The sequence below is a fragment of the Leptodactylus fuscus genome, chromosome 1 (assembly GCF_031893055.1).
Source record: "Leptodactylus fuscus isolate aLepFus1 chromosome 1, aLepFus1.hap2, whole genome shotgun sequence".
NCBI classification, from domain to species: Eukaryota; Metazoa; Chordata; class Amphibia; order Anura; family Leptodactylidae; genus Leptodactylus; species Leptodactylus fuscus.
The window spans coordinates 15,544,352-15,612,570 of NC_134265.1; the positions used below are offsets into that span (position 1 = coordinate 15,544,352).

The 68,219-nt window shown below is 45.5% G+C and overlaps 1 protein-coding gene and 1 pseudogene across 1 annotated transcript; both read left to right on the forward strand.

The window, feature by feature from the left end:
- Positions 1-25,818: 25,818 nt before the first annotated feature.
- LOC142190958 (uncharacterized) lies at positions 25,819-59,049 on the forward strand (annotated as a pseudogene).
- LOC142189544 (oocyte zinc finger protein XlCOF7.1-like) lies at positions 44,616-47,207 on the forward strand. The gene is made up of 5 exons (XM_075262157.1): positions 44,616-44,689; positions 45,558-45,695; positions 46,251-46,424; positions 46,503-46,774; positions 47,084-47,207. Exons 2-5 carry the CDS (start codon positions 45,618-45,620, stop codon positions 47,205-47,207), a joined length of 648 nt encoding a protein of 215 aa, XP_075118258.1. The 5' UTR covers positions 44,616-44,689; positions 45,558-45,617.
- Positions 59,050-68,219: the final 9,170 nt, after the last annotated feature.

Below are 68,219 nucleotides of genomic sequence, written 5' to 3' on the forward strand. Positions count from 1 at the left end.
GCATTTATTTGGTTTCCAGAAATGAAATTGCAACTGATAGAGAAGTTAAAAATTAAAATTTTCCAGAGATTCGCCATTTCAGTGCCCGATATGTTGTGTCCAACTTATGTCAGCAGAGACACTCCAAAAACTGGTAAGCGGGTATCCCGGGCACAACAGCTTTTAGAGCGTTCATCTCTGATACAAGGCGGGCACAACATATTACACACTGAAATGACGTGTTCCTGGAAAAATGGTCATTTTCACCTCTCACAATCAGCTTCGTATTCATTTATGGATAATAAATTATAGCAACACTTGGGGGTTAAAAATGCTGTCTGTACCCCTGGAGAAATCCTTCAGGGGTGTAGTTTCCAAAATAAGGTCACATATCAGGGGATTCCACTTTACTGGCGTTTCAGCTCTGCAAAAGTGTCATGGTGACCAAAAACCAAACCGTCTGTGCTCCAAAAACCCAATAACCCTTCTGTGTCCAGCTGTGCCCTAATATCAGTTTATACCCACATATGACATTACGTCCGATATAACGGGTACACCAGTGTCATACATGTGGCATACATGTGGCATAAACTGCAGTTTGGGCACACAGCAGGGCACAGAAGGGAAGGAGCGCGATGCGGCTTTTTGGAGCACAGATTTGGATGTTTGGTATCTGGATTCTCCAAAGGAGTGACCTAATTTTGAAAACTGCACCCCTCAAAGAATTTCTCAGGGGGCGTAGTGAGTATTAGTATCCAGACGTGACTGCACAGCGGATGGCGAAGAGGGAATATATAAGCTGTGCGGAGGACATCGCAAACACCAAATTCCCTACTATGTCCCCGTAGCTCCTATGATTGGGGGAGTTGCTCTGCGGGTCACTTTGGGGGTCACTTCTGGTGTCTTTTCCCTCATAAGCTGTAAATCTGGGGTGTCCCCTGATATCCGTTCGCACAGTTTATATATTCCCTACATGACGCAGCCAGTCGTGTTCTAATGATTTGGCGATTTTGCGGGATTTTGTCTTCACATTGCTAGATGCTATATTTTCTTTATTTTTCTGGTGACGTGGCCATATAAGGGCTTGTTGTTTGGGGGATGAGATGTGTTTTGTAATGACACCATCTTTGGGTGCCTACAACTTACTGAATACATTTTATTAACTCTTTCTTGCTGGATTTAAAAAAAAAAAAAAAAAAAAATCAATCCTGGCATTGAGTTTTACATTTTAAATTTTTCACCATGCAGCGTACAGTATAAGTAACATGTGTCCTTTATTCTGCGGGTCGGTCCGGTTACGGCGATACCTCATTTATGTTATTTTTTTATGCGATACTAATTCTGCAGAACAAAAACACATTTGGGGACATAAATCAATGTTTTTTGCATCGCCATCTTCTGAGAGACGTAACATTTTTATTTTTCGGTTGACAGTGTTGGTTGAGGGCTTATTTTTTGCGGGACAATGTGCGCTTTTTATTGGCACTGTTGTGGGGTGCATATGACTTTTTGATCACTTTTTATAGCATATTTTGTAGGATGAGATGGCAAAAAATCATTACTTCCGGTGAGTTTTTTCCATTTTTTTTTTCCGACGTTAATTGTGTACATTAAATATTATTTCAGTTTTATTGTACAGGTTGTTACGGACGCGGCGATACCAAATATGCATTGCTTTTTTTAATTTTTAGTGCTTTTTTTATATAATTCATTTTGTATAGAAAAAAAGGGATTTTTGGACTTTAGAACTTTATTACTTTTTTCATACACTTTATTTTATTTTTTCACTTCTTTTTTTTTTTTACTTTTTCATGTGTCCCTTTAGGACACTTGAATCAGTTGATGCTTTGATGAAAGCATCAGCTGATTCTACACAGTAGCAGACAGGACACGAGCAGGACATGAGCCTGCTTGTGTCCTGTAAGCTACAGAGGAAGTGAGCTGCATCGCTCACTTCCTCTATCGGTCAGCAGGATCAACCAGGTATGTGGGGGCTCCGGTAGTCTGGGGTCACTGGCCAGACCCCAGACTACCTTTTACTGATATCGGCACCCCCCGATCTCGTCGCGGGGGGTGCTGATCAGCTTCAATTGGCGGCGGATCCCTTTCGATCGCGCCGTGATGTTTCACGGTGCGATCGAAAGGGTTAACACGTCCAGTCGGACTCAGTTCCGACTGGACGTTATGGAGGAAGGGGTTAGGTGTTAGTAACACCTAACCCTTGCCCCCCCCCGCACCCCTCCACCCGCCAGGAAGGTACCTAAAGGCCGGACGTATTTCGGCAATAGTCCGGTCTTTAGGTACCAGCACATGAGGCCGTAAATTTACGTACGGCGGTCCTCATGTGGTTAAAGTTTGCAAATTGCTTGCTTAGATAGGGGGGGGGGTGGACACTTTGGAGCTCTATATCTTTGGACTGCATCAACATATCTTGATGCTTTCAATTGCATTTTAAAGAGGAGAATCCCATCTTTAAAATGAAACCAGGAACTTGATGATTATACTTACAGTTTTGGAGCGATTCACTGTTGAAACACTGTCGGGAATTGAGATCTGCAGTTGGATCTCAATGACAAATAGTGTTTTCAACAGTGAATCACTCCAAGACTGTAAGTATAATCATCAAGTCCCTGGTATCATTTTAACCACTTCCGAACCGTCCATAGACTATATACGTCTGGGAAGTGTTTGCCTAGTTCTGACAGGACGTACCTGTACGTCCAGTCAGAACACAGCAGCTGCATGGAGATCGTGCAGCTGCTTTCAATAGGAGCCGGCTGTAACTTCAGCCGGAGCTCCCAGAGAGAAGACAGGGCAGATTTATTACCTCCCCTGCCTTCTCAATCGCTGAGGTTAAATGTAGCAGCCCCAGTTATAGGAGAAATCAGCCTCTGTAAAAAAAAAAAAGTGATCAGATGTCCCCAAAGGTCTCTTATCACCTTATGGGGACACCATCTGGAAAAAATATAAAATAAAAATATAATAAAAAAGTTTTAAAAAAAATGTAAATAAAATAATAATAAAAAAATAAATAAATAATACGCTAATAAAACGCTGTTATTAAAGGTTATAGCCCCACCCCCGACTACACCATACAAAATCAAAATTACCGTAACGGAGAGGAAAAACTATTTTATAAAGTTTTTCAGTGACACTTTGTGTTATTAAATTTAAAAAAATAAATAAATTGAAAACCAGACACAATTTCCCTCCTATTTTGTTTATATTTTCCTGGATATAAAAAAAATTAAAACATTCGAAAATAAAGATAACATAAAAATAAAGCCCTATGTGTCCCCGACAAGACGCAAAAATTAGTTGACTGAGACATATGGGAAAAATGTTACAGACCTCAAAACCGCACATACAAAATAGACCTAAAATGTGTCTGGTCCTGGACCACAAATTGGCCCGGTACTGAAGTGGTTAAAGATGAGATTCTCTTCTTTAAAATGCATTTTAAAGCATCAAGATATGTTGATGCAGTCCAGAGATATTGGTATTAGTAAGGAGGATGTAGTAACTACGTCCTCGGCTACTGAACTGCCACCTTGGGAGCACGTATAGCTACGTGCCTGGCAGTGAAAGGGTTAATATACACAAAATAAATAAACATGCATATATCCAAATATATGTAATTGCAATCATTTTTTGGGAGAAATACTTCTTTTTCTGGGGTGTCAATTTCAATGGTGCCAACACTTACGACCATGAATGTACATATAATAGGGCAGAATGATTAAAGGGGTTCTATCATTAGAATCTGTGTGAAGTGTCTGTGTGCGCGCGTGCTCCTGGTGAGAGAAGAGGGAACTTAGTAGCTCCGGCCGGGAGGAGGAACTGTAATGTCCCGGTACTGCTAGTCCAATTCGCTCTACTGCAGACCGAGATAGCATGGACATTTTCATATAAGGTAAATATTTTCCTCCCCCTTCATTCCTTCTATATATTTCTATTCTTCCAGAGCCAGCACACAGGGGGTCTATTAATGCGCCATCTTGTGGATGTTTTTGTGAACTGCACCTGCCTATACTTTGCCATTGTAATTTGAGTTGTTACTGTAAAGGGAGTGTCCATTATGATTAGCTGACCTCCAGGACCAATCAGGCTCCCTTGACTGGCCTGGAGGGAGAGTTGAGTGACCACCCCTCTAGAGGGGGTTGGGGACGTTTTTGGCTGATTTCTTTTGTGTGGGGCTACAAGGCTAGGACATGATACAGCTAGCAGACTGAGCACATGGAGCATGGATGATGGCTGCCCACTATCAGGGTACACCAAGCAGAGATGCCTTCTCCTCTGTCCTCAAGGCCCTTCTCAGAGAGTGTTTTCCTCTGAAGCTCTAATCTTACAAGCACTGAAGTTGATGGACTTGTCTTATCCTTACATCTGGGACCTCACACGTATATCTCTATCCAAGTAAGTCTTTGGGACAAATCTATCGTTAAGAAACCCATAGCTAGTCTGGCAGAAATTGAGGGTCTCCTGCTGCCGAATTGTATCTGCTCTTCTATATACGTGTACCCAGTTTGTTGAGGTCTAACCCCCTGGATACAGGCCATCTTTACAAGTATATACAAGTTAACTGCCAAGCAACTACTATCCAAAGCATTCTGCCCCATCCTCTGCTAATTGGACACTACCTACAAAGATCGCTGTATTGTATGTGAAGAAGTCCTCCATATGTACATTTGTATTACTTTGTCCTGCTAGTAAAAAAAAGAAAAGCAACGATTACCCCCGAAGCCTGGTTGTCTGTTGTCATTGTCAGATATCACGCAGGGGAGGGTAGTCGGGGACATCAAAAGGGAGATTTGGTGCACATTCGGGACCCAGGGACTCCCCGCAAGCCGGCCACATCGGATATATTACCGTGATACCAGCCCTGGCCCCTCCTGAGTGTTGCAGAACCTTTGTTTCTCGGCTAGGTTTCCGGGGGTCCCCGCCGCTTCCGGCTGCGCATGTGCAGAGCCTCGTGGCCCGTTCGGGGCCGCGGCTGCATTATTATCTAAGGGGATCTTTTTTCCTTTTTTGGAGGAGCAAGATATTGTCTTCCTCCCCCCCCCCTCCCTGTTTCCCATAGTCCAGGGGGGGGGTCTTGTTAAGCACCTTGCTACATGTGGCGGTGAGGGGGCGGGGTTTATTAGCTCCGCCCCTCCCTCCCCCCTCTGCCTGATATGTCCTATATATACCCCTCCTCCACCACCTAGTCCTTGCTTGTCGCTCCAGTTACAGGCACACTTACCTGAGAGTTCCTGTCTCAGTGTGTTTTGGCTGATTTACTGAAAGAAAATCGCATTACTGTGGATAGGTCTGGTTGGAGGGGGAGGGAGTACGGTGGTTTGTCTTTGGAACTCAAGGAATTTATTCTGTGTTTGTTCTCTTTAGAGATGTCGTCGTCTTCCTCTTCGGTCCTTCCGCCCTGAAGGAAAACCAGCTCCAAGAGGAAGCATTTGGCCTGCGCCAAATGCAGGATTCCGTTGCCTGATGGCTGTGAATATAGATTCTGCCAGGGATGTAGAGCCCCCCCCCACCCTCTGAGGCTACCCCTATTCGGGAGGTGGTCTCCTGGGTAAAGGACTTTGTTTCCCACTCCATGAAGAAGGTGGCGGACACCGTCTCGCACCTGGCGAAGAGGCCCCATTTGGATTCATCTGAGCCCTCTCTTCCACCCCTGGAAAAGTTACATATCAGGGAGGTGGAGTCCTCCGAGGAGAAGGAGATGGAGATTTTTCCGCTGGAAAAAATGCCCAGGCCATTCAAAATCATCAAGCCTAGGGATCGTGAGAGTGGCGAGGGGCCCAGCCACAGGTCTAAGACCTTCAGGGCAAACTCGGACCTAGTCCATACCATGGAGGGGGAGTGGAGACGGCCTGAGAGAGCATTTATCCCGTCTAGATGGTTCAAGACCCTCTTCCCGGTCGCAGAATCCCAGCAGGGGGCCTGGGGTCTGCCTCCTAAAGTTGACATCGCAGTGGCAAAGCTGTCCCGTCGTACGGTACTCCTTGCGGAGGACGGGTCAGGCCTACGAGACCCTATGGACCGTCACGTGGAAGGTTCCCTGAGGCGGGTATACTCAGCCTCCTCCGCTCAGGCCTCCATTGCCATCACTGCCAGCGAGGTACTCTCGGGCCTCCGGTCTGAGCTAGCATCCCTCACTAGGGATATGATTCAGGAGTCAACCGGGATGATCTCCTGACAGCAATGAAGGATGTCAATCTTTTAGTGGATCATCTGTCAGAGGCCACACGGTTCCAGGCGAGGCTGGCCTCTAGGGCTATGGTGCTCTCCACCGCAGCCAGACTACCCTTGTGGCTGAAGCCTTGGAGGGTCGACAATTCATCCAAGTTCAGCCTCTGTGATCTTCCCTTTGAGCCTGATACGCTCTTCGGCAGAGAGCTGGACCGAATCATGGAGGACCTTGCGGACTCTAAAGGGAAGATACTTCCTCAACCCACCGAAAGGAGAAGGTCTTCTTTTCAAGGGCGTGGATCTTCCTGTAGAGGCTCCGGAGGTCAGAGGTGCTCTGGACCCCAGTCCAGAGGAAGAGGACGTGGCACCTCCTGAGATAGGAAGAAGACCCTCTGACTGCTTAACCTCCTGCCCCCCAATCCCCTCCGAAGTAGGCGGCCGTCTGTCTCATCATGTGGCTGCCTGGCGCCTGCATACCCAGGGTCATCCAAACGGTGCAGGAAGGCTACAGGATAAGCTTCACCTCCCATCCTGTAGACAAGTTTGTAACAACCTGCCCTTTTCAGGGCCCCAAACAACTTCATCTAGAAGGTCCGTCCAGGAATACGTGGACAAAGCCGCCCTAGAACCTGTTCCTCAAGCAGAACAAGGCCAAGGTGTCTACTCTCCAGTCTTCTTGGTACCCAAGACTTTGGGCAGATGGCGTATGATCATCGATCTCAGGTACCTGAATCAGTTCATCGACAAGGTATGGTTCCGCATGGAAACCATCAAGTCTGTGTTACCCTTTCTGCAGCCCGGAGATCACTTCGTCACCCTGGACCTAAGGGATGCATATCTCCACGTACCCATCTTTCCTGAACACAGGAAATTTCTAAGGATTGCGATATACCTGGACGGAAGATTGCTGCACCTCCAGATCTCCGCCCTCCCATTCGGCATATCCTCAGTCCCCCACACCTTCACAAAGGTGATAGCTTCGGTCACTGCTGCCCTGCACCTCCAAGGAATCTTCATAGTCCCATATCTGGACGACTGGCTTATCAAGGCTCAGTCGAGGGAGGTCCTCATCATGCAGGTACAGACCGTGGTAGCTTTGCTGAGCCAGCTGGGCTGGCTAATAAACTGGCAAAAGTCAGTCGTGATTCCATCAACGCGAATCCAGTTCCTGGGTTTCATTTTAGACTCTCTCAATATGACCATCTCTCTGCCTTCTCCTCGCAAGGAAAAGATTGCTCGAGCGGTTCATCACCTCTCCGTCACCAGGAAGGTTACTATCAGGACGGCCATGAAGGTCCTAGGCTTGATGTCCGCCTCCATAAAAGCAGTCCCCTGGGCCCTGTGGCACATGCGCCCACTGCAGAACGAGATCTTGAGAGTCTGGAATCGCAGTCCTTCTGGACTACAGAAGCCTATCCAGTTACGCGATGGGAAGTCCTCGGTCAGGTTCACCTGGACCCTGTTAACGACAAATGCCACCCTTACAGGATGGGGAGCTCATCTGGGGGAGACCCCGGCAAAAGGTACATGGAACCGTCTGGAGAGAATGCGCTCATCCAACTGGCGCGAGCTTACGGCAGTTCACTGAGCACTTCTGACGTTTGCGCCTGTTCTGCGAGGGAAAGCAGTCAAGATACGGATAGACAACCTGACGGCAGTCCACTACATCAAGGGGGAACTAGGTCCCCCTCTCTCCTACAAGTCACCAATTTAATCTTCGCTTAGGCAGAACAGAATCTCTCCCAGTTGCCTCGGGAAAACATCCGAGGTCGTCTGAACATCCGAGCGGATCAACTCAGCAGAGGCCTGGCAACCTCAGGCGAATGGTCTCTACATCAGGACATCTTTCACCAGCTTACCGAGATGTGGAGTCTCCCCGAGGTGGATCTGATGGCCATCCAATACAATGCCAAAGTAGAAAAGTTTTGCTCCCAGTACTGGGAAGACAACCCTTTGGCGGTGGATGCCCTGTCAATACCGTGGAGGTTCAGACTGACATATGTTTTTCCTCCCATTCCAATGATTCCGAAGGTATTGGCGAAACTCAGGCAGGACCAGACCTCGACAATAGTGATCATGCCGTTCTGGCCAAAAAGGGCATGGTTCACCTACCTCATCCTTATGAGTCGGGGGAACTACTGGAGGCTTCCATCAGTCCATAACCTGGTAACTCTAAACAGCCGGCCATGCCAGGGCCTGGACAGGTTCAACCTCACTGCCTGGAGGTTAACCATGCCGTAAGCGGAGAGAGAGGATTGTCCCAGGGAGTGCTAAGGACTTTAGCGCACTCGAGCAGTATCAACTAACCAGAGCTACCAAAGGATCGCCCGGATATTCCAGAATTAAAGGGGTTGTCCCGTCACAAGGATCCTATCTACCTGTATAATGCTTGTTAATGTGAATGTAAGACTTTTCCTAAATACATTGCTTCAGCAGAACTCCTTTGTTTGTGCACTATATCACTTTATTCATTTTTTTGAGGCCACAGCCCTGACCTAGCTGCTCCTGAGTCAAGTGATGTGTCTGCCTGCTCTCAGGGGGAGGGAGGAGGGGCTAAGTGCATGGGAGCGAGCCTGGTGGGAGGGGGGGGGGGTAGTTTACCCTTTTGGGGAAGGGGCCGCCAATATAGGGTTAGACGCCGGCACAGGTGAAGCCAGCAACATCTCTATGCTTCTGCCCTGCATGAAGCAAGCAGCGGCAGAAGCGATGCTGCTATTCCGGGGCGGAGGAGCGGAATAACAGCATCGCTTCTGCCGCTGCTTGCTTCATGCAGGGCAGAAGCATAGAGATGTTGCTGGCTTCACCTGTGCCGGCGTCTAACACTCCCCAGCATTCGCTGTAATAGAGAGGCGGATGCTGGGGACTACGCCGGCACAGGTGAAGTCAGCAACATCGCTATGCTTCTGCCCTGCATGAAGCCAGCAGCGGCAGAAGCGATTTTGTTATTCCGCTCGGGGTCACATATGCAAAGCCAAGCGGCGAGATGCCGCCGGCCCTGCGTGCACGCTCATACACCAGTCTAGCCTTCACAAGGCTAGACGGTCTATGAGCGCGCACGCAGGGCCAGCGGCATCTCGCCGCTTGGCTTTGCATATGTGACCCCGCCCACCAATGACGAGACAAAGCCGGAAGACAGAAGAATTCACAGAAACGAAGACGGGTAAGTATGCGACGTGGGACAACCCCTTTAATGTACAAATGACCAGCGCAACCTAAACAGGGATTCAGTATTGGAGTTCCTGCAAGACGGCCTGGAAAGGGGGCTAGCGCCCGCTACCCTGAAGGTCCAAGTTTGAGCTCTGTCTGCTCTCCTGGAGACCCGTTTATCACAAGATCCTCTGATCAATCAAATCCTAAGAAGGGCTACTAGACTCTGCCCCCAGGTGCAGCCTCCTGTCCCTACCTGGGACCTAGCCGCAGTTCTGCAGGGGCTCTGTGCTCCCCCCTTTGAACTCTTATCTGAAGTGGACTGGAAGTACCTGTCATACAAGGTGACCTTCTTGTTGGCAATAACCTCCGCCAAAAGGGTTGGCGAACTTCAGGCCCTAGCAGCCTCCGAACCCTTTATAACCTTCTTTCCTGACAGAGTTCAGCTGAGGTTCATCCCAGGATTCTTGCCAAAGGTACCTACTCTTCAGAATATCAACCAGGTAATTGTCTTACCAGCCTTTTTTCCCTCTCCCACCTCAGAGTGGGAAGAGAAGATGCACAAGTTGGACCTGGTGAGAGCATTACGCACTGACCTGGAGCGCACAGCGCCCTTCTGGAAATCAGAAAATCTACTAGTCAACATGTTTGGCCACAACAGAGGCGCTAAGGCATCAAAGCCAACCCTGTCGAGATGGATCTGAGAAGCCATCATCTGCTCCCTACGTGCTCAGGACCTCCCGGTACCAGAGTTTGTCTGTGCCCGTGCCACCAGAGCAGTGGCAACATCCTAGACCTCTTGGAGTTCGCATCTAACATTTGCCAAACATTATAGACTAGATTGGTGTACAACAGACTCTACAGCGTTTGGACACTCTCTCTTGGCATCAGCATGCCAGGATCACCCACCCTAGGGTAAAAGCTATACTTGCTAAATACCCAGTTATGCTGCTGTTGGGTGTAGGGGGAATGAAAGATTATGAATGATAATCTGTTTTTCCTTAGCCCAAACAGCAGCACAAGGCTCCCTCCCTGTACTGTACTATTTGTAGAATTTGTACTCAGTATGTTATACTTTCTACAAACACAAGGGGGAGCAGGTCTTCCGGCCTCTTATAGGGGTCAAAGCTGTTAGGTAATTAAAAATTCCACTTGTCCTAACAGCTGATAAGGGCAGGAATACCCCCAGTTATGCTGCTGTTTGGGCTAAGGGAAAACAGATTATCATTCATAATCTTTCATTCCACATTGTGCTTACCACATAGTGTGAATATAGAAGAGCCAAGCGGGCGACTTGGCTCAACAGGTTTATTATAACTTACGGCAGAAAACAAGTGTGAGTTATAACGGAAATCATTGCCAGTTCCTCACTTGTGTAGATTCCCATTCTGGTGCAGGGACGTCCAGCCGATATATGAAGAGGCCACAGCTCATTCCCTGCACCACTCGGGACCTTTATTAACACTGACGTGCAATACGCTAGTTATAATACATTTACGCCAATAGCTATTGCTATGTTCATAATGGCCCAAGCTGTAAAATTATCATGTTTTTCACTCAATATAATAAATCCTTAAAGAGTAAAAATAGTTTCAAAAATTATACTAAAATAGCTGAGTTTTCACTACTGAAAAAATGTTTTTAAAAGTGATCAAAAAGACTTGTTTTCTAAAATAGCGCCACTAAAATTGGCCGTCCTGCTAAAAAAACAAACAAAACACCTTACTCAGGGGCGTAACTACCGTGGTAGCAGCAGTAGCAGCTGCCACAGGGCCCGGGCCATTAGGGGGCCCGGTGACAGCCGCTACCGCTGCGTTTTTTGTTTTTTTTAAAAGTCCGTTACGGGCCCCATTCACTTGCCGATCCTGGCTGGGCCGGGATCGGCAAGTGACACTGCGGGGCCCACAGAGGCTATCATTATACTCGGGGGTCTTTGCAGACCCCCGAGTATAATGATCGGCGCACCGGGAGGGGTAAGGTAACATAAAAAACATTGTTACTTACCTCTCCGCGATCCTGCCAGGCCTCCGTCATTCGTGTCTGACGTCACATGACCCAGGCCAGCTTCCCGGGTCATGTGACGTCTGACGTCATTAAAGCTGGACAAGAGCGGACAGGACAGCCGACAGGAACAGGTAAGCAACTGTCTCTGTTCTTTTAATGGTTTTAATCCCCCGGGTCTCCGATTATTATACTCTGGGGTCTTTTCAGACCCCAGAGTATAATAAATGTTTATAGGTGTCCACAGTGGGACATATGGGGACACTATGGGGGATAATACTGTGTGTGCAGGGGCACTATAGGGGTTAATACTGTGTGTACATTGGACACTATAGGGGTTAATAATACTGTGTGCATTGGACACTATAGGGGTTAATAATACTGTGTGCATTGGACACTATAGGGGTTAATACTGTGTGTACAGGGGACACTATGGGGGATAATACTGTGTGTGCAGGGGACACTATAGGGGTTAATACTGTGTGTGCATTGGACACTATAGGGGTTAATAATACTGTGTGTGCAGGGGACACTAGGGGTAAATACTGTGTGTGCAGGGGACACTAGGGGTTAATAATACTGTGTGCATTGGACACTATAGGGGTTAATAATACTGTGTGCATTGAACACTATAGGGGTTAATACTGTGTGTGCATTGGACACTATAGGGGTTAATACTGTGTGTGCATTGGACACTATAGGGGTTAATAATACTGTGTGTGCAGGGGACACTAGGGGTAAATACTGTGTGTGCAGGGGACACTAGGGGTAAATACTGTGTGTGCATTGGATACTATAGGGGTTAATACTGTGTGTGCATTGGACACTATAGGGGTTAATAATACTGTGTGTGCAGGGGACACTAGGGGTAAATACTGTGTGTGCAGGGGACACTAGGGGTAAATACTGTGTGTGCAGGGGACACTATGGGGGATAATACTGTGTGCATTGGACACTATAGGGGTTAATACTGTGTGCATTGGACACTATAGGGGTTAATACTGTGTGTGCAGGGGACACTATTGGGGATAATACTGTGTGCAGGGCTTACTAAGGGACATAATAGCGTGCGGAGGAGGGGGTCAGTCGAGGTCTTCGGCATTGGTTTGGGGAGGGGGGTCCCATGTCAAAAGTTCGCCACGGGGCCCCGCCATTCCTAGTTACGCCACTGACCTTACTCAATACTCTTTAAATGTTTGTTTTTGAAAAAAATTTTAAATTTTTATTGGGTAAAACATGTATAGTATAAAAACAATATAAATGTGGTGCTGTTTTGGTCTTGCTGCTTCCCCTCGCTTAACATCATGGTCGCCTGACCGGATAGACTTTAGTAGTTTGTGCATCTTTTCCAAGGAAAAAAAAAAAGGCCTGCCAAATCCCCCAGTGTGATCTTCATCCAAAGAATGTGTCTCCTCTAGTACATGATATTATTGTTTATTTACTGTAGCTTACTTGTATAGCACCTTCATATTCCGCAGCACTTTACATACATTGTCAGTCACTGTCCCATGTAGGGCTCACAATCTACATTCCCTATCAGTATGTCTTTGGAGTGTGAGTGGAAACCCAGGCAAACACGGGGAGAACATACAAACTCCTGGTAGATGTTGTTTTTGGGCAGGATTCAAACCCAAGACTCCAGCGTCCACTGGAAAGTACCACATACTGAGACTGTCTATAAGTATGAGGCTTTTTGTTGATATGGGAGATTGACTCCCTGTCTTGCACATATTCCTTGACCCATACAATAATATCCCGTATGGACGGTTCTTCGGGAGAAAGGCCACGGCACTAACAGCAATGGTTGCAATCATATCAGTCAGGAAGAGAGATATCACACTCTGTACAAGCTAGATGTTTGCACTGGGAGGAACTCTTCCTTCTGGATCAATCACCTCCAGACTTTTTTGTCAAGTGCTTGGGATCCAAGGCAATCTCTCCGGCCCGAGCAATGGCTAAAGAAGGAAACAAAATGCCACCTTGGAATATTAAAATATAAAGGTTATTCTGCAATTTATAAAGGCTATTCTACTCATACCTTTCTACCTCTTGTGCTCCCCACCCTTTCTGTGAAAAACTGTTTACTTTCATATCCAAATTATACTCATGGAGCACAGGGGGCAGTCCCCTTCTGCTCCGAGTACACCCGCATCATCGCTGCTCACTGTCCCATGTTGCATGTTTACTCCCCCTACATCTTCTCCTCTGCGTAGCATCCGATGCTGTTCCGTTCAGGATTGAAATCCCGCGCATGCACAGACGGCACTGCGACTTCAGGTTCTCTGTGCCCCCTGTGATCCCTGAGCATAATTTGCATATGAAAGTAAACATTCTTTCACAAAAATGGCGGGGAGCACAAGAGGAAGAAAGGTATGAGTAGAATAGCATTTATAAAGGCTATTCCAACATGGCATTATTTAAAAACATGATTTTCAAATGATAGAATCCCTTTAAGCAAGATCATCGTACTGTGAAGTGATTTGTGGTTGATTCCGAGCACAGATGGGTTTGTGCAGATAAAGGCATAATGAAGAAGGTTTCTAGCAGACAAATTCAACAGACTAAGAGAGCAGCTGCTAAAATACAATTGCAAAGCAGCAAAGAGATATTTGAAGCTGCTGGTACCTCTGGAGTCCTAGTTGTGTATAAACCTCCTCTTCAGTCACCCCTAAACAGTGTTCACAAGAGAGGAACTATTTCCTTTAAACGGATTCCACCATTTAAACTCTTTTTTTTCTATTTGACACGTCGGAATAGCCTTAAGAAAGGCAACCCTGGATGGCCCAAATAGATGATTGGTGGATGGTCACCCTGTCCCAATAAGGTTGTGACCTCAGCAAGGAGATGGTGGAGTCTTATTTTGGGGAGAGAGCTCGTAGGCCCCTTTAGATTCTCTGAATGTGTCAAAATGAGCTCTGCAAAGTATATAGAGTTTCTGACCACTTTCTTCCACGGCACAATAAGAAGAACCATTCTCTATTGGGAACATTTGGAGTATCCTCAAGCAAAAGATTTATGAGGGTGGGGGGTAGGTCACATCAAAACAGCAGCTCTGGGAGGTGATTCTGACATCCTGAAAAGAAAAATCAAACAGAAACTATCCAAAAACTCACAAGTTCAATGGATACAAGAATTGTGAAGGTGATATCAAAGAAGGGTCCTATGTTATCATGTAACTTGGCCTGTTAAACACAGCTTCTGATTTCAGTAAATGTGTCCTCTTAATGCTGCAAATTCAACAAATAACACATTGTCAGTTTTTTACAACCTATAAAAATTTTAGAAAATCTGATGTGCTGAATAATTTCAGAAGAGGATTTAGATTTTTTAGTCATGCAGCCCAATAGACGGCGCTCCCTTTAACATCATGCCCGACCTTCCCAGAGGCCTTTGCTGCAATGATGTGGGATTTTTACCAAGTACAGTCTCACCCCAGGACAGCTGTTTCGATCTAATTGGATCTTTTCAAAGCGGCACAGAGAAGACTGACTTGGCAGAGGTGAGAGGCTTCTAAACAGGGTTTCTTTGAGAGCTGAGACAAGGAAGTACGGAAGTCCTTTAAGGAATCCTCCTGAAATATAAGATGAGGATACATAGCAGAGAGGAAATGTTTCCTTTAAAGGGATTTGTCACGGAGCGAAGGTATACGTCCTTCCTCTGGAGGATATCTTGAATCAACAGGGACGCAAGAGGTCGGGAGCACCACAACAGCAATTTATTGTAATCCACAAAGTTAGTAGCCGGCGGCAGTCACATCAACCGTAATAACAATAAGTCCACAGAAGTCACAACTCAATGATAGCTTTGGTTCTTTGGTCCTGTAACTAAATCCTGGCTCTCTGCAGAGCTGTGCACAGGCCGGCTAACCCATACTAACTGCTAGCTACATACTATATACTAAGACTGTTACATCCTATATCTGTGGGGGGGAAGGGCTGAGTCACAGATCCTTCCCCCCTCACCTATGCCAAACAGAGCAGACTCCCTGTCTCCGGTGGACAATGCACCATCCAACATCTTCTTGGGGACACCGAACAGATTATCTCAAACCAATTTTCCTCACTAGTTAGAGGTATTTGCATACAATGTGCTAACACACTAGACCCTAATCAGCCAACTACACATTGATGTATACAACAGGTTAGAGAATACATTCCACACCAAATATATATTACACATGACCTATAGTATAGACTCCAGACATCCCGCGACAACCCCTCCCCCTCTCAAAACATGTGCATGACACAATTGGCCTACACAGGTAAATTGGGGAATGCACATCAGTCTCTATAGCTCATATGTCCTCCTGCCGGGATAACCCATCTGCGTTCTGGTGTTGGTTCCCTCGGCGGTACTGAATGGTAAAGTTGTAGGCTTGAAGGGCTGGCATCTGGCAGAAAATCCGGTCGATCCATGTTGGCTTCTCCCTGAGCTTGGTTTCGGGTCACTGCTCCCACAAAGTGGCACTGTAGATTTCCAACATCGTTGCCTAACAGAACATCGGCCGGCAGCCCGCTCATCACACCAATTGTGCATCGTTTTGGTCCATAACCATAGTCGAGTTCCACAGTAGCTTTAGGAATACGTCTCCAAGTACCCCCTGCCAACTTGATAGAAATGCCAGGGCCCTCCTCTAGGGCCTCGGGTCGCACAACTCGGGGGTTCGCTACCGTTAGGAAAGCTCCCGAGTCCCGGAATCCAACAACTGTTCGGCCATCCAGTAGGACCTCCTGCAAGTGCTTCCGCTGAAGGTTTGCGGGATGTGTGGCGGAAGGCTGAATCCCATAGACCCCTGGAGGTGGAACAGATGGGTCATTCATGGAGTCATCTGGAAATGGGGCCAAACTTTCTGTCCTAGGGGTGGTTCCCAGGTAGTGAATAGGCCGGGATGCCACGGTGGCCCGTGCCCCCATGTTAGCAGGGCAACTAGCTTGCAAATGTCCAGGCCGCCCGCACCCAAAACATCTGCGCTCTAGCATTCTTCCAGTAGGTCGTTGTCTAGGGACAGGGTTGTTCATAGCTGGAGACCGATGGGCTGGGGCAGGGGTAGAGGGGGAATTGTAATCCTGAGGCCGGGCACGAAAGGTGGGTGGCTGGCTGAAGGGTGTCTGGCGGACTGTGGTAGTTTTCCGCTCCTCTGCAAACAACCTCTTCCACTGCGGCTTGATGGTCAGGCCCTCATCTGCGAGAGAAGCAGCTTGCTCCACTGTGGCTGGGTTCCGTTCCAGCACCCACTCACGGATCTCAGCGGGGCACTGGGAAAAGAACTGTTCCTTAAGTATGACTTGGAGGACCTTATCGACTGTGACAGCCCCCTCTCCTTCTAGCCAGCGCTTGCATGCTTGTTTCAACTTGTGGGCGAACATATGAAAGGAGCTTCCCCCATTGTAAGACAAAGAGCGGAACTGAACTCGGTAGGTCTCTGGAGTGACTGCATAATACTTCTGCACCGCTCTTTTAATGGCCTCATAGTCCCGCTGATCACTAGGGTCCATGGCTCTGAGAGCTTCCGCAGCCCCATCTCGTAGGTGCCCCACCAGATACCGGACCCAATTCTTCTCTGGGACTTCCATCAGGCGGCACTGGTGTTCGAAGTCCTGAAAATATCCATCAACATCCCCAGCCGCTTCATCAAAGGTCTTGAAGTGTTTATGGGAGACATATGGTGGTTCTCTCACTGTTGGGCTGGGGGTCGACGTTTGATTATAATTCCTCGTAGTTATCTCAGCCATTCGCATTTCATGCGCCATTCTTTCCTTTTCATGCGCCATTCTCTGTTCCTCCTTCTCCGTTTCCTGAGCCCTCTGTAATGCTCTACTCCTTTGCTCTGCAGTTGCTTCTAGCCCCAGCACTGCCAATTCAACAACAACCCATCTGCTCTTTTGGGTCTGTACCTGCCACTCCCGTATCTCTACTGTCTCCTGGGGGCAGCCTTCCTCATGGTCGCTTTGCAGGGTCATCTCCTCCAGTGCCTCGATCAGTTGATCTTTCGTTCTTCCCTGATAACTCAGGTTTAGTTCCCGGGCCCTTACTTGTAGACTTGCCATAGTCCAGTTCCTGTATTCTGAGGTTGTGGCTCCATTAATCGCTGGGCTGTTGTAGTCCATCTCGCTGTCCGCTGTTGATCCCACCGCTGCCAACCAGTTGTCACGGAACGAAGGTATACGTCCTTCCTCCGGAGGATATCTTGAATCAACAGGGACGCAAGAGGTCGGGAGCACCACAACAGCAATTTATTGTAATCCACAAAGTTAGTAGCCGGTGGCAGTCACATCACCCGTAATAACAATAAGTCCACAGAAGTTACAACTCAATGATAGCTTTGGTTCTTTGGTCCTGTAACTAAATCCTGGCTCTCTGCAGAGCTGTGCACAGGCCGGCTAACCCATACTAACTGCTAGCTACATACTATATACTAAGACTGTTACATCCTATATCTGTGGGGGGGAAGGGCTGAGTCATAGATCCTTCCCCCCTCACCTATGCCAAACAGAGCAGACTCCCTGTCTCCTGTGGACAATGCACCTTCCAACATCTTCTTGTGGACACCGAGCAGATTATCTCCACCCATTGTCCTCACTAGTTAGAGGTATTTGCATACAATGTGCTAACACACTAGACCCTAATCAGCCAACTACACATTGATGTATACAACAGGTTAGAGAATACATTCCGCATGAAATATATATTACACATGGCCTATAGTATAGACTCTAAACACCCCGCGACAGGATTCCACCATTTAAACTCATTTTTTTCTAGTTGACACGTCGGAATAGCCTTAAGAAAGGCTATTCGTCTCCTACCTTTATAAGTCGTCTCCGGCCCGCCGTTCGGTGAAAAATCTGTTTTTTGTCTGTATGCAAATGAGTTTTCTCGCAGTACTGGGGGCGGGCTCCAGCACTCAAACAGCACTGGGGGTGTGCCCAATGCAGCGAGAGAACTCTGCATCGATGCCTCCATCTTCTTCAGAAACCGCCTCTTCCATCTTGTTCTTCTGGCTGGTGTCAGACTTGTGCGCCTGCGCAGTCGGTTCTGCCATCGGGACACAGGCAAGAGCTGAGTGCACAGGCCGGGCAGCGGCCATTTTTTGGAGGCCGCTTACATGCGCATTACGTTCCTGTAGTTCTATGGAGAACAGATTTAACTGACGGCTCATCAGAATCAGCGATGACATGTTCAGTGATGTCACCAATCCTATAATCTATAGTAAGTGAGAATCTGCCAGGACCCAAACATTGTTATATCAACTGCACATCAGTGTGTACAGTGTCTGAGTGCTGTGCCTGGTTAAAGGACCTCTGATGATGTGACATGTAGGGGAAGAGTCACACAGTCACATGACCAGATCCTGCTGCTATAAGCTTATCTGCTCAGTAGATCCTAGCAGGTTAAAGGAAAGTGTGAAAAGTTTCTGACCTCCACATATAGATGGCAACACTCGTCAACCAAAGTTGGGGAATGTGTTCGCGCATGCGTTGGAAAGTACTCATAAAAATATCAGCCATTTTGCACCAATGGTTTTTCTTTGACAGTCGTTGTAGTAAGTTGATGCGAGAGATTTTGTGAAAATGGATAAAATTGAATATTGAGCTGTTATTAGATATTTGTCTTTGAAAGGCAATACACCTTCGCAAATTAAAGACGAGTTGGACACTGTGTACGGGGACTCTGCACCATCATGTACCACCGTCAAATTTTGGGCAGCTGAATTTAAACGTGGCCGTACCAGCTTGGTTGACGATGAACGTTCAGGACGGCCAAAAACTGCAACCACAAACGAAAACATTGCTCAAGTTCACCAAATGGTGCTAGAGAACCTCTGCTATCTCTCCAACCTTCATTCGATGGCTCTCTAGCAGCATTGGGTGAACTTGAGCAATGTTTTCGTTCGTGGTTGCAGTTTTTGGCTGTCCTGCACGTTCACCATCAACCAAGCTGGTATGGCCACGTTTTAATTCACCTGCCCAAAATTTTATGGTGGTTCATGATGGTGCAGAGTCCCCGTACACAGCGACCAACTCGTCTTTAAGAAGGCGTATTGCCTTTCAAAGACAAATATCTAATGACAGCTCAATATTAGATTTTATCCATTTTCACAAAATCACTCGCATCAACTTACTACAACGACTGTCAAAGAAAATCCGCTGGGGGCAGCACGGTGGCTCAGTGGTTAGCACTGCAGCCTTTCGGTGCTGGAGTCCTGGGTTCGAAATCTGCCTGGAACAACATCTGCAAGGAGTTTGTATGTTATCCACGTGTTTGCGTGGATTTCCTCCCATTCTCAAAGACCTACTGATAGGGAAAAAAAAATGCACATTATGATCCCTATATGGGGCTCACAATCTACATTTTTTTAAAAAAAAAAAAAACCGCTGGTACAAAATGTCTAAAATTTTTGTGAGTACATTCCAACGCATGCGCGAACATATTCCCCAATGACGAGTGTTGCCTTCAGAAACGTTTCAGACTACCCTGGTATATGTGTACTGCACTATACTGTATACCAGGAGTCGGCAACCCCCGGTACGCATGCCAAGAATGGCAGACAAGGCTTATTTCCCTGGCACGGGCAGCCCAAATCCTCGGCGAAACTGCTATTATTGTACTGTGAGGTCTCTTCAGTATAATAAGCCGAGCACCAGGGGAGATGATGAAACATAAGAAATAATGTTACTTACCTTCCCTGCGCTCCGGAGCCGCTCCGTTCTCTTCAGCATTTCTGTCCGATGTAAGAGACCACTGATAAGGCAGCAGGGGTTACATCGGTGTCATTACACATATCGTATAACCCCTGAGACCAGTCGGGGGAATCATAATACCCCAGAGATATGCTGTCTGTAAAGGAAAATTAATTAACAGGCCAAGATCGGCTTCCGCCATCTTTGACCTGGAGATCCATAAGACACATGGTGGTCGTGTATCAAAATGGATTCTGCTTTAATGGTGGCTAGAACAAAGTATATATCACATGGCATAGACAGAACAGGATTGGCTAGTATAATTAGCCTAACATCTATTGGTGGAGAAGTTTGTAACAATAGCCCTGATGCATATCTATTGGATAAGAAACTGGAGAGAGGTCACACCCCCCTGAGGGCTGGCTTTACTCTAAAATGGAGTCAGTGACCTCATGGTAGCCTCATGGTATCAATCAAAATGGCAGCCATCAGCACATGTCTCAAATACACATCCTAGATGTCTATCTCATGGTATTCTAAAGACAATAGACATCCTTGTTGGAGACAATTAGCTTAATTACCCTTCTCTTGTCCCTTTATCTTTAAAAGGGTCTTTGGTCTTTGATCCTTTCCTAACAATGCCCCTGGTCCCAGTCAATCTCCTTTGTTTGTAAGATAGCATCACCCAATACACAGAGCATAGTATCTGCATAACCAGTCTGGCAAGTCTCCAAATTGCTCGTCTCTGGACAGATAGAACAATCTCAGCCCCCACCTCTAGACACAATTTTTCATAAGATATTATTAGCCCCCCACAGACCCAATCAGCAGTCACTTACTTCAGGCAGAAACACAGACTAGAATGAAGCCGAGCAGACCCCCCCACTCTTTCTCCAGCAGGGTTATCCGCATCTTGTGTGGCGCCCCCTATAGTCACCCAGACCTCCCGGCCTAACCCTGTACTAGTCTGGACTTCCATCCGATGACACTTAGACTGCGCTCACTATAGATATAGGGGAGCCCTGAGGGGGGGCTATAGCCATGTCCCGGCACCCAGTGCTGTTACCTGTGAGGTAATTCCTCCTCCTCCCCCTCAGGGGCCGGATAGAACAGCGGCATTTACCACACAACAAGCGGCAGCCATATGTTCTACCAGAGAGAGGCTGAGGGGAAGTTTCCTATCATTAATACTGTCCCGTCAGGCAGCCAATAGGGAGAGGCCACAACCCACCAGCTGTTACTAGGGAACTGCCTGCCACACGGCAAAGCCTGCTGAGCTAAAGGACCTTTGATGATGTCACAGTCATGTGATCAGCCACATGTGTGGGAGGAGTCAGGCTCCAGGCTGTGCTGGGGAGAAGTTTCATCTGACTCTTAGTGGAGAGATTGTCCGAGACTGAGAAGGTAAGAGAGACGTGTATACTGTATTATACTATATATATACACAGCACTGTACCGTATACAGCGTATATACACAGCACTGTACCGTATACAGCGTATATACACAGCACTGTACCGTATACAGCGTATATACACAGCACTGTACCGTATACAGCGTATATACACAGCACTGTACCGTATACAGCGTATATACACAGCACTGTACCGTATACAGCGTATATACACAGCACTGTACCGTATACAGCGTATATACACAGCACTGTACCGTATACAGCGTATATACACAGCACTGTACCGTATACAGCATATATACACAGCACTGTACCGTATACAGCGTATATACACAGCACTGTACCGTATACAGCGTATATACACAGCACTGTACCGTATACAGCGTATATACACAGCACTGTACCGTATACAGCGTATATACACAGCACTGTACCGTATACAGCGTATATACACAGCACTGTACCGTATACAGCATATATACACAGCACTGTACCGTATACAGCGTATATACACAGCACTGTACCGTATACAGCGTATATACACAGCACTGTACCGTATACAGCGTATATACACAGCACTGTACCGTATACAGCGTATATACACAGCACTGTACTGTATACAGCATATATACACGCACTGTACTGTATACACCGTATATACACAGCACTGTACTGTATACAGCATATATACACAGCACTGTACCGTATACAGCGTATATACACAGCACTGTACCGTATACAGCATATATACACAGCACTGTACCGTATACAGCGTATATACACAGCACTGTACTGTATACAGCATATATACACAGTACTGTATACAGCATATATACACAGCACTGTACTGTATACAGCATATATACACAGCACTGTACCGTATACAGCATATATACACAGCACTGTACCGTATACAGCATATATACACACACTGTACTGTATACAGCATATATACACAGCACTGTACCGTATACAGCGTATATACACAGCACTGTACTGTATACAGCATATATACACAGCACTGTACCGTATACAGCGTATATACACAGCACTGTACCGTATACAGCATATATACACAGCACTGTACCGTATACAGCATATATACACAGCACTGTACCGTATACAGCATATATACACAGCACTGTACCGTATACAGCGTATATACACAGCACTGTACCGTATACAGCGTATATACACAGCACTGTACCGTATACAGCGTATATACACAGCACTGTACCGTATACAGCGTATATACACAGCACTGTACCGTATACAGCATATATACCCAGCACTGTACCGTATACAGCATATATACCCAGCACTGTACCGTATACAGCATATATACACAGCACTGTACTGTATACAGCATATATACACAGCACTGTACCGTATACAGCATATATACACAGCACTGTACCGTATACAGCATATATACCCAGCACTGTACCGTATACAGCGTATATACACAGCACTGTACCGTATACAGCGTATATACACAGCACTGTACCGTATACAGCATATATACACAGCACTGTACCGTATACAGCGTATATACACAGCACTGTACTGTATACAGCGTATATACACAGCACTGTACTGTATACAGCGTATATACACAGCACTGCACCGTATACAGCATATATACACAGCACTGTACCGTATACAGCATATATACACTGCACTGTACTGTATACACCGTATATACACAGCACTGTACCGTATACAGCATATATACACAGCACTGCACTGTATACAGCACTGTACTGTATACAGCATATATATACACAGCACTGTACTGTATACAGCATATATACACAGCACTGTACCGTATACAGCATATATACACAGCACTGTACTGTATACAGCGTATATACACAGCACTGTACTGTATACAGCATATATATACAGCACTGTACTGTATACAGCATATATATACAGCACTGTACTGTATACAGCATATATATACAGCACTGTACTGTATACAGCATATATACACAGCACTGTACTGTATACAGCGTATATACACAGCACTGTACTGTATACAGCATATATATACACAGCACTGTACTGTATACAGCATATATATACAGCACTGTACTGTATACAGCGTATATACACAGCACTGTACTGTATACAGCGTATATACACAGCACTGTACTGTATACAGCATATATACACAGCACTGTACTGTATACAGCGTATATACACAGCACTGTATACAGCATATATATACACAGCACTGTACTGTATACAGCATATATACACACACTGTACTGTATACAGCATATATACACAGCACTGTACTGTATACAGCATATATATACAGCACTGTACTGTATACAGCGTATATACACAGCACTGTACTGTATACAGCGTATATACACAGCACTGTACTGTATACAGCATATATATACACAGCACTGTACTGTATACAGCGTATATACACAGCACTGTATACAGCATATATATACACAGCACTGTACTGTATACAGCATATATACACAGCACTGTACTGTATACAGCGTATATACACACACTGTACTGTATACAGCATATATACACAACACTACTGTATACAGCATATATACACAGCACTGTACTGTATACAGCATATATACACAGCACTGTACCGTATACAGCATATATACACAGCACTGTACCGTATACAGCATATATACACAGCACTGTACTGTATACAGCATATATACACAGCACTGTACACAGCATATATACACAGCACTGTACTGTATACAGCATATATACACACACTGTACTGTATACAGCCTATATACACAGCACTGTACTGTATACAGCATATATATACACAGCACTGTACTGTATACAGCATATATACACAAACTGTACTGTATACAGCATATATACACAAACTGTACTGTATACAGCATATATACACAGCACTGTACTGTATACAGCGCATATACACAGCACTGTACTGTATTGTAACAAATGAAAATTCAGACTGCACATCCCAATGTGAATACGTGCTTACCCTTATACTATATATATACAGTACAGACCATCTTCTCATTCAAAGAGTTTTCTGTATTTCCATGACTATGACAATTGTAGATTCACACTGAAGGCATCAAAACTATGAAGTAACACATGTGGAATTATATACTTAACAAAAAAGTGTGACCACAACTGAAAATCTGTCTTATATTCTCGGTTCTTCACAGTAGCCGCCTTTTGCTTTGATTCCTGCTTTGCACACTCTTGGCATTCTCTTGATGAGCTCCATGAGGTAGTCACCGGAAATGGTTCTCACTTCACAGCTGTGCCCTGTCAGGTAATAACTGTGATTTCTTGCCTTATAAATGGGGTTGGGACCATCAGTTGTGTTGTGCAGAAGTCAGGTGGATACACAGCTGATAGTCCTACTGAATAGACTGTTACAATTTGTATTATGATGATGAGCTTCAAGAGGTAGTCACTGGGAATGGTCTTCCAACAGTCTTGAAGGAGTTCCCAGAGATGCTTAGCACTTGTTGTCCCTTTTGCCTTCACTCTGCGGTCCAGCTCACCCCAAACCATCTAGATTAGGTTCAGGTCTGGTGACTGTGGAGGCCAGGTCATCTGGTGTAGCACCCCATCACTCTCCTTCTTGGTCCAATAGCCCTTACACAGCCTGGAGGTGTTTGGGGTCATTGTCCTGTTGAAAAATAAATGATGGATCAACTAAATGCAAACCAGATGGAATAGCATGCCGCTGCAAGATGCTGTGGTAGCCATGCTGGCTCAGTATAAATCCCCAACAGTGTCACCAGCTTGGCACCTACACACCATCACACCTTCTCCTCCATGCCTCACGGTGGGAACCAGGCATGTAGAGTTCATCCGTTCACCTTTTCTGCGTCGCACAAAGACACGGTGGTCGGAACCAAAGATCTCAAATTTGTGCTCATCAGACCAAATCACAGATTTCCACTGGTCTAATGTCCATTCCTTGTGTTCTTTAGCCCGGACAAGTCTCTTCTGCTTGTTGCCGGTCCTTAGCTGTGGTTTTCTAGGAGATATTTTACCATGAAGGCCGGCGGCTGCACAAAGTCTCCTCTTAGCAGTTGTTGTAGAGATGTGTCTGCTGCTAGACCTCTGTGTGGCATTGACCTGCTCTCTAATCTGAGCTGCTGGTAACCTGCGATTTCTGAGGCTGGTGACTCGGATGAACTTATCCTCCGCAGCAGAGGTGACTCTTGGTCTTCCTTTCCTGGGGTGGTCCTCATGTCAGCCAGCTTCTTTGTAGCACTTGATGGTTTTTGCAACTGCACCTGGGGACACTTTCAAAGTTTTCCCAATTTTTCGGACTGACTTAAAGTAATGATGGCCACTCGTTTTTCTTTACTTAGCTGCTTTTTTCTTGCCATAATACAAATTCTAGCAGACCAAGGATGGACAAGGACGGGAATGAGATCAGCAGAAGATTATTAGACTTCACCTTGGAGATCATCTACCTGCTGACCGGAGAGGTGACCTTATTAGATTTCTAGTGACATCTATATAGAAGAGACATAGGAGATGGCCCTTGTATTATATCTGTTGTATCTTAGTATATTATATCTGTAGATTTTTATCTCTGGTAACGAAACATATATAAAGGTTTCCACCACGACCTCCCTTTCCCTTCTTCTTCCTTTTGTATTGTTTGGTCATAATTTCTTACTTTTTACTGAGGGAGAAATACTGGCTTCAGTTCCCTAACCGTCTCTCTATACGCAGGATTGCAAAATAGTGAAGAAAACATCGGGGGACTGTGTGATGTCCAACATCCATCTCCATAAGTCAGGAGGATGGAGCCGAACCCAGAACCCCATCACAGAGCCTCCACCTCACCCCCTGATACAGGAGGAGATCAATAGACAGAAGATCCTAGAACTCACCAACAAGATGCTGGAGCTGCTGACTGGAGAGGTGACACTGCTGGGGATGCTGGGACATTATACAGTAACTGGAGGGGTCGGGGTGATGACTGTATCATTGTGTTGTCAGGTTCCTATAAGGTGTCAGGATGTCGCTGTCTATTTCTCCATGGAGGAGTGGGAGTATTTAGAAGGACACAAGGATCTGTACAAGGAGGTGATGATGGAGGACCACCAGCCCCTCACATCAGCAGGTAATAGACATGACTATATACACATGGACTTCCATTATTTGTATGTACAGAATGAATTCAGTCCCTGTCTGTGTTTCCTACAGGTAGATCCAGTAAGAGGACAACACCGGAGAGATGTCCCAGTCCTCTTCTTCCACAGGATGATCAGGTAGATGGAGATATTCCCTATGATGTGTAGACGGGCTGTGAAGTCCTTGTGGTCAGTCTTGGGTTCTCCAGCAGTATTAGATGTTACTTACAATATTTCTTTCACAGCTTCTGACTCCAGATAAAGACGTGAAGAATATTAATACTACAGATCCCTATGTGAGTGGTGATGAGGAGTGTGAGGAGGACATTCCTACCGGGAACCGCCCAGGTGAGGAGTCACCACTGAATATATCACAGAACAGTCTCAGATTGTACTTATTCACTAGTGTGAAGTTTGTGTAGATTTTTAAGCTCTATGTTCTCTTAGCTGCCGGGTCTCACTGGCACAGATTTGGGGGCAGCAAATACCCCAGGGATTTGGACCATTTGCTGTAATATTGATACACTGTTTGCTTACGTTCTCTCTGATAAGAGAGGCAGTGGAGATAATCACGGCCAAGAAATGACCCCTAATTTGCATAAATGATATACGTAGTGACAAGTGAATACATATATGAGTCTGGCTGTTTGTCCGATATTGGCTCAGCTGTACTAACCCACGACTCTGGGGAGATTACGAAAAAGATCAATTTACTCCTCAGTATGTTTAAACATCAGCAGGGTAGGTCTCTGTGAGTGGAGCTGAACGCTACGGAGAAGAACACTGAGGCAAGGAAGCAATGAGAAAAGGCTTCGCTTGCTGACACGCCCCCTGGGCGGAATAAGGAAATGTCGGAGAGTGATCTATGGGCACTGCGGCACAGGGAGGCGTGTCAGAGGCGGGGCAGGACTGGCTCCAGTAGTGATAAGTAGACTGGAGGAGCAGACACTGGCATCAGTCTTTATGAGTACCGGGACCCACCATCAGGGTCCCGGGAACTGCGGTTTTAACCGCAATGATCAGAATAGGGCTCACAAATTGTCTCCTGATGATCCTCATTACAAGGGAAATGCGTTGAGACTTCTAAGATGTTCTGGGGGGGGGGGGGGGCTATTTTTATCCCTAACTAATTGTATCGTTTATTCAAAAAAAGAAAAAGACCTGGCTCGCACATCCCAATCTTATACATTGATCTAGTGCTTCTCAGCAAATTCTACAATACTGAACATGAGGTTCTTAGAATACATATTGATTAAGGTGCATAAGCCCACTAGCCACGTCACGGCGACCTCTTTATAGTGGGTCCCTACTGGGTGCGGCGCTGTACAGCGGCCGTCACAACTGCAGGATGTCTCCCACAGGGGAGCGACCCAGTGGTCCGGCAACACCCCTGCCACCAGACCAAGCCCCCAGGCTCTGGGCCGCAACTCCCCATGGGCACAGCACTACAGAAGCAGCAGGCACCATGAGGGTAATAGTGAGGAGAATGGTGTATGGGTGTCCACACATGCAAAATATCTAAGTGTGTGGATTTGCACTTTTTATATACCCACCACCTGCAGAATTACCTACCTTGATGTGTGGTAGTAACAGTAGGACATAAGACGGATTGGAGATCCCTACTTATTTTACATAGGGGGCTTGGCACCACTATTTTAGTTTATATGCATTAAAAGTTACGTTTTATATGTAGGGCACCCTTTTGTGTTAGTACTTGATGCTATATAAGGTGTAAGAATAATAACAGCACATCACTATGTGATGTACAGGGAGGTACTGCAGATAATTTACAGATTATGACAGATAATTATGCAGATTATTGCAATTTAGTAGAGGAATGATCACTATAACGACTCCACCATGTAGCTTACATCAGACAAATGCAAACTACCACCATTGACACTTTTATCGTTGATCGTTGCTTGTCTTGCCTCAATACCCTTAGATGGTGCTTAACTGAATTTTGCTATGTCTTAAACTGCTATGTCGGGAATCTTATATAGAAATGTTATAAAATATCAATATAATTTTAAAGGTTATATTATATAATAATAATTAGTTTTACGTCTAATACCTACAGATTATAAAGCAGAGGATCATGGTATCACACAAGATCCATATGAAGAACATGTCATTACCCCAGATATACCCTCAGCCCTTCACAGCAAAGATCTGTCATCTGATCCTGTTATACACGTCCAATCTACTGATTCATCTCAGACTGTTAAAAAAAATAAAAGTCGCAAAAAGGGAAAATATCAAAAAAGTCACAAAGGAGAGAAGCCATTCTCATGTTCAGAATGTGAAAAATGCTTTTCATTGAAATCAACTCTTGTTAAGCACCATAAAATTCATACAGGAGAGAAACCATTTTCATGTTTGGAATGTGGGAAATGTTTTAGTCAGAAATCACATCTTACTGAACATCAGTTTCTTCACACAGGTGAGAAGCCATATATATGTTCAGAATGTGGGAAATGTTTTGGATATAAATCAACTCTTATTAAGCACCATAAAATTCATACAGGAGAGAAACCATTTTCATGTTTAGAATGTGGGAAATGTTTTAGTCAGAAATCACATCTTACTGACCATCAGAATCATCACACAGGTGAGAAGCCATATATATGTTCAGAATGTGGGAAATGTTATGCTCAGAAAGCACAATTTCGTGTACATCAGAAAAGTCACACAGGAGAGAAGCCATATTCATGTTTAGAATGTGGGAAATGTTTTAGTCGGAAATCCCTTCTTACTGAACATCAGAGAAGTCACACAGGAGAGAAGCCATATTCATGTTCAGAATGTGGGAAATGTTATGCTCGTAAAGCACGTCTTCATTTACATCAGAAAAGTCACACAGGAGAGAAGCTATATTCATGTTCAGAATGTGAGAAATATTTTAGCGATAAATCAACTCTTGTTAGACATCAGAAAATTCACACAGGAGAGAAACCATATTCATGTTCAGAATGTGGGAAATGTTTTAGTCGGAAATCAATTCTTACTGTACATCAGAATCATCACACAGGAGAGAAGCCATATATATGTTCAGAATGTGGGAAATGTTTTTCGTTGAAATCAAATCTTATTGTTCACAGAATAGTTCATACAGGAGAGAAGCCATATTCATGTTCAGAATGTGGGAAATGTTTTAGCGATAAATTAACTCTTGTTAAACATCAGACAATTCACACAGGAGAGAAGCCATATTCATGTTCAGAATGTGGGAAATGTTTTAGAGATAAATTAGCTCTTGTTAATCATCAGACAATTCACACAGGAGAGAAGCCATATTCATGTTCAGAATGTGGGAAATGTTTTAGAGATAAGTCAACTCTTGTTAGACATCAGATAATTCACACAGGAGAGAAGCCATATTCATGTTCAGAATGTGAAAAATATTTTAGAGATAAGTCAACTCTTCTTAGACATCAGAAAATTCACACAGGAGAGAAACCATATTCATGTTCAGAATGTGGGAAATGTTTTATGGAGAGATCAAAACTTTTAAGACATCAGAGAATCCACACAAAATAGAAGCCCTTTTCGTGGTCAGAATGTGAGAAATGTTTTAGAGGTAAATCAAAGATCAAGAACCATCAAAAACTCTGACTCGTCCTACAAAATAATGTTGAAAACAGACTCTTGGACTATTTTTTAATTTTATTTTTTAATATCTGTTAGTGCTAGGTCTGTTGATAAATTCACCCATATGCCTTTAGCAGTGTTTTGAATGATTTCTGTGTTTCTCTGAGAGCTCCTGGTATCTTCTGTATTTGTCTATATGGTATAATTTCCATCCGAGTACCTTCCACACAACCTCCCTCTTGCTGCCCCCCTCCTCTCTCACTCTGTTATACCCCCCTCCCTTTCTCCCTAGCTAAGCTATCCTGCCCACTACTAGCCCTTCCCAACTAGCTAACTGAGATCACACACACACACACACACACACTATACTTACCTATATTCCTCTCTGAGAAACGGCTCCTCCTTTTCACTGTGCGCAGGCTGAAGGCGCTTCTCTCCCACTCTCTTAGTGCGTGCAGAGCCCTGAAGTACCTGTGACACCTGCGCAGTAGAGATGGAGTGCCTCCAGACTGAGCAAGCGCTTGCAGAGAAGAAGAGGAGAGGAGCTTTACCTGGATAGCAAGACATATAAGTATTGATAGGGTTGGGAGGGAAATGGAACAATGAAATGGAACGTCACTGAAATGGACCAGAAAGTGTCCCTGGAGTGGTTATATGACTGCCCCAGGGATATGGATAATTATAGATATTTTTTAATATAAGTAAATTAGAAGTTAGGTAGGGTCGCTATTCCATATTATATGGCTCTGTCCGGCAATTACTAATTATTGGTCCTCTGTGTTTGCCTTAATCTCCCGTATTTGTCACAGTACTGTTGCCCCTTCTCCAGCATTGGGCATCCTCATGCTGAGATTACCTGAGGTCCTCCGTCCACATAAACGTCTAGTATGTAAAATTTTGACCATGGCTAAATTGCTGATTTTCCAGAGATGGAAATCAACCTCCATTCCGTCTGTCTCGAATTTGGTGGACTTGATTAACACTACTTACTCGTATGAAAAGACACTGTCGTTGGGTAACGTTTCTCACTCATCTTTTATACGTACCTGGGAGACCTGGTCGTTGTCTACTTATCACAAATAACCTTTTTACTTTGATGACCTAATATGTTTTGTCCTTCTGTGCCAGCAGTACTTCACCACTGACTTCACGATAGCACCGTGTGATTATCATGTCTTTACTGTGAAACTTCTACCTAATCCTGATATTAATCGGTATTACCGGAGTAGCCTCTTAGTGCCTTCTGTTTATACTCCCTGTTTGCACCTGACATTTTATCATTATTGTTCTTGATATATTATCAGTGCCATGTTGTTGTTCTACCTGGACAGCTTTATGTATCTATATACTGTAAATGACATGCTCATATCTTTTCCCTTGTTTGTCATGTTAAAAATCTTTAATAAAAATTATTGAAACAAAAAAAAAGAAGTTAGGTAGGGGAGGGGGTTTATTGGTTAATTCTTATTTTATCCCAGATAACCCCTTTAAGATTGGTGATATTTTTCCACAATTTTGGCTCTCAGGTGAAATTCTTATATTGCCCACACCTGTTACTTGCCACAGGTGAGTTTGAACAAGTGAAAGTACCCACTGCGCGTATCTGTCGGCCATTTTCCTGTGGAAGAATTAAGAAGTTTCTCAGGAACGGCAGTGCGGATCAGAAAAAGAATGGTAAGAGAAGAATAGCTTTTCTTAAGGCTATTCCGATGTGTTCTTCGTTAAAAATGGGATTCTAATGATAGAATCTCTTTAAGGGATGAAATTGTGTTGCGAATTTGATGCAAGACCCTTTCTTGTGCATAACTTGTGGCATAACCTTCATTCCACATTGTGCTTACCACATAGTGTGAATATATCACTTATGGCAGGAAACAAGTGTGAGTTATAACGGAAATCATTGCCAGTTCCTCACTTGTGTAGATTCCCATTCTGGCGCAGGGACGTCCAGCCGATACATGAAGAGGCCACAGCTCATTCCCTGCACCACTCGGGACCTTTATTAACACTGACGTGCAATACGCTAGTTATAATACATTTACGCCAATAGCTATTGCTATGTTCATAATGGCCCAAGCTGTAAAATTTTCATGTTTTTCATTCGATGTAATAAATCCTTCAAGAGTAAAAATAGTTTCAAAAATTATACTAAAATAGCTGAGTTTTCACCACTGAAAAAATGTTTTCAAAAGTGATCAAAAAGACTTGTTTTCTAAAATAGCGCCACTAAAATTGGCCGTCCTGCTGAAAAAACAAACAAAACACCTTACTCAATACTCTTTAAATGTTTGTTTGTTTTTGAAAAAATAAATTTTTATTGGGTAAAACATGTATAGTATAAAAACAATATAAATGTGGTGCTGTTTTGGTCTTGCTGCTTCCCCTCGCTTAACATCATGGTCGCCTGACCGGCTAGACTTTAGTAGTTTGTGCATCTTTTCCAAGGAAAAAAAAGGGCCTGCCAAATCCCCCAGTGTGATCTTCATCCAAAGAATGTGTCTCCTCTAATACATGATATTATTGTTTATTTACTGTAGCTTACTTGTATAGCACCTTCATATTCCGCAGCACTTTACAGACATTGTCAGTCACTGTCCCATGTAGGGCTCACAATCTACATTCCCTATCAGTATGTCTTTGGAGTGTGAGAGGAAACCAAGTTTGTCCCGAGTTTAAGTGCCCCCTTCATCTACCCCTAGTTTCATGTCCCCCCTCCATTTCTCCCTCAGTTTCAAATCCCCCTTCATCTGCCCCGTTTCATGTCCCCCCCCTCCTCCATCTGCTATCTCTGCCCTAGTATAACATTCCCCTTCCATTTCTGCCCCTAGGTGACTGAGACACACACACAGACACATATAGACACACACACACTCCCCCCTGCATCTCACATTCCCCTCTCAGTATCTTATGACACACACCACATGTCTCCATCTTCTTGCACAGTCCTGCCAGCACTAAGACACGCCTCCCTAGTCAAGCTATGCGGGCCGGTCTGAATTAGTCAGAGGGCCGGATATGGCCCGGGGGCCGTGCTTTACCCAGGTCTGGTCTATAAGTATGAGGCTTTTTGTTGATATGGGAGATTGACTCCCTGTCTTGCACATATTCCTTGACCCATACAATAATATCCTGTATGGACGGTTCTTCGGGAGGAAGGCCACGGCACTGACAGCAATGGTTGCAATCATATCTGTCAGGAAGAGATATATCACACTCTGTACAAGCCAGATGTTTGCACTGGGAGGAACTCTTCCTTCTGGATCAATCACCACCAGATTTTTTTGTCAAGTGCTTGGGATCCAAGGCAATCTCTCCGGCCCGAGCAATGGCTAAAGGAGGAAACAAAATGCCACCTTGGAATAATAAAGTATAAAGGTTATTCTGCAATTTATAAAGGCTATTCTACTCATACCTTTCTACCTCTTGTGCTCCCCACCCTTTCTGTGAAAAACTGTTTACTTTCATATACAAATTATACTCATGGAGCACAGGGGACAGTCCCCTTGTGCTCCGAGTACACCCGCATCATCGCTGCTCACTGTCCCATGTTGCATGTTTACTCCCCCTACATCTTCTCCTCTGCGTAGCATCCGATGCTGTTCTGTTCAGGATTGAAATCCCGCGCATGCACAGACGGCACTGCGACTTCAGGTTCTCTGTGCCCCCTGTGCTCACTGAGCATAATTTGCATATGAAAGTAAACATTTTTTCACAGAAATGGCGGGGAGCACAAGAGGCCATTTTGCCGGTGACATGTTGCCATGAAAGCCGGGAGCCTTGTTAAAGGCTCCCAACCGGTCTACAATCTCTTTCTTTTGCTGGCTGGTCTATGCAGCCTGCGAAAGAAATGATGATTTATTGCAATGTATTAGCATTGTAATGCATTGCATTGGTGATCAGACCCCCTGGGCTTCAGCACCCCTAGGGGGTCTAATAAATGCAAAAAAATAAATTTTTTTAAAAAAACGGATAAAAAATATAATTTTTTTAAAAAAGTATTAAAAATTCAAATCACCCCCCTTTCCCTGGAACACATATAAAAGTAGTTAAATACTGTGAAACACATACATGTTAGGTATCCCCGTGTCCGAAATCGCCTGCTCTACAAAGCTATACAAATATTTTTCCTGTTTGGTAAACGACGTAGTGGGAAAAATAGTCAAAAGTGCCAAATTGCCGTTTTTTCACGGTTTTGATTCTGATAAAAATTTAAATAAAAAGTGATCAAAGCAATAGCATTTCTCGAAAATGGTAGAAGTAAAAAGTACACCCGCAAAAAAAGATGCTCTATACATTCCTGTACACTGACGTATAAAAAAAGTTACGACTGTCAGAATTTGGCGACTTTTAGAAAAAAAATTTTTAACACAGTTTTGGATTTTTTTAAGGGGTCAAAATGTAAATGTAAATAAAACCATATAAATTTGGTATCTCTGGAACATACCAAAACACAGAATACAGGGGACATGTCATTTTGGCTGCACAGTGAACGCCATAAAACCAAAGCCCGTAAGAATGTCACAGAAATGCATTTTTTTTGAAAATCCACCCCATTCTGAATTTTTTTCCAGCTTCACAGTACATTATACAGAATAATTAATGGTGGCATCATGAAGAAAAATTTGTCCCGCAAAGATTAAGACCTCATATGGCTCTGGGAGCGGAGAAATAAAAAAGTTATGGGGTTTAGAAGGAGGGGAGTCATAACCGAAAATCAAAAAATGCCATTGGCGGGAAGAGGTTGACACCTGACCAGGTCCAAAGTATGGAGCCTGACTTCTTCTGGAGAGGAAGAAGAGGGATAGAAAACCGGCAAAGATATCAACTGGTTGATGTTAGCAACGGAAGGCACTTTGGGCCTGAAACCTGGAAGGAACCTCAGTTGTACTCGATCCTCGAAGAAGGAAATATATGGTTCTTCTGAGGAGAGTGCCTGGAGCTCTCCTACCCTCTTGGCAGATGAGATGGCCAGAAGGAATGCAGTCTTAAACGTCAGGAACCTTAGTTCAGCATCTTCTAGAGCAGGGGTAGGGAACCTTTGGCTCTTCAGCTGCTGTGAAACTACAACTCCCAACATGCTCCATTCACTTCCATGGGAGTTCCAAGAACAGCAGAGCAAGTATGCATGCTGGGAGTTGTAGTTTTGCAACAGCTGGAGAGCCGTACGTTCCCTACCCCTGTTCTAGAGGCTCAAAAGGTGGATTACAGAGTGACGACAGTACCGTGCTAAGGTTCCACTGGTAGACAGGAGCAGTAGCTGAAGGTTTCACCCTTGTGGCCCCTTTATTAAAGGTACTCACTAGAGGGTCCTAAGACAGACGCCTCCCCAGATAGGTGGACAAAGCGGCTACATGTACCTTTAGGGTGGCAGCAGAGCCCTTTGTCTAGGATCACCCTCACTGGGGATTGGAGGAGTCCACATCATGGTTTAAACACCAGGCACTGAAAATTTTACCGATCCTGCAGTAATTATTGTTGGTCGATTCTGCTCTGGCATAAGCGCGGGTTTTCAGGATGGCTTTTTACAGTCCTCTATTCAGTAATAGGGACTGGTCAACCCCCAGGCTGTCAGGTTGAATCTCCGCTGATCCTGGCATCTCAGCTCTCCTTAGGTTACCAGGTTCTTAGAGGGGGGAATCCTCCAAAATAAGCCTTGACACATCCTTATGAGCTGGGCAAACCAAGTCCTTTTTGGTCAGAACAGGATTATGGCAATACCCAAGACTTGGTCCTGTCTTATTTTCATCAATACCTTGATGGGAATTGGAGGGAATATATATATCAGCCTGAACCTCCATGGGATGGACAGGGGATTTACTGCCAAGGGATTGTCCTCCTGATACAGGGAGCAGAACTTCTCCACCTTGGCGTTGTGTCAGGTTGCCATAAAATCAACCTCTGGGAGATCCCATCTTTGGATGATCTGTTGAAATACGTCTGGATTGAGGGACCATTCTCCTGACTCAACTGATCTGCTACTATGTTCAGGGAGCCCTTGATGTGAACAGCGGATAAGTGGGACAGATTCTTCTCTGTCCACGAGAAAATTAGGTTCGCCTCCCGTAGGAGGGCTGGAGACCTGGTACCTCCTTGCCTTCCCCTTGAGGAACGGGGAAACATGACAGAGCATCAAATAGACCAATCTGAGCTCTTTCAGATTGAAAGTTCCCCTTTCCGGTCTTCTTCAACGACCTTGTACTGTCTTGTTGTCCAGATGGGCTCCCCATCCCCAATGGCATGCATCTGTTGTCAACAGGGTCCACCGTAGTTGGACCGAGGACCTTCCGTCTTTCAGGTACTGTATATCCACCATCTGAGGGAAAGACGGGTACTGGGAGAAAGGCAGATCTTCTTGTGCAGTACCCATGGAGACCTGTTACAGGCGCTCAACACTTCCATCTGGAGGGGACGCAAATGCCATAAAGCCCAAGGGACCACCTTGGCCGAGGATGACATCAGGCCGAGGACTCTCATGGCGGTTCTGATGGACAATCTCTGGGTCCTGAGGAGAAAACAGGCGGCCGCCTCTATCTTTAACTTCCTTGGGCTGGTGAGAGAGATCTGCATCTTTTTCGAGTCCAAAATGAACCCCAGGAATTTCTTCTGGGTAGATGGCACAATCTCTGATTTCTCCCAATTGATTAGCCATCCTAACCTCAGTAGGAAGAAAATAACTATCTGAAGATGTTGTTGGAGAACCGGGACAGACTGCGCTTTTATGAGCCAGTCATCAAGATAGGGAACTATAAATAGGCCTCATAGTCTGAGGGCAGCGGCAACAGGTGTGACCACCTTGGTGAAGACGTACTGGGCTGAAGTGATGCCAAATGGCAGTGCGGCAAATTGACAGTACTCTTTATGGTCAGAAATCTCGATAGCAATCCTAAGATGTCTTCTGTGTGGACGATAGCTGGGGACGTGTAGGTATGCCTACATTGGATCCAGGGTGATCATAACCTCGCCTTGCTGCTGGAAAGATGTTACCGAGTCTACGGACTCCATCCGCAATGGTTTTCTTTTTATATACTGGTTGAGGAATTTCATATCTATTATCATCCTCCAGTCTCCTGACGGTTTGGGGACCAGGAAGACTGAAGAATAGACCCCAGACCTAGCTCTTAGGGGGGGAACCCTTTCTAGGACCCCTTTTCAGAAGTATTCTGCAACAGATCTTTCTAGGATGGTTTGTTGAACAGCAAGCAGAGACCAAGTTGTGACAAAACGGTCATGGGGAAACTGGATGAGTTCGATGGCACAATCTTGTTCTACTACCCGCAGAACCCATGGATCTTCTATGAGGGTTTGCCACATAGTAGCAAAGTGGGAATGGCGACCTCCCACTGGTAAATTGGCCATACAGAGTGGTGTCCCATCAAAAATTTGGTCTCCTCTTTGGGTCCTCACCCAGCTCCCCTGGAGCGAAACCTGGTACATCTTTGAGGCTGCGATCTATATTAGGAGGACTATCCTCGACCCCTCGGGAGGGAGGTCTTCTGTCTCTTGAAGCCTGAGGCAGAGATCTTCCTTTGCCTTCAGCTAGCCCCTCCATCAGGTCATCCAGCCCACGGCCAAAAACCTTCCCAGGCTCAAAGGGAAGGGAGCATAAACAAAATTTGGAGGCGACTTCAGCTCTCCAGGGTTTAAACCATAACGGCCACCTGGCAACAGTGGATTGAGCCATTGATTTGATTTGATTTGATTTATACGGATGAACACTGGTTGAACGTTAAACTGTCACTTGGATTGACCATGCGTTGGACAGGGACACCAATCCATCCCATTCGTCAAGTACTTCGTAACACAGACTCAATCGCCAAGCTTGAAGAAATGGGCACCAACTATCTGGAAAGAATCATGTCCATGTTTATGTAAAACAAGTGATTTTGCAGTCCCTCAAAAGCAATGAGATCAGAATACAACATGAGGGCATCACATAAGATGACAAGAAGGTGTTCTGAGGAGTGAAAATTATTGAAAATGATGATATAGAGAGGCACTTTGTCCAGGGTCTCTTTGTTTCTGCCATGTTGTCTCCCACTCTTGTTGACAATTCTGTCTTGGTTGTTTCTTCTTGTCTGTGTGGGTTCTGGGTGGTGGATCTCACTACCATGCGTATGTGGGTTGTCGTCAGGGGGCAGGTAGTCTATCTCTGTGCCTGTCCTTGCATTCAGGTCTCCGCATATTAGTACTCTGCCTTTGGGTTGGAATTGGGTAGCTTCCCTTTGTAGGACCTCGTAAGTGTCGGGGTCGTGGTAGGGGGGACCCTGGTGGGGGCATATATTCTGCACAGAGATAGATGTCCTGCTGGCCGCTGAGGATGGAGCTGCTTATTTTTATCCATATGTGATTAGTTCCACGTTTGGTAGCTTTTACGTGTTCTTTGAGCTCCTCCTTGTACCATATTAGTATGCCTCCTGAGTGGCGGCCATGTTTGGTGGTCTTATTTTTCCGGGTGGGCACTGAGAATTCCTTGTAGCCCATGGGTGTTAGGGACTCGTCTTATGCCCGGGTCCATGTCTCTAGGAGGATTTGGATGTCTATGTTTTTTAGTCTGTCTATGAAGTCTGGATCTTTTGATTTAGATCCAAAGGCTGAGGCGTTCAGCCCTTGTATGTTCCAACTATTAATAGTGATTTTATCTTCAGTGTGTAAACCTTGTAATGAGCTGTCCTGCAGAGGATGGGCTGGATTCTTGGTTGGTAGCACTGTGGCCAGGTATTGGTTTATGTGCATTGCTGTTGTGGCCATTGTAGTGACCGCATGCTCTATTCTCTTTATTGTCTCTATGTCGGTGCTCTGGGTTGCTCTGGTTGGCTTTTTCTTGATAGGTGGCCTCTTTGGGGGGTTTTGTCTTGGATATTGGCGGTTGTCGGGTGTTATTTCCATGGTTCTTTGTTTTGTTTGGTGTCTAGGCCCGGGGGCTCTGTTGAGCACTAAGTCTTTGAATTCCTTCGCTAGTAGGCTGACGCCATGTTTATTGAGGTGTTTGTTATTATATAGGTGACGCTTATCTATGGAAGGGTGTTGTGCCAGGGTGATGCCTGGTGTTTGTCTGATTCTGGTCGCCAGCTCTTCGTTGATCCCCATGATGGTAGCTTCAGAGATGTCTCCTCGTGGGAGCAGAGATGACAGGATGATACTACAGTCTGGGAACTGTTGCTTTGCTTTCTCTGCTAGTTGGACCAGTTGGCCCGCTGTCTGTTGGTGCTGGTCAGGGAGATCTTCTGTGCCTGTGTGTATGACAATGTTTTTCGGGGTAGTGAAGAAAGGCTTGCAAATGACAGTATTGGCTTTTTCAATGGTTGGGCTGTGGATTTTCTTGACTCTTTGCCGTGGGAAGAGCTTTCTTGTATTAATGTACTTGCCATTAGAGTCTATGATCAGGACTATATCTGGGTTTGAGGTTTTCGTTGTTTGGGTTCTCTCTGGCTCTATTTCTGGGGTGATGGGCAGTTCTGGACTTTCTTGTGATGTGTGAGGCATTTCTGGCTTATTGATACCTTGATCAGAGTCTGTTCTGTTTTCCTCCCCGTTAGATCTTATCTCTTGTGTCTGTAGTTTCAGGCCTGATAACTCTTTTTTTTAGATCTGTGATTTCCTGTAGGCACTGCGCCATTGTAACCCCCAGCTTGACATTTTCTTGCTGGCAGGCTGCTATCTCTTCTCTCAGATTTGTATTTTCCTGGATAAGTTTGTAAATGGCTTTTGTGTCGCCATTTATGCTGGACAGTTCGTTGATGCTACAGTTTCTATTATAATTGTGTTTATGGATAGTAAAATCTCTCTCCAGCCGTGATACAATCTCTATGAGGGACTCTAGTGAGAGGTGTGAGGCATTGGGGGAGGGCTTGCTAGCTTGTGTCTGTGTGCTGGCAGATGATGAGATTTTTGGGTTGGGGGGTCACGGGTAATTCACTTGAGTCAGTGGGTGGACCTGTATCTGTCCCCCTTTTGTTTAGTTGTGCCAGATTCTTGATCTCTGGGAATTTTTCTATACACTGGTGAAGCTTATCTTCTTTTCCTTGAATCATTAAAGTCCCATTAAAAAATATGGTTGTTGTGAGAATCACTTCGCCGGCCCCTTGTGGGTTTTTTATTCTGATTGTTATTTTGCCTGTATCCTCCTCTTCTGTTGTTGTACTCTTGTAGCAGTCACATATTGCATGCTGCCAGGCTCTTATATGGTCGGTGTGCATAATGAGGTTGGTCATTCTTTGGTTTGATGTGTAGTCAGCAAACAGGGTCTCAGCATGGGCTCTGAGGAGATCTTTCTTTGCATTTCTTTTTTCCATAGCACTCATGTTATCAGGGTATGTAATCTGTAGAGTGGCCTGTCCCCCACTGTGTACAGAGACAGTGCACTTAGCATTACAGGCAATGTCCTCTGTTGCTTCTTTCACACCTTCTGGGATGACTGACCCCCTGCTGTGCTGGGATCTTGTTCTCGGCTCTGTCTTATAGTTAGCTATAGAGCTCATACTAGGTTCATCTAAGAATTCCATATTGTAATCTCCCAGGTTCCCAAAATCTGAGGGTGTCCCCGATTTCCTTATTTCTGAGGGATAATCTATTTGCTTATGGGATTAGCCAAGAGATGGCCCTACCTTGTGGGATCCTGAGGTCAGATGTGATGTTCTCTGTTGCATTCAGCCAGTCTGAAGTCTGTAGGACTCTTCTCTTGTATTTTAAAATCCTTTTTCTGTTCTTATTTCATTTTTCTCTTGGGATGTTTTTAGTCTCCCTTAGTTCTGTCTTCGATGGAGCCGATATTTCCTGGTTTTCGTCTTGCAGGTAGCTCAATTACAAGGTTTTACTTTGATGAAAGTCAGGAGCTCATGGTGGGAGATGCTTACACTCCAACAGTCTGAGTGTGTCTCCATCCACGCTCTCTGACCACAACCTGCTGACATTCTCTGCCCTCTCCTCTCCAATAGACACCCCAACCTATAAACCACCGCGCCCCTGCAGGAACCTCAACCACCTTGACATCTGCACCCTCTCAGACTCTCTCCTACCACTCGCTGACATATCCTCACTCCAGGACACAGATGCCGCTGCTGCCTTCTATAATACCACCATTACCTCAGCCCTTGATTCTGTGGCCCCCTACACAAACACCAGACCCCGACCGATCAATAGACAACCCTGGAACACCAACCTGACTAAAAAACTGAGACGTGCCTCGTGGGTTGCAGAACGCCTCTGGAAGAAAAGCCCAGGAAGACTTGGTTACAAAGAGGCAGTTCTCACATTTAAGAACGCACACACCTCCGCAAAGCAGGTCTACTTCACCACACTCATATCTGCACTCTCTCGCAACCCCAAACAGCTATTCTCCACCTTTAACTCCCTCCTCCGTCCTCCCGCCCCCCTCCGATAACAAATTATCTCAGCTGACGACTTTGCCTCTTACTTCAAAACTAAAATTGACACCATCAGAGACAGTCTCACCCTACTCCCCCAGCAACACCTCTACCCAACTACTCGCTGCTCCTCATCCCTGACCTGTTTCCCCACTATCACTGATTAAACACTCTCCTCCCTAATCTCCAAATCCCACCTCACCTCCTGCACGCTTGACCCGATCCAGTCACATCTCATCCCCCAAGCTCAATGAAGTCATTACTCCGGCCCTAACCCATCTCTTCAACCTATCCCTAGCCAATGGATCCTTCCCCTCTGCCTTCAAACATGCCACTGTCACTCCTATACTTAAGAAACCGTCCCTCGACCCGTTCTCTCCAGCCAACTATCGTCCCATCTCACTGCTCCCATACGCCTCCAAACTGCTTGAGCAACACGTCCACTCAGAACTCTCCTCCTATCCTCAGGCTTCAAACTCTGGCACTCCACTGAAACTGCCCTAACAAAAGTCACCAATGACCTTCTAACTGCCAAAGCCAAACACCATTACTCTGTTCTCCTCCTCCTTTGACACAGTTGACCACTCTCTCTTGTTAGAAATTCTCTCATCCCTCGCCTCCAGCTCAAGAACATCCATCGAATTCCTTCCTCACCCATGAAACTACCAAGATGCTCGTCCAGGCCCTCATAATCTCCCGCTTAGACTACTGCAACACACTTCTCCATGGACTCCTAGCAAACACCCTCGCCCCCCTCCAGTCCACCTTAAACTGCGCTGCTCGCTTAATTCACCTCTTCCCCCGTTCTTCATCGGCTGCTCCCCTCTGCCAGTCCCTCCACTGGCTACCAATAGCCCAGCAAATTGAGTTCAAGCTACTAACGCTAACATACAAAGCCATCCACAACCTGTCCCCTCCATATATCTCTGAACTAATCTCCCGCTACCTGCCCACACGTAACCTCAGATCCTCCAACGACCTCCTACTCCGCTCTGCTCTCATCCGCTCCTCACACAACCGTCTCCAAGATTTCTCCCGTGCATCCCCCATACTCTGGAACTCCTTACCAAGACACATAAGACTGATCCCCATAATCACAGGATTCAAGTAGGCCCTGAAGACTCCCCTATTCAGGAAGGCCTACAACCTCCAATAACACTATCACCGCACCACCATCTGTACAGTCTCCCCCTCTCCTTCTGTCTCTCTCTCTTCTCTCATAGACTGTAAGCCCTCGTGGGCAGGGCCCTTTACCCTACAGTCAGTCACTGTTAGTATTATATCTACCTGTATATTCTGTGTATTGTACAGTCCTATGAAAAAGTTTGGGCACCCCTATTAATCTTAATCATTTTTTGTTCTAAATATTTTGGTGTTTGCAACAGCCATTTCAGTTTGATATATCTAATAACTGATGGACACAGTAATATTTCAGGATTGAAATGAGGTTTATTGTACTAACAGAAAATGTGCAATATGCATTAAACCAAAATTTGACCGGTGCAAAAGTATGGGCACCCTTATCATTTTATTGATTTGAATTCCCCTAACTACTTTTTACTGACTTACTGAAGCACAAAATTGGTTTTGTAACCTCAGTGAGCTTTGAACTTCATAGCCAGATGTATCCAATCATAAGAAAAGGTATTTAAGGTGGCCAATTGCAAGTTGATCTCCTATTTGAATCTCCTCTGAAGAGTGGCATCATGGGCTACTCAAAACAACTCTCAAATGATCTGAAAACAAAGATTGTTCAACATAGTTGTTCAGGGGAAGGATACAAAAAGTTGTCTCAGAGATTTAACCTGTCAGTTTCCACTGTGAGGAACATAGTAAGGAAATGGAAGACCACAGGGACAGTTCTTGTTAAGCCCAGAAGTGGCAGGCCAAGAAAAATATCAGAAAGGCAGAGAAGAAGAATGGTGAGAACAGTCAAGGACAATCCACAGACCACCTCCAAAGAGCTGCAGCATCATCTTGCTGCAGATGGTGTCACTGTGCATCGGTCAACTATACAGCGCACTTTGCACAAATAGAAGCTGTATGGGAGAGTGATGAGAAAGAAGCCGTTTCTGCACGTACGCCACAAATAGAGTTGCCTGAGGTATGAAAAAGCACATTTGGACAAGGCAGCTTCATTTTGGAAACAAAAATTGAGTTGTTTGGTTATAAAAAAAGGCGTTATGCATGGCGTCCAAAAAGAAACAGCATTCCAAGAAAAACACATGCTACCCACTGTAAAATTTGGTGGAGGTTCCATCATGCTTTGGAGCTGTGTGGCCAATGCCGGCATCGGGAATCTTGTTAAAGTTGAGAGTCGCATGGATTCCACTCAGTATCAGCAGATTCTTGAGAATAATGTTCAAGAATCAGTGACGAAGTTGAAGTTACGCCGGGGATGGATATTTCAGCAAGACAATGATCCAAAACACCGCTCCAAATCCTCAGGCATTCATGCAGAGGAACAATTACAATGTTCTGGAATGGCCATCCCAGTCCCCAGACCTGAATATCATTGAACATCTGTGGGATGATTGGAAGCTGGCTGTCCATGCTCGGCGACCATCTAACTTAACTGAACTTGAATTGTTTGTCCAAAATACCTTTATCCAGGATCCAGGAACTGATTAAAAGCTACAGGAAGCGACTAGAGGCTGTTATCTTTGCAAAAGGAGGATCTACTAAATATTAATGTCACTTTTCTGTTGAGGTGCCCATATTTTTGCACCGGTCAAATTTTGGTTTAATGCATATTGCACATTTTCTGTTAGTACAATAAACCTCATTTCAATCCTGAAATATTACTGTGTCCATCAGTTATTAGATATATCAAACTGAAATGGCTGCTGCAAACACCAAAATATTTAGAACTAAAAATGATTAAGATTAATAGGGGTGCCCAAACTTTTTCATAGGACTGTATGTAACCCCCAAATGTAAAGCACCATGGAATTAATTTGTATCATTAATACTGTCCCGTCAGGCAGCCAATAGGGAGAGGCCACAACCCACCAGCTGTTACTAGGGAACTGCCTGCCACACGGCAAAGCCTACTGAGCTAAAGGACCTTTGATGATGTCACAGTCATGTGATCAGCCACATGTGTGGGAGGAGTCAGGCTCCAGGCTGTGCTGGGGAGAAGTTTCATCTGACTCTTAGTGGAGAGATTGTCCGAGACTGAGAAGGTAAGAGAGACGTGTATACTGTATTATACTATATATATACACAGCACTGTACCGTATACAGCATATATACACAGCACTGTACCGTATACAGCATATATACACAGCACTGTACCGTATACAGCGTATATACACAGCACTGTACCGTATACAGCGTATATACACAGCACTGTACCGTATACAGCGTATATACACAGCACTGTACCGTATACAGCGTATATACACAGCACTGTACCGTATACAGCGTATATACACAGCACTGTACCGTATACAGCGTATATACACAGCACTGTACCGTATACAGCGTATATACACACAGCACTGTACCGTATACAGCATATATACACAGCACTGTACCGTATACAGCATATATACACAGCACTGTACCGTATACAGCGTATATACACAGCACTGTACCGTATACAGCGTATATACACAGCACTGTACCGTATACAGCGTATATACACAGCACTGTACCGTATACAGCGTATATACACAGCACTGTACCGTATACAGCGTATATACACAGCACTGTACTGTATACAGCGTATATACACAGCACTGTACTGTATACAGCATATATACACAGCACTGTACTGTTTTGTAACAAAAGAAAATTCAGACTGCACATCCCAATGTGAACAGGTGCTTACCCTTATGCTATATATGTATATATACTCTGTATACACAGTACTGTACAGCACAGGTAGTCAGCTGTGTGTCCGTCCCGTGTCCTCAGACTATCGTAGTGCGTTACGTTACAGCCTCTGTATTATGAATACAATTCCCAGCCTGACCACAGGTGTCCGGACCTGGACTTACACCCCTGTAGTATTCAGAGCCTCTCCTGTCTTTCTATGGCCGCCTGCAGGGCTGGATCCTCCAGTTCATCCAACACAGAACGCTCCTTCTCCTCAACAACCCACCAAGGATGGACAAGGACGGGAATGAGATCAGCAGAAGATTATTAGACTTCACCTTGGAGATCATCTACCTGCTGACCGGAGAGGTGACCTTATTAGATTTCTATGATACTTTTTGGGTTATTTAACAAGTCAAACATCAGGAAGAGAAAATCTATAAGAGTCTCCAGACCTTCCAAGCAGAACAGAAGAAACTGTGAGGATCGGTCCCAATATGATGCATTATGTATCATGATAACCAATAGTCCTGTAGTCGGTGCCTATGACCACTCGCCATATTTTTCTTATGTAGATTCTGAGTCCCATAACAGGCTCACAATTTACACTTTTTCCCTATCAGTATGTCTTTGGAGTATGGAAGGAAATCCATGCAAACACAGGGAGAACATACAAACTCCTTGCATATGTTGTCCTTGGCAGGATTTGAACCTAGGACTCCAATGCTGCAATGCTAACCACTGAGCCACCATGTTGCCCCGACCACTCACCATTTCTGTTAAAATCTCTTAATGCAGATGAGGTTTCCTGAACTAACCACATTACTCCAGATGCATTATTTTTTTAGATAGTTTGGTCAAAATCTCCCACTTTTTTCTGTATTAAAAATTCTATGTTCCCTAAGTATCTTTCTCCATACACAGGATTACACAATAACAAAGAAGACACAGGAGGACTGCAACCATGGCCATGGGTCAGGGGGATGCAGTCAGAGCCCCATCACAGAGCCTTCCCTTTGCACCCTTATACATGAGAAGATCAACGAACAGAAGATCCTAGAAGTCACCAACAAGATGCTGGAGCTGCTGACTGGAGAGGTGACACTGCTGGGAATGCTGGGACATTATACAGTAACTGGAGGGGTCGGGGTGATGACTGTATCATTATGTTGTCAGGTTCCTATAAGGTGTCAGGATGTCGCTGTCTATTTCTCCATGGAGGAGTGGGAGTATTTAGAAGGACACAAGGATCTGTACAAGGAGGTGATGATGGAGGACCACCAGCCCCTCACATCAGCAGGTAATAGACATGACTATATACACATGGACTTCCATTATTTGTATGTACAGAATGAATTCAGTCCCTGTCTGTGTTTCCTACAGGTAGATCCAGTAAGAGGACAACCCCGGAGAGATGTCCCAGTCCTCTTCTTCCACAGGATGATCAGGTAGATGGAGATATTCCCTATGATGTGGAGACGGGCTGTGAAGTCCTTGTGGTCAGTCTTGGGTTCTCCAGCAGTATTAGATGTTACTTACAATATTTCTTTCACAGCTTCTGACTCCGGATAAAGTTGTGAAGAATATTAATACTACAGAGGCCTATGTGAGTGGTGATGAGGAGTGTGAGGAGGACATTCCTACCGGGAACCGCCCAGGTGAGGAGTCAACACTGAATATACCATAGAAGAGTCTCAGATTGTACTTATTCACTAGTGTGAAGTTTGTGTTGATTTTTAAGCTCTATGTTCTCTTAGCTGCCGGGTCTCACTGGCACAGATTTGGGGGCAGCAATCTGTTGCTGTGACAGCCAGGAGTCTATTGTATAAAAACATATCAGTGAAGAAAGGCCACACCTCCCCGACCCCAGATGAATCATAGCTCCACAGGCAGGCCCATGCAGTATCCTATGTGAAAGTTTGTGAGTTTGGATGTTTGTGGGTTTGTGTGCTTGGATGTTTGTTCCTCAATCACGCAAAACCCGCTCCACCGATTTGGCTGAAATTTTCCACAAACATAGTTACTACACAGGATTGCGCAATAGCCTACTTTTTGTCACAATAGCGTACATACGTTTTTCCCAGGATCCCCACAAAACCCAAACTCACATCACCATCTCTGCAATCTCACACACTTTGGACCATAGCAAACCACAAAATTCATATTACCCTCTACAGCCTAGCCCCTAACCCCACATAATCACATTTACATATACTTTACCATTTTCACCCTCACCTTAACGATACTCCAGGAGGCTACCTCTTTAACCCTCCGGAGCAGCCATGTTTGCCGACCCTCACCGCTCTTACGATCCACGACACTGCCCACCCAGCCACTCCACTGTGTTGCCAGGAGCATGCGCATCTTAGCCACCTACAGAACGTGTTTCCAGCACACCACCATTTTGCGCCTCCACCGTAGCCCGTAGCATCCCAACTACTCTCTCCAGCCCGCCACACTCCCCGACGGCACTCTCACCTCACTGCTGTTTCGTCTTTACGATCCATCCATCTTCCCTAGGTCTCCACGCCAACGACACTGGTAAATTCCGATAGCATGTTTGCATTGGGACTACTTCTGGCCTGTATACTCCGATGTACCCTTTCAACACACCACGAACACGTAACGGTCGATGATAATGTCACCAATCTGCCTTACTGCCCACCTTCGACTTACCCGGCGTCCCTTCACATAAACTAGAACTCAAGATTGACGTGCCTGTTCTACTCATGCGTAATCTGGATGCCCCCACGATTGTGTAATGGCACGAGGCTATGTGTCACACAACTAGGAACAAATATCATTGAAGCCACTATTCTTACAGGAGCAGCTAAAGGTGACAGTGTGTTAATCCCACGCATTCCAATTATACAAAATAATTTTCCATTACAATTCAAACGACTACAATTTCCCCTTAAGTTGGCTTTTACAATGACCATTAATAAATCCCAAGGACGGTGGGGGGCGTGGCTAGGCATGCACGCGAGCGGACGTCTTTGATCAGAGCTCCGCTCCAGGCTCCAACTTCCACCGGTGCTTCTACCTCTCGCAATGGGCAAGACTCGCTCCCAGAGACACAGGGAGGCTCCACTTACCTCCATACACACGGAGAGCCCCATCCCAGACTACTTCGCCCCACGCGGTGAGCGGCGCGGGGCTTTGGAATCTGCGGCCTGCAGTGCTGGCGGGCCACCATCTTCTTCCTCCCCTCTCTCTTCGCGCCAGGGACCCGAACATGGCGGCAGCCCCTCTTCCACACCGGACCCACGCATGCTGGCTCCTGCTCGTCCGGACTCCTCTGCTGTGACCCCGGGACCCTCTCAGGTACCTCCGCTTCCCTCATACTCTTCTAGGGGAACTGTAGCCCTGGATGTGGCCGTTTCCCCAACTGCTCCCCAGCAGGGAGCTGAAGCAGCATCAGAGACACTGCCCTCTGCCTCCATATCCGCCCAGCATATGGCAGCTGCTGGCACCCCTGGATCGCTCCTGCAAACTCCCCCTCAGCAGCGGCAGGTTACTCCTCCATATAATGGTCCCCTGGATTCTGCTGATTGGGGTGCTAGCCGCCCGCATAAGAAATCTTTTTTTCAGTCTCCTCATCCTGCTCAGCGGGGTCCACAGTCACCTTCTGATGCCTCCTCTGATGATGATTTTTGGCCTCCTGAAACCTGCAAAAGACCCTCCCGGCCTAATCCTGCTACTGTGGCTTTACGTGTGGAGGCCCCCTCTTTTGTTTCCTGTCTTCCCCCGCCTGATGAGGCCACTCTTACTTTACAGAAACACCCTGAGTTGCAAGCTCTGTTGGCCCTGAGTAGAAGAGATATGGACAGTCTTGCTTCTGACCTTAAACGTGCCTGGCGCCATGTTTTACGTGCTGTGAAATCTGATATTTCGGATCTGCAACAACGGGTTCAGGCCTTGGAGGACTTTCAATCGGCAGCTTCTTCCTCTCTTGATAACCTGCAACAAGGCTCTGATGTTCATTCTTCCCAACTGCGCAACCTGATCTCCCATATGGATGATATTGAAAATCGTAACGGCCGCAACAATGTACGTATACGCGGCCTCCCGAGTCTGTTCAGACAGCAGACCTGGTCTCCACCCTTACCGGAATATTTAATTCTCTACTCGGGCGTCCCCCTGACTCTCACATTGAAATGGACCGTGCACACCGGGCGCTACGCCCTCGCAGCGCTGATGAATCCAAACCTCGAGATGTGATATGCAGAATCCATTTTTATGCTGTCAAAGAGGAGATTATGCAGAAGGTCCGCAATAGCCGCACTGTGCATTTTGAGGGTTGCGGCTTGTCTATTTTTCCGGACCTCTCCAGATATACTCTGCGTCAACACTCTGCCTTGAAGCCTCTTCTGTCTATCCTGCAGGACCGCAAGATAGTGTACCGCTGGGGCTTCCCTTTTGCTCTCCAGGTTCGTCATCGGGACCGTATTTTTTTCCCTGGCTCACCCAGCTGATTTGCCGACCTTCCTCCGTGTCCTTAACCTTCCACCCATGCAGCTGCCAGACTGGTCTTTACTTTTGGCTGATCCTAACCGCGCTGGTCCTCCTCGTTTGCAATGGGATGCGGCTGATAATTATCCTGTGGACCCACCCCGCTCCCAGAGATCTCAACGCGGACGGCGGTCCTCATCGGCCCGGATACTCCCGCCCTGACCTGTGTTTGCTGTTTTTCTCATCATTGGAGGAGTCCTTCTGTGCTTCTGTTTCCTGATTGTCCTACAGTTCTGTTGAGATTTTGTTGTGACTGTTCTTGCCCATGTCCTCATTTATTTTTTTTGTGTTTCTAGCACCGTTACTGTACCGTTTTTTGTCGTGCTCCAGGTTCTGTTGCAAATTTAGTGTGTCGGAGCCGGAGTATTTATGCTTTGAGTTGTTCTCTCTTACTTCTTTTCTGACCTTCACGCTTTTATCCGCTTACATTCTTCTCCTTTTTCTAATTGTCTTCTTCCTGCCATGTTCTTGCTTGCGACTTGTCTTCTTTGTCCCCACATAGTTTGGTCCCTGCAGTGCGGGGCCTGTTGGAGACCTGTGCTCCGGCCCTTTTAGCTCCTTCTGAGGGTAACCCCAGAACCCTCTTCCTCTTTTTGTTTGTCTTTTCTTGTTGTGCTCTTTGAGGCTGTGTTTTATTTGTTGGTATTCCTGACCTTTTCTGGTTGCGTTTGTCTGCCGGCACATTTCCCCTCTCCCCCCCCCCCCCTCCCTTCTGATGGCGGATATCTATCTCATCTTTTAACGTCAAGGGCCTTAATGTCCCTGAAAAACGCTCGCAAATTTTGTATGATGCCCATAAGTGCAGGAGACACACTTTCTGTCTGATCATGTCCCTGTGGTCAAGAGTCGATACTTTCCGCTATGGTTCCACAGTAGCAGCCGGCAAGGTAAGGTCCGGGGTGTGGCTGTCTTTTTCCATAAGAACTTGCCGGTTAAGGTCCTAGATTGTTTGTCTGATGTTGATGCCAGATACTTATTTTTGATGTGCGATATTTCTGGGCTGGTGTATACCATAGCTAACATATATGCCCCTAACGCTGATCAGGTCCCATTTATTTATTTTTTTATAAATTCTTTATTTATAACAAAAGAGTTGCAATAATCAGATATGAAACATGACAAAAGGGGCCAAGTAACAACAAAGGCCCAACAGACAAAAAGCAAAGAAATGCAACACAAAGACCGGCACTCTCCACCACCACCAATCTGGGAGAGGAGCCGACAACTCTAAAAACAAAAACAATCAGGGGAAAAAGCAAGCAGCAGCCAGTAAGAGGGGGGGGGGGGGGCCTAGGAGACACACCAACAACCCAGGACCAAGTCTAACCCATCACATCTCTGTATGGCCCAGACCCCTGGAAAAGGATCCAGGGGGTCCAAGCCTTCATGAAAGCCTCATAAGCGTCATGAAGGGACACCGTAAGGTCCTCCATGGATTGGATGTCCTCCACCTTACGGACCCAATGGCGAAGAGACGGAGGGTTAGGGGACTTCCACAGGGCCGGGATGCAGGCTCTAGCGGCATTTATCAGATGTCGGATCGCATTGCGGTAAACCTTGCGGAGTATCCCAGAGAGATGTAAGAGAAAGCAGGCCGGTGTATTAGGAAGAGTAGTTTGAAAAATCTGGGACGTCAGGTGGTGGACACCGTCCCAAAAGTCCCGCAAAGCCGGGCAGCTCCAGAAGATGTCAGGTCCCATTTCTTTTATCTACCCTGACGACCCTCCAGGATTTCGCTAAACGCCATTTAATTGTGTGCGGGGATTTTAATCTTGGCCTCAATCCTTTACTGGATACTTCCTCGGGTAGATCCCAACTCTCCTATGGAGCCATTAATAAGGTTAGGAGACTCCTGAACTCTATGCTCTTGTGTGACGCCTGGCGTATCCTTCATCCCCTGGACAGGGACTACTCCTTTTTTTTGCCCCCGCACAATTCGTATAGTAGGATTGACTATATCTTCCTCTCACATGACCTTCTTTCGTTAGTGACTGCGTCTAAAATTGACTTGACTTTCCTCTCTGACCACGCCCCTGTTTACTGCTCTTTTCGCCCTCCGTCCTCTTGTCCTCGTTCTAATACTTGGAGACTTAATGAATCTCTGCTTCTTGATGTTCAATGCTTAGCTGATCTGAAACTTTCCACCTCCCACTTTCTTCAGGACCACTTGGACGATACTACCTCCCACCCTATTCAGTGGGAGGCTCTGAAGTGTGTGCTCCGTGGTGTCTTGATGAAGCATGGGGCGCGCCTGAAGAGAGAGGCAAGTTTGAGACTCCGCTCGCTCTTGTCTGATCTGGCGTCCTTAGAGGCCCAGCACAAGCAATCTCTTCAGCAGTCGACGCTGGCCGCCTTGACGGCCACGTGACAGGAGATCAAAACTTTGCCTGAGCATAAGCAGCAGAGATTACGACAACTGGGTCAGCGTTCCTTTTATGAATGGGGGAATAAGGCGGGACGCCGTGCAGCTTCCCATGTCCTGGCTGTCAAGAAATCCTCGGGCTCTCTTACACACACCACATCAGACATTGCGTCTGCCTTTTCTGATTATTATAGCTCCCTCTATCATCTCCCTCCTCCCGGCTTGTCCCGCTCTCCCTCGTCCTCTGACCTTACTCTCTCCCAATATGTTGCAGCGACAGCCTTGCCGTCCCTATTGCGTGAAGACGTGGCTCTTCTAGAGGCCCCGTTTTCGGATCAGGAATTGGAAGCGGGTATTTCATCTCTCCCGGGAGGTAAGAGTCCCGGCCCCGACGGTTACACAGCTCGGTTTTATAAGGCTCTTAAGACCGAGTTGCTCTTACCACTTCTACGGGCTTTCAATTCTGTCTCCCCTGGCGTACCTTTTCCCTCCTCCTTTCTCCAAGCGCACATTACTGTCCTCCCTAAAGAGGGTAAGGATTGTACCCTTTGCTCCAGCTATAGGCCGATCTCCCTCCTTATTACAGATGCCAAATTATATGCCAAACTGATTGCCAACCGACTGAGTTTGCATATGGGGGATCTTATTCACCCTGATCAGGTGAGCCTTGTCCCCTGCAAGGAGGCCCGTGACAATACCCTGAAGGCCTTCTCCGCCATCCGTCATGCTCAGCGCTCGCGTATGTTGCTCCTTTCCTTGGACGCGGAAAAGGCCTTCGATAGGGTGGACTGGCAGTTCTTGGAGGCCACACTCCTCCAGATCGGCCTTGGTCCGTCTATGCTTACCCGTATCCGGGCTCTTTATAGCTCCCCGGTGGCGCGGGTTAGAGTCAATGGTTCTCTCTCCTCTCCCTTTCTTATCTACAATGGTACCCGTCAGGGCTGTCCTCTGTCCCCCCTATTGTACGCCCTGGTCATGGAACATCTTTTAGTGGCGATTAGGAAGAACTCAGATATTAATGGCCTGCAAATAGGTGACCTGCATCTAAAAGTCTCCGCATTCGCTGATGATGTTCTCCTCTTCGTTACGCAACCCCTTACGTCCCTTCCCTCTACACTTAAAGAGATTGAGACTTATAGCTCCTACAGCAATTATAAGATAAATCTGTCTAAAAGTTCGGCGCTTAATGTTTCCTTGCCTGCAAAGGTCCTCAGCTCCCTGCGCTCCTCCTTTCCTTTCCAATGGTCCCATAAATCTATTCGATACTTGGGGGTACAGCTTCCTAGTCTCCTATCGGACACTTACGCATTAAATTTTCTTCCGCTCCTACGCACACTGCGACCTGATCTCGGTCGTTGGGACGCTAAAGGTCTCTCCTGGTTGGGGCGCATTAATCTTTTGAAAATGAACGTTCTCCCTCGTCTATTGTATCTTTTCCAGATGGTCCCCTGTATTCTCCCAGCGTCTTTTTTCACTGCGGTTAGACAAGCTTTTTGTAAGTTTATCTGGTCCTCTGGAATACTCTGTCTCGGTCCAGGCGAAGAGGAGGCCTAGCAATACCTGACTGTTCTAAATATTTCCTTGCGGCAGTCGCTACGCGTATTCTTGATTGGCACCATGCTTCCTGCTCTAAGCTCTGGGTCGCCCTGGAGGAGTCTCTGAGCCCTATAACTCTCACGGCACTTCCTTGGCTCCACAAGAAATTCTGGACTGACTGCAAACCCTATTTGCTTCCATTCGTTGCGAGTCAAATTATGGGTGTATGTCGAATTTATAGTGGCATGCGATTGCTTTTCCGAAACGATGGCCCCCTGACTCCGATCTCGGGCAACCCCGACTTTCCAGCAGCGTTTGATTCCCCTTTCCTAGGTCGTCCCCCTGTCCACCCTCTCCTACGACTTAAACATGTTACATCTGCCTCTACTCTCCTTCCTCGCTCGGAATTATTGGCCTTAGTGTCCCAGCCGGACTCAGTGACCGCCCATTGGTACTATTCTCAACTATCACATTTCTATTCGTCCCTGAGGTGCTCATAAGACGTCCATAGACCACTTCTGCCCTTGGAGCGTCTCTGTCTCTCCACTTCCCCGCCGGGGCACACGGTTTCTCTTTTGTATAACTTTCTGTTAGAGGATCCTGAGGATGGCCTACCGCTTTATGTGGTGGGGTGGGAGAGGGAGCTGGGGGTGGCTTTTCCGCCGGGTGTGTGGTCATCGGCCTTTGATATGTGCCACAAATTTTCTATCTTCTGTAAGACTCAGGAAACTAATTATAAGATTCTCTCTAGATGGTACAGGGTCCCGACTCTGCTCCAATAATATCTATCCAACTACATCTGATAGGTGTTGGAGGTGTCTCACCAACCGCGGCACGATGGCCCACATCTGGTGGGGATGTTCCCTTCTTCGCCCTTTCTGGGATGGTGTGAGGGGGGTTATTTCTCAGGTTACAGGAATCGTTTTGGAAGACGATCCGGCCCCTCTGCTTCTCTCCCTCTTCTCTCATAAGTTCCGGAAACCTATTCGCAAGCTACTGGGGTTTATGTTAGTAGCAGCACGTTCAGTTATCCCGAGGTTGTGGAAGTCCCAATCCTCCCCCCACACTCCTCTCCTGGCTTAAAGAGTTCCTCCATATCCGTACAATGGAGGACATGCTGGCAATGTTTCGTCCTGATGATAGACTTCACCACCAGACATGGCTTCTGTGGAACATGTTCTATTACTCCTCGGATTTCTGCGCTCTTTTCCCCTCTTCACCCCTGTGATGCCTGTCTGTTTTCTTCTATTCCTACTTGCATCCATTTTTCCGGCCCTCACATGGTTACTACTTATTTTCTTATGGTAGAGTTGGAAGGGACCTCAAGGGCCATCGGGTCCAACCCCCTGCGAGTGCAGGTTTTCCTAAATCATCCCAGCTATATGTTTATCCAGATTCCGCTTGCAGATTTCCATTGATGGAGCGCCCACCACCTCCCGTGGCAGCCTATTCCACTCTCTCACTACCCTCACTGTCAGAAAGTTTTTCCAAATGTCTAATCTGTATCTCTTTCCCTTTAGTTTCATCCCATTGCTTCTTGTACTTCCTTGTGCTAATGAGAATAGGGGAGATCCCTCTGCACTGTGACTACCTTTCAGATATTTGTAGACTGCTATTAAATCTCCCCTCAGCCTTCTCTTCTGCAAACTAAACAATCCCAGTTCTTTTAGCCGCTCCTCATAGGACATGGTTTGCAGACCTTCCACCATTTTGGTTGCTCTTCTCTGGACTTGCTCCAATCTATCGATGTCTTTCTTGAATTGAGGCGCCCAGAACTGTACACAGTATTCCAGGTGTGGTCTGACCAGGGAAGAGTACAGCGGAATAATGACCTCTCTTGATCTAGATTCAATGCTTGTCTTAATACATCCCAGAATTTTATTAGCCTTTTTTGCAGCAGCACCGCACTGTTGGCTCATGTTGAATTTGTGATCTACTATTATGCCCAAGTCCTTTTCCCCTATGCTATCACTTAGTTCTATTCCTCCCATACTATATATGTTTTTTACATTTCTGTTACCCAGATGTAGAACTTTGCATTTGTCCCTGTTAAATACCATTTTGTTTGCCTCAGCCCATTGTTCCAGTGTGTCTAAGTCCTTTTGAATACACTCTCTCTCCTCTCTAGTGTTGGCTATTCCTCCTATCTTCGTATCATCTGCAAATTTTATGAGTTCCCCAATAATTCCATCGTCCAGATCATTTATAAAGATATTAAAAAGTACTGGGCCCAGAACAGAGCCCTGCGGCACCCCGCTTTTGACTTTCTTCCAGTTCGATGTGTAGCCATTTAGTATTACTCGTTGTGCCCGAAGCCAGTTGTGAATCCACCTAACTGATTTTTTGTCAAAGCCATACTTAATAATTTTTTCAATAAGAAGGTTATGTGATACTTTATCAAATGCCTTACTGAAGTCAAGATATACTATGTCCACGGCATTCCCTTGGTCCAACCATTCAGTGATTTTGTTGTAGAAGGAAATCAGGTTAGTCTGACAAGATTTATTGGTCATAAAGCCGTGCTGGCTCTGGTTAATTAATGCCTTCCCATCCAGGTACCGAAGTAAATGTTCCTTGACAATTTGCTCAAAGATTTTTCCTGCTATCGAGGTCAGACTTACCGTCCTGTAATTTCCTGGATCGTCCCTTTTCCCCTTTTTGTAGATGGGGACAACATTTGCCCTTTTCCAATCTAAAGGGACCACTCCTGTTTCCCATGACTTACCGAAGATTATAGCAAGGGGTTCTGTTATTTCCTCTGCTATCTGTAACATGAAAAAAACTGTTTTTTCATGTTACAGTTTACTGTTTTTTTGCTTCTATTTGCATATTACGGTTCTTGATGGTCTCTCTTTTTCTCCATTAATGTGATTACTTGACTTGCATTGTTCATTTTAACTCTGTTGTGTCAGAGTCCGCCTTCCCCTGTTTTTCTCCCCATCCCCCCTTTTTTTTTTCCTTCTTTCTTTCCCATTGTTCCCCTGAATTTCCCTTGCCTTTCCTCCCCCCCCCCCCTTCCCTTTTGTAAAACCTTTGGAAAACCCTTAATAAACTTTAATGTTGAAAAATAAATCCCAAGGACAAACGCTGAAAGTAGCAGGAATACATTTGGCCACACCAGGCTTCTCACATGGACAACTTTATGTTGCTTGCTTAAGAGCATCCTGTGCCCAAAACTTACATGTACTGGCGGAAAATAACAAATCATACAATGTCATATATCGAAGTATATTAACTTGAAATACCTCTGTCCCAAAGACACTATGTACAGTTTCTCAGAACACCGTATAGCAGCTGAAATAAAAATTACGTTCAACACAAAAGTCTCACGTGTTCTCTGGATTATAGCAACAACAAGATACACAGTTACATTTCATATCCCATACCTTTTACACACTGCTAAAACCTTACCCGCACCTGTATTTACCCACTTCTACAATCACCGTAGACAAAGTCGCGGGTACCAGCTAGTATTATATAAACCAAATAGGTGCAAAATGCTCATAAAGGTAAACCCCCCCCCCTTCCCTACAATCCATGATAGATCTGTATGGATTTAGAAATACACTGCAATGTATTAGCATTGCTGTGTATTGTATTAGTGACCAGATTTCATGGGGTTCAAGACTCACAGGCCCCTTTACGATTCTCTTATGAGCATTTTATATGAGCATTTTATAAGAAAAGAGTGGTGACTGGAACACTGCAACTTCATGATCTACTTGTCCAAGTCCTAGGGTGATATTGTGATCTGTTTGCAGCACTGTCCTAAGGACGTGTTACACTACAGGGCCTAGAATTAGGAACAAGCATTTATAGAAACGCTCGTATCTGATAATTGGCCCTTCATGCTATAAAAGGTGTATGAATATCAACAGCACATCACCATGTGATGTACAGGGAGGTACTGCAGATAATTATGCAGATTATGACAGATAATTATGCAGATTATGGCAATTTAGTAGAGGAATGATCACTATAATGACTCCACCATGTAGCTTACATCAGACAAATGCAAACTACTACCATTGACACTTTTATTGTTGATCGTTGCTTGTCTTGCCTCAATACCCTTAGATGGTGCTTAACTGAATTTTATGTCTTAAACTGCTATGTCGAAGGTTATATTATATAATAATAATTAGTTTTATGTCTAATACCTACAGATTATAAAGCAGAGGATCATGGTATCACACAAGATCCATATGAAGAACATGTCATTACCCCAGATATACCCTCAGCCCTTCACAGCAAAGATCTGTCATCTGATCCTGTTATACACGTCCAATCTACTGATTCATCTCAGACTGTTAAAAAAAATAAAAGTCACAAAAGGGGAAAACATCAAAAAAGTCACAAAGGAGAGAAGCCATTCTCATGTTCAGAATGTGGGAAATGTTTTTCGTTGAAATCAAATCTTGTTAATCACCAAAAAGTTCACACAGGAGAGAAACCATTTACATGTTCAGAATGTGGGAAATGTTTTAGTCGGAAATCAATTCTTACTGGACATCAGAATCGTCACACAGGAGAGAAGCCATATATCTGTTCAGAATGTGGGAAATCGTTTTCGTTGAAATCAAATCTTGTTGTTCACCAAAAAGTTCATACAGGAGAGAAACCGTTTACGTGTTCAGAATGTGGGAAATGTTTTTCATTGAAATCAAATCTTGTTACGCACCATAAAGTTCACACAGGAGAGAAACCATTTTCATGTTTAGAATGTGGGAAATGTTTTAGTCGGAAATCAATTCTTACTGTACATCAGAATCATCACACAGGAGAGAAGCCATATATATGTTCAGAATGTGGGAAATGTTTTTCGTTGAAATCAAATCTTGTTGTTCACCAAAAAGTTCATACAGGAGAGAAGCCATATTCATGTTCAGAATGTGGGAAATGTTTTAGAGATAAATTAACTCTTGTTAAACATCAGACAATTCACACAGGAGAGAAGCCATATTCATGTTCAGAATGTGAGAAATATTTTAGAGATAAATCAACTCTTGTTAGACATCAGAAAATTCACACAGGAGAGAAGCCATATTCATGTTCAGAATGTGAGAAATATTTTAGAGATAAATCAACTCTTGTTAGACATCAGAAAATTCACACAGGAAAGAAACCATATTCATGTTCAGAATGTGGGAAATGTTTTACAGAGAAATCAAAACTTGTAAGACATCAGAGAATCCACACAGAATAGAAGCCCTTTTCGTGGTCAGAATGTGAGAAATGTTTTAGAGGTAAATCAAAGATCAAGAACCATCAAAAACTCTGACTCGTCCTACAAAATAATGTTGAAAACAGACTCTTGGACTATTTTTTAATTTTTTTAAAAATATCTGTTAGTGCTAGGTCTGTTGATAAATTCACCCATATGCCTTTAGCAGTGCTTTGAGTGATTTCTTTTTTTATTTATAATGTTTTTATTGAAGTTTTAACAAAATACATTTATAACAAAATATAACAGTATGCGATAGTACAATAGTAAAGTATATAAAAAGAGTGCGATGTATGTAATCACCATATTTGCGCCGGGGTACTGAGTAGCCGGCGTGAGAATATTGAAGCTGGAATACATCAAACCCCAGAACAAAGGGGTGGAATAACCATACCAAATAGGGAGAGTTTCTATACCTGTTCCAGTATATGTGAGAGTTAGTGACTACGAGGAGAAAAGAACGGGGGTATAGAGGGAGTAGATAAGGAGTTTGGGGATTAGAGGAAGGGAGGTAGACAAAGGGAAGTCAGGGGGAAAAAGGGAGGGGAAAGATAGAGCTGAGAGGGGGAGGAGGAGGGGGGGGAGGGGGAGAAGGTAAGTGGAGGGGGGGGGACTAGGGGAAAAATGGAGAGGCATGGGGGGAGGGGGGGGTGTCGGGACTCACGGCGAGACCTTTTTCCACGGAGCCCAGATCTTTTCAAATTTCCAATGAGTTCTGTTTTTCCAGCTGGAGATTTCCTCAAAGCGGGATATTTGGTTTACTTTCGAAATCCACTCTCCTACCGAAGGCGGGTCTGAAGATAGCCATTTGGCGGGGATCAGTGAATTTGCCGCAAGGATTAAAAGAGATATAAGATTGGATTTGGATGGTTTGTATGTTGGGGAGGCGAGAGAGAGGAGAACCATTGTTGAGGAGATCTCAAAGGTGGGGGAGGCGAATTTTCTCAGACAGGTTTGGATGTCCTTCCAATATTCCTGAATTTTAGGGCATGACCACCAGATATGTGTGAGGGTTCCTTCTGAGGAGTTACATCTCCAACAGGTGCTATTAGAGGAAAGACTATGTTTATGTAGCCAGTGGGGGGTATGATACCACCTGGTGAGTAATTTATAGTGGGTTTCCTGTAGACGTACACAGGGGGAGAATCCATGAGAATGTGAGAGTATTTGTTGGACTTGTTCGTCTGAGAGGGAGATATTGAGGTCTTGTTCCCATGCGGTCAGGAAGGGGGGTTTCTGCAGTTCCATAGGGGCGATGTACGTCGAGAGAACGAAGGAGGTTTTTGAGAGCTGTTTATGTTTGGCAAGGACAGAGCGTTCGAAAGGCGTCAGGGCCGTCCTTAGCGGGGAAAGAGAGGATGCGGAGCGGACTATACCATCCAAATGGATTTTGTGGAAAAAAGAGTGTTGCTCCGAGTTAGGGAGCAACGTGTAAAAGCAATCAGCATCGAATTTGCGATCTAGACCAGTTACATCGATTAGCCTGTGAGGTAGGAGATGCCTCCAAATTACCTGGAACGTTGAAGAAGACTTTCCTAAAAACTCTGGGAGGATCCCTAGTGTTAGGAGGGGTGAAGGCTGGGGTGCTAGAGTATTGCGTAAAGTCTGCCATACCTCGCAGGCTCCAAGCAAGAGAAGGTGTATGTTTCTGGAGCGATGGCCCGGGTCGCTGAAGAGCCAAAGATCAGCGAGTGAGGAAGGACCAAAGGTGTTGAGAGATAGGTCAGCAATGAGAGATCTTGGATTGCTCGACGTGAGATCTAACTAGCGTTTAAGGTGAACTGCTTTGTAATAGTTAGCTATATCTGGTAAACCAATCCCTCCCTCTTGTTTCTTTTTCCTGAGTACGGAGGCCGAAATTCTCGGACGCTTACCCCTCCACAAAAAGGAAGAGAATAGGCTTCTGATTGATTTAAAGAACGAGGGGGGAAGGCGAATTGGGAGCATATGGAGTCTATACAAGATCTTTGGAAGTGCATAAGACTGTAAAAGATTGCGCCTTCCAAACCATGAAAACGGGAGTCCTTGGTATGATAAGAGCATTTTCCTAATCTCCACCAGAAGAGGAGCGAAGTTTGCATCGTAGAGCTCGTCTAAATCTGCCGTTAAATGTATGCCTAAGTATTTGATTTTCTTACGTGTCCATTTAAAGGGGGTGGAGGTAGTGAGTTTGTCTACTCGGCCACGGGATAAAGTAACATTAAGAGCTTCTGATTTTTCGAAATTGGCTTTGTATCCCGAGACTTCCCCAAAAGAATTTAGCAGTTGAGTTATAATAGGTAACCCCTCCTCTGGGTTGGAGACCAGGAAAAGCACATCATCCGCGAAGGCGGCCGTATGTAGCATATGACTGCCTACCTTAAGACCAATGATGCCAGGGTGATCTCGTACGGCCTGGAGCATAGGTTCTAGCGAGAGGATGAACAAGGAGGGGGATAGAGGGCAGCCTTGGCGAGTGCCGTTGGTGATTACAAATGGAGGGGACAGGGTGCCATTTATTTTTAGTTTGGCGTGCGGGGAATCGTAGAGGGAGAAAATTGCAGAGATAAAGCCCGGTGGAAAACCAAATTTGTTTAGGACGGCTTTCATGAAGAGCCAGTCCACTCTGTCGAATGCCTTTTCGGCATCTACAGCAAGTAAAACTAAGTCAGAGCGTGATTTCCTGGCATGAGCAATAGCGTGTAATATGCGGTGGGTATTATCTTTCCCTTCTCTACCTAGGACAAAGCCTGCTTGGTCTGTATGTAGGAGTGAAGGAACTAGCGATTTAATACGGAAAGCCAAGATCTTGGCCCATATCTTCAAATCTACATTTAGTAGAGAGATCGGTCTATAACTTCCGCAGGCTAGGGGATCCTTCCCTTCTTTAGGTAGGATGGTAATGTGTGCCTCCTGGGCTTGTTTTGGGAGTGTTTTGCCTCCTAGTAGGGCATTGCAGGAAAGGGATAGGTGAGGGATCAGGGTGGATTGGAAAACTTTGTAATACTGAAGTGGGAAGCCATCGGGCCCAGGGCTTTTGCCCTTGGGGAAGCTATTCATAACCTGTCTAACTTCCTCATGAGAAATTGGATCTGTGAGGATAGATGCTTTCTCTTCTGGGAGAGAAGGTAGATTAATGGATGCAAGAAACTCATTTATTCTCTCGTTGTGAGAACAAGTGTCGGCATGGGAGCGTGGTGGAGTCAGGTTGTATAGATCCGAATAGAACTTCTGGAAAGCTAAGGAAATGTCACTGGTGGTTTTGTGTGTGCGGCCTTGGTGGTCCTTAATCTCAGAGATAAAGCATTTAGATTTTTTTTGTTTCAGCATGGATGACATTAATTTGCCCCCCTTGTCCCCGTGAGCGTAAATCCTGTGTTGGAAGTGTAAGTATTGTTTTGCCGTTCTAGCATTTATTATATCTTTTAGCTGTTCACGGAGAGAGAGTAGTTCATTGTTCCTGTCTATTCTTTTGGAGCTCTTTCTGAGTCTCTCAATCCTTGAGATCTCCGAAAGGATTCTATCCAGGGATGCCTGAGCTTCTTTTTTAACTTTGGAGGCTAGGGAGATAAAAATGCCCCTAATCACTGACTTATGTGCTTCCCAAGTAATTATGGGACAGGTATCAGAATTGGCGTTAATGCTAAAATATATATCGAGTTGTTTCTTAATTGTGTCGACCACTTCCTTTTTATCTAGCAATGCTTCATTCAGCCGCCAATTCCAATCCCCCCTCGGGAGATGAGTGAAATTGAGTTGAACCCAAACCGGGGCATGGTCAGAGACCGTGATTGTTCCTATTTTAGATTTGGCTACGAAAGGGAGCAAACTCTTGGAGATGAAGATATAGTCTAGGCGTTGATACGACTGTCTTGGATTTGAAAAGAATGAGTAGTCTTTGGAAGATGGGTTTAGGGTCCTCCAGATATCTATGAGATTCAGGTCAGCTAAGTCTTGGGACAGTTTCCCTAGAGATTTCTGAGAAATTACTGAGGCACCCGAAGATGAATCTATAAGAGGGTCTAGGGTTAGGTTGAGATCACCTGCGAGAATTATAGGGCCTTCGGCAAAGAGCTCCAGTTTGCGTAACTCAGATAAGAGCCAAGGGATTTGGTCATGGTTTGGGGCGTAGAAGTTAGCGAAAGTATATTTCTGTGAAGCTATGGATCCTTTAACAAAGAGGGACCTACCTTCTGAGTCAGTGTAGGTTTGTTCGCATTGGAAAGGCACAGAGTGATGTAGAAGGATGGAGACACCCTTCGTGGCAGCGAGTGGATTACAAGAGTGGAAATTCTGTGGAAAGTGTCTGGTGGGTAGACGAGGGATTTTCCCAGCTTTGAAATGCGTTTCCTGCAGGAATACAATTTGAGAGTTTAATTTTTGAATAACAGTGAAGATTTGGGACCTCTTATTTGGAGAGTTGAGGCCATGTACATTGTAAGAAGTCAGAACTAGGTTCGTCATTGTGGGGTCGGCGCCGTGAGCCCCGACTGGGGAAGGATGGATAGGGAGAGACTAGGAAGGTAAGGGCGTGGGAGAGGGTGAAAGTGAGGGTGGTTGAGAGAGTGAGAGAGCGAGAGAGTGAGGGAAAAGGGTGGGGGAGGTGGGGAGTGGTGGCTTAAGTGTACAGGGCGGTAAAAAAGAGATAATGTGGTGGGTTAGGGAGAGAAACTAAGGGTGGTGGTGGAGGTATGGGAATTCAAAGAGATGGAGATATGAAGAAGAATTGAAGGTTTGAAGCAAGGCGAGAGAGCCTGAGGCTCGCCTTAACTGAGACAAAGATTTGTCAAACCTGTCTATACTGAGACAGGTGGATATCTCGGGGTATACGGAGTAAGTTCCTGATCGTTCAAGCCAACAGAGCGACCCTAAGAGATTGGGGTGTGAATTGGAAGTGCAGGGGCAGATGCAGGGGTTAGAGTGAGGGGCGAGTGGGAGGTAGGGGAGGTGAGGGGCGTGGGGAAGAAGGAGATTGAAAGAGAAAGAAAAGAAAGAAAAAGAAAAGGGGGGGGAGGGGAGAGGGAGGGAGAGGGAGAAAAAAGGGAGAGGGGGGGGGAGACATAGGAAGGAGAAGAGAAGGGGAAGGAAGTTTAAGAGCGCCTATGGAAAGTCGTTCAGTTTGAGAACAGGCGTGATAGGCCCAATACAGGTCGGTAAGGACCTCTAGTACATGTGTTTCAAAACATTTATAGAACAGAAAACAATAACAGCTAACTGAGCTACAAGAGATAATAGCAAAATCAGATAGACAGCTCATGAACTAGCTATGGGTCAGGGTGACTGGTCCAGACGTAACGTTATCCTTGTATAACCTGTGAGGAAAAAGGTTAAAGCCACATAGCCAAATCATGGAAATATAACATTTAGCTAGGGAAGTAGGGAGGGGGAGGAGGAGCAGGGGTAAGGGAACAGATCCGTGTTTCAAAATTTAGCATACCAAAATCGGCTCAGGGGAGCGGGCTGGAGAAAGGGAGGGGGGGGAGGGGGGGCGAGGATAATGGAGTGGGGATGGTCGCCGCCTGAGTCCACGGGAGCCCAGAGTTGTAACCCCGAGGACCCAGGAGGGGACCAGAGCCCCATAGTATACACAGGTAGCACTATTCAAGAGGAGGGGGGGTGGTAGGGATCAAGAAAACGAAAAAACGAGGAAAAAAAAAAAAAAAGGGGGTAGGAGGAGCACGGATGGGGGAAACCACTATCTCAAGGCAATGCTCAAGGGGGGAGGTTAAGCAGTTATCTACTTCGCTAAATGACAGAACAAACAGAATAAAACAAAGAAAATGGGTCACGCGGCACGCACTACACATATAAGTCCCTGTTATGCGTGCTGGAGTGGAACATGCTAATGGATTCTTAGCTGAAGAAAACAGGGATAGAAGCGTGGTGAGCCGCTGTCTCTGGTGAAGAGGAGTCCTGGACAGATGGGAGTGATGAGACTTCCTAGTCTCTTATGATGTCCCTGGCTACAGACTTCTTTGTTTTGGGAGATTTAGCTCTGCGTGGTGGGTCATCTGCTTCTAGGTTAGAGAGGGTAGGCCAGGCCTGAGCATCCTCTGGAAGTGCCAACCACGAGGGTATTTGGATCGGATCAATGCCAAGGGTTTGCCAAGCATTCTCCAAATCATCCGGAGTGCGGATTGAGATCCTTCGTCCTTGTTTAAGAATGGAAATCCCGAATGGGAATAACCACGCATAGGGGAGACCCTTATCCCGTAGAGCATCTAGCAAGGGCCGTAGCATTCTTCGTTTTGCAAGTGTTGAGGGCGCAATGTCCTGGTATAGTTGAATCTCAGAACCATCATATGTCAGAGGCCGTTTATCCCTGGCGGCAGTTAGGACGGCGACAGTGTTGACAGTGGATAGCAATCCACAGATTATGTCTCTGGGAGGATCAGCGGCAGCTGGTTTAGGCCATACTGAGCGGTGTACTCTCTCTATTTGTATAGAGGAGGCTCTGTCAGCTCCTAGGATGTCTTTGAAAATGGCGGCCATTACATCCCTCAGAGAGTCTGGGGCGTGGGTCTCAGGAAGGCCTTTCAGCCTGATGTTTCTCCTTCTGTTTCGGTTCTCCAAATCCTCTATCATTTCGTGTAAGCGGTTGAGATGATTATGATGGTAGGAGATGTGCTGCGCTGCGGTGTGGGAGTGCTGGGTGAGTGAGGAGTGTGCCGCCTCTAGCCTGTCTACCCGACCCCCCATGTGCTGCAGGTCCGCACGCAGTTCGGATAGTTCTGCCATCACAGGGGCGATTGCTTGGGCAAGGGCCTTTCTTAAAAAGGATTTGAAGAAAGAGGTAGAAACGGTACCTTGTGAGTCCGCTCCTGATGCACTATCAAGGTCTGAGTCCTCAACTTCTCCCTCTGCATGCGAGGCCTCCGGCGCCATCTTGCGCGCCATAGCAGGTGAGTGTGACGACTTATTTCTGAAGTATTTGTGGAGTTCCGAGGTATTGGATCTCTGGATCGGGGTTCCCGGTACGTCACTCCCTTTCTCCCGCTGTTGCTTGCCCATTTTCAGGCTTGTAAAGGCTGTAGGGTCGATGTTAGGCTGGGTTGTTGACGGAGCTACAGGCTCAAGCAGCCATCAACTTCGCCGGTCAGGCTCCGCCCCCCTGCTTTGAGTGATTTCTGTGTTTCTCTGAGAGCTCCTGGTATCTTCTGCATTTGTTTATATGGTATAATTTCCTGCCGTGTACCTTCCACACAACCTCCCTCTTACTGCCCCCCTCCTCTCTCACTCTGTTATACCACCCTCCCTTTCTCCCTAGCTAAGCTATCCTGCCCACTACTAGCTCTTCCCAACTAGCTAACTCAGATCTCCCCACACACACACACACACACTATACTTACCTATATTCCTCTCTGGGAAACAGCTCTTACTTTTCACTGTGCGCAGGCTGAAGGCGCTTCTCTCCCACTCTCCTAGTGCGTGCACAGCCCTGAAGTACCTGTGACACCTGCGCAGTAGAGATGGAGTGCCTCCAGACTGAGCAAGCGCTTGCAGAGAGGAAGAGGAGAGGAGCTTTACCTGGATAGCAAGACATATACAGTCCTATGAAAAAGTTTGGGCACCCCTATTAATCTTAATCATTTTTAGTTCTAAATATTTTGGTATTTGCAGCAGCCATTTCAGTTTGATATATCTAATAACTGATGGACACAGTAATATTTCAGGATTGAAATGAGGTTTATTGTACTAACAGAAAATGTGCAATATGCATTAAACCAAAATTTGACCGGTGCAAAAGTATGGGCACCTCAACAGAAAAGTGACATTAATATTTAGTAGATCCTCCTTTTGCAAAGATAACAGCCTCTAGTCGCTTCCTGTAGCTTTTAATCAGTTCCTGGATCCTGGATAAAGGTATTTTGGACAAACAATTCAAGTTCAGTTAAGTTAGATGGTCGCCGAGCATGGACAGCCCGCTTCCAATCATCCCACAGATGTTCAATGATATTCAGGTCTGGGGACTGGGATGGCCATTCCAGAACATTGTAATTGTTCCTCTGCATGAATGCCTGAGGATTTGGAGCGGTGTTTTGGATCATTGTCTTGCTGAAATATCCATCCCCGGCGTAACTTCAACTTCGTCACTGATTCTTGAACATTATTCTCAAGAATCTGCTGATACTGAGTGGAATCCATGCGACTCTCAACTTTAACAAGATTCCCGATGCCGGCATTGGCCACACAGCTCCAAAGCATGATGGAACCTCCACCAAATTTTTCAGTGGGTAGCATGTGTTTTTCTTGGAATGCTGTTTCTTTTTGGACGCCATGCATAACGCCTTTTTTTATAACCAAACAACTCAATTTTTGTTTCCAAAATGAAGCTGCCTTGTCCAAATGTGCTTTTTCATACCTCAGGCAACTCTATTTGTGGCGTACGTGCAGAAACGGCTTCTTTCTCATCACTCTCCCATACAGCTTCTATTTGTGCAAAGTGCGCTGTATAGTTGACCGATGCACAGTGACACCATCTGCAGCAAGATGATGCTGCAGCTCTTTGGAGGTGGTCTGTGGATTGTCCTTGACTGTTCTCACCATTCTTCTTCTCTGCCTTTCTGATATTTTTCTTGGCCTGCCACTTCTGGGCTTAACAAGAACTGTCCCTGTGGTCTTCCATTTCCTTACTATGTTCCTCACAGTGGAAACTGACAGGTTAAATCTCTGAGACAACTTTTTGTATCCTTCCCCTGAACAACTATGTTGAACAATCTTTGTTTTCAGATCATTTGAGAGTTGTTTTGAGTAGCCCATGATGCCACTCTTCAGAGGAGATTCAAATAGGAGATCAACTTGCAATTGGCCACCTTAAATACCTTTTCTCATGATTGGATACATCTGGCTATGAAGTTCAAAGCTCACTGAGGTTACAAAACCAATTTTGTGCTTCAGTAAGTCAGTAAAAAGTAGTTAGGGGAATTCAAATCAATAAAATGATAAGGGTGCCCATACTTTTGCACCGGTCAAATTTTGGTTTAATGCATATTGCACATTTTCTGTTAGTACAATAAACCTCATTTCAATCCTGAAATATTACTGTGTCCATCAGTTATTAGATATATCAAACTGAAATGGCTGTTGCAAACACCAAAATATTTAGAACAAAAAATGATTAAGATTAATAGGGGTGCCCAAACTTTTTCATAGGACTGTAAGTATTGATAGGGTTGGGAGGGAGAGTACTGGTGACGTTCCATTTCAGAAGCACTGAAATGGAACATCACTGAAATGGACCAGAAAGTGTCCCTGGAGTGGTTATATGACTGCCCCAGGG

Coding starts and splice junctions, on each gene's coding strand:
- LOC142189544 (XM_075262157.1), top strand. CDS start 45,618: ATGGACAAGGACGGGAATGAGATCAGCAGAAGATTATTAGACTTCACC. Junction 46,425..46,502: donor TGGAGCTGCTGACTGGAGAG/GTGACACTGCTG, acceptor TTATGTTGTCAG/GTTCCTATAAGGTGTCAGGA. Junction 46,775..47,083: donor TTCTTCCACAGGATGATCAG/GTAGATGGAGAT, acceptor ATGTTCTCTTAG/CTGCCGGGTCTCACTGGCAC.